This window comes from Protomyctophum bolini (assembly GCF_963924005.1).
Source record: "Protomyctophum bolini genome assembly, chromosome: 24".
Lineage (NCBI taxonomy): Eukaryota > Metazoa > Chordata > Actinopteri > Myctophiformes > Myctophidae > Protomyctophum > Protomyctophum bolini.
Genome location: NC_137885.1, coordinates 1,942,620 through 2,014,708, shown reverse-complemented (window position 1 = coordinate 2,014,708; position 72,089 = coordinate 1,942,620). Strand labels below are relative to the sequence as shown.

At 46.8% G+C, this 72,089-nt stretch overlaps 1 protein-coding gene and 1 long non-coding RNA gene across 2 annotated transcripts; both read right to left on the bottom strand.

Annotated features, from left to right (window-relative positions):
• Nucleotides 1–57,099: 57,099 nt before the first annotated feature.
• LOC308311982 lies at nt 57,100–58,409 on the bottom strand. Its single transcript, XR_013963712.1, has 3 exons — nt 58,171–58,409; nt 57,559–57,914; nt 57,100–57,367 (listed from the first exon to the last, which is right to left on the bottom strand). It is a non-coding gene; the product is annotated as an uncharacterized lncRNA (long non-coding RNA).
• Nucleotides 58,410–58,547: 138 nt separating this feature from the next.
• On the bottom strand, nt 58,548–63,333 carry LOC308311587 (uncharacterized protein). The gene is made up of 2 exons (XM_080758337.1): nt 59,080–63,333; nt 58,548–58,898 (listed from the first exon to the last, which is right to left on the bottom strand). The coding sequence occupies exon 1, from the start codon at nt 63,132–63,134 to the stop codon at nt 59,511–59,513; it is 3,624 nt and encodes a 1,207-aa protein (XP_080614463.1). The 5' UTR covers nt 63,135–63,333; the 3' UTR covers nt 58,548–58,898; nt 59,080–59,510.
• Between the last annotated feature and the right edge of the window lie 8,756 nt (nt 63,334–72,089).

Here is a 72,089-nt window from a genome sequence, read left to right as displayed (position 1 = left end):
ACGAGATCGGGCGTGTTCAGGGTGGTATGGCCGTAAGCAAAGGCAGCTGTGGCCGGTACGGCCCATGTACAGCAGATGGCAGCAGCCAATGCGCTAATGAAAAGCTTACAGCACCTGGTATTACATTGTGAAGGTTCCGGGGGAGGGGTGCTTAAGAGTGGGTGCCCGGGTTCGGATGGAGAGCCGGGTCGTGGGTTTAGCTGGCTTCGGGCCTGGCACCCCGGTGGGGGCCCAGGGCTTCCTGGGTCCGAGTGGAGAGCCGGGCAAAAGGTACCCGGGTTCGGATGGAGAGCCGGGTCGTGGGTTTAGCTGGCTGTCGGGCCTGGCACCCCGGTGGGGGCCCGAGGCTTCCTGGGTCCGAGTGGAGAGCCGGGCAATTGGGGCTGTGGTTTGATCATGTGGGCGTGGCCTATGCGCTTGCCCTGCTTATATTCCAAGATCGGTCGTTTCCAGGGTGGTATGGTCGTAAGCAGCATCCCGTAGGGCTCCTCTCCAGCACTATACGCATGTTTTCAACACTTAATCAGGGGAGAGCGCGAACGCAGTCCCCCACTACCAGAAATTGTGCAGTCGAGATTCCCACATTTGGGGAATTCGCCCGGGTCAGCAAAGCACGGCGTGCAATGGCTGAGCCTCGCCGAGGGTGAACCGACCTTCGTGATCATGGTGTCTCCCCTGCCAGGTAAGTATGAATTGTACATGCTGGCCATAGAGGAAAGCACTCATCCACATACCAGTCTCCTGCCGGTCAGACAACGACTAGTCCCCTCCACGTGGGCGTAACAATGGCCTCTTTGCGGTACCCAACAGCCATGTCTTAAGCACACATAACAAGACACAGTGGCAGTATGTGAGCTAGTAGATCTTAACACTTTGACACATTTTGAAAACCTTCGATATATACTATTAGTTAAAGCGCTCACACCTATTTGCACTCAGACAACCAAGCGCACCACTGTGCTCCCTGTCATTTTCTTCAACAGCTGAGCTGACCTTGTCCGATGGGCAAGGCCTTCCAAAAATAGCCATAACTCATCAACGTCCCTCTCCACGGAAGTCTTTAGTAAAAGGCGAAAGGCTTATTCGTCATGAAGAGAGACCCGAGTAATTCTACCCGCTCACCACGGCGGCCAGCGAAGCCTCTAGCCGCGCCGGTCAAGCGCTTGGCGGCGCGCGTGCACGCACACACTTGGCGTGGGCAGCCCCGCGACACAGCACGTGCGTTATTTCACAGTCCGAGGTGGCTCTGTGCTCCCACGGCTGGGTTTAGGGCGTCTTGGGTGGGTGGCTAAGAGCGGGTGTCCGGGTCGAAAGCGGGGCCTGTCGGATTGGGGGTGTGGTGTAATGATGAAGGCGTGGCCTATGCGCTTTGGGGTGCAAAAAGTTAGTGGTGCACAATGATCCAGTGTTTTGCATCGCCCATTCATGAATGACCGTTGCTCATTCAGTATGCCGACATGAAAAAGCTTACAGCACCTGGTATTCCCAGGCGGTCTCCCATCCAAGTACTAACCAGGCCCGACCCTGCTTAGCTTCCGAGATCGGACGAGATCGGGCGTGTTCAGGGTGGTATGGCCGTAAGCAAAGGCAGCTGTGGCCGGTACGGCCCATGTACAGCAGATGGCAGCAGCCAATGCGCTAATGAAAAGCTTACAGCACCTGGTATTACATTGTGAAGGTTCCGGGGGAGGGGTGCTTAAGAGTGGGTGCCCGGGTTCGGATGGAGAGCCGGGTCGTGGGTTTAGCTGGCTTCGGGCCTGGCACCCCGGTGGGGGCCCAGGGCTTCCTGGGTCCGAGTGGAGAGCCGGGCAAAAGGTACCCGGGTTCGGATGGAGAGCCGGGTCGTGGGTTTAGCTGGCTGTCGGGCCTGGCACCCCGGTGGGGGCCCGAGGCTTCCTGGGTCCGAGTGGAGAGCCGGGCAATTGGGGCTGTGGTTTGATCATGTGGGCGTGGCCTATGCGCTTGCCCTGCTTATATTCCAAGATCGGTCGTTTCCAGGGTGGTATGGTCGTAAGCAGCAGCCCGTAGGGCTCCTCTCCAGCACTATACGCATGTTTTCAACACTTAATCAGGGGAGAGCGCGAACGCAGTCCCCCACTACCAGAAATTGTGCAGTCGAGATTCCCACATTTGGGGAATTCGCCCGGGTCAGCAAAGCACGGCGTGCAATGGCTGAGCCTCGCCGAGGGTGAACCGACCTTCGTGATCATGGTGTCTCCCCTGCCAGGTAAGTATGAATTGTACATGCTGGCCATAGAGGAAAGCACTCATCCACATACCAGTCCGCTGCCGGTCAGACAACGACTAGTCCCCTCCACGTGGGCGTAACAATGGCCTCTTTGCGGTACCCAACAGCCATGTCTTAAGCACACATAACAAGACACAGTGGCAGTATGTGAGCTAGTAGATCTTAACACTTTGACACATTTTGAAAACCTTCGATATATACTATTAGTTAAAGCGCTCACACCTATTTGCACTCAGACAACCAAGCGCACCACTGTGCTCCCTGTCATTTTCTTCAACAGCTGAGCTGGCCTTGTCCGATGGGCAAGGCCTTCCAAAAATAGCCATAACTCATCAACGTCCCTCTCCACGGAAGTCTTTAGTAAAAGGCGAAAGGCTTATTCGTCATGAAGAGAGACCCGAGTAATTCTACCCGCTCACCACGGCGGCCAGCGAAGCCTCTAGCCGCGCCGGTCAAGCGCTTGGCGGCGCGCGTGCACGCACACACTTGGCGTGGGCAGCCCCGCGACACAGCACGTGCGTTATTTCACAGTCCGAGGTGGCTCTGTGCTCCCACGGCTGGGTTTAGGGCGTCTTGGGTGGGTGGCTAAGAGCGGGTGTCCGGGTCGAAAGCGGGGCCTGTCGGATTGGGGGTGTGGTGTAATGATGAAGGCGTGGCCTATGCGCTTTGGGGTGCAAAAAGTTAGTGGTGCACAATGATCCAGTGTTTTGCATCGCCCATTCATGAATGACCGTTGCTCATTCAGTATGCCGACATGAAAAAGCTTACAGCACCTGGTATTCCCAGGCGGTCTCCCATCCAAGTACTAACCAGGCCCGACCCTGCTTAGCTTCCGAGATCGGACGAGATCGGGCGTGTTCAGGGTGGTATGGCCGTAAGCAAAGGCAGCTGTGGCCGGTACGGCCCATGTACAGCAGATGGCAGCAGCCAATGCGCTAATGAAAAGCTTACAGCACCTGGTATTACATTGTGAAGGTTCCGGGGGAGGGGTGCTTAAGAGTGGGTGCCCGGGTTCGGATGGAGAGCCGGGTCGTGGGTTTAGCTGGCTTCGGGCCTGGCACCCCGGTGGGGGCCCAGGGCTTCCTGGGTCCGAGTGGAGAGCCGGGCAAAAGGTACCCGGGTTCGGATGGAGAGCCGGGTCGTGGGTTTAGCTGGCTGTCGGGCCTGGCACCCCGGTGGGGGCCCGAGGCTTCCTGGGTCCGAGTGGAGAGCCGGGCAATTGGGGCTGTGGTTTGATCATGTGGGCGTGGCCTATGCGCTTGCCCTGCTTATATTCCAAGATCGGTCGTTTCCAGGGTGGTATGGTCGTAAGCAGCAGCCCGTAGGGCTCCTCTCCAGCACTATACGCATGTTTTCAACACTTAATCAGGGGAGAGCGCGAACGCAGTCCCCCACTACCAGAAATTGTGCAGTCGAGATTCCCACATTTGGGGAATTCGCCCGGGTCAGCAAAGCACGGCGTGCAATGGCTGAGCCTCGCCGAGGGTGAACCGACCTTCGTGATCATGGTGTCTCCCCTGCCAGGTAAGTATGAATTGTACATGCTGGCCATAGAGGAAAGCACTCATACACATACCAGTCTCCTGCCGGTCAGACAACGACTAGTCCCCTCCACGTGGGCGTAACAATGGCCTCTTTGCGGTACCCAACAGCCATGTCTTAAGCACACATAACAAGACACAGTGGCAGTATGTGAGCTAGTAGATCTTAACACTTTGACACATTTTGAAAACCTTCGATATATACTATTAGTTAAAGCGCTCACACCTATTTGCACTCAGACAACCAAGCGCACCACTGTGCTCCCTGTCATTTTCTTCAACAGCTGAGCTGGCCTTGTCCGATGGGCAAGGCCTTCCAAAAATAGCCATAACTCATCAACGTCCCTCTCCACGGAAGTCTTTAGTAAAAGGCGAAAGGCTTATTTGTCATGAAGAGAGACCCGAGTAATTCTACCCGCTCACCACGGCGGCCAGCGAAGCCTCTAGCCGCGCCGGTCAAGCGCTTGGCGGCGCGCGTGCACGCACACACTTGGCGTGGGCAGCCCCGCGACACAGCACGTGCGTTATTTCACAGTCCGAGGTGGCTCTGTGCTCCCACGGCTGGGTTTAGGGCGTCTTGGGTGGGTGGCTAAGAGCGGGTGTCCGGGTCGAAAGCGGGGCCTGTCGGATTGGGGGTGTGGTGTAATGATGAAGGCGTGGCCTATGCGCTTTGGGGTGCAAAAAGTTAGTGGTGCACAATGATCCAGTGTTTTGCATCGCCCATTCATGAATGACCGTTGCTCATTCAGTATGCCGACATGAAAAAGCTTACAGCACCTGGTATTCCCAGGCGGTCTCCCATCCAAGTACTAACCAGGCCCGACCCTGCTTAGCTTCCGAGATCGGACGAGATCGGGCGTGTTCAGGGTGGTATGGCCGTAAGCAAAGGCAGCTGTGGCCGGTACGGCCCATGTACAGCAGATGGCAGCAGCCAATGCGCTAATGAAAAGCTTACAGCACCTGGTATTACATTGTGAAGGTTCCGGGGGAGGGGTGCTTAAGAGTGGGTGCCCGGGTTCGGATGGAGAGCCGGGTCGTGGGTTTAGCTGGCTTCGGGCCTGGCACCCCGGTGGGGGCCCAGGGCTTCCTGGGTCCGAGTGGAGAGCCGGGCAAAAGGTACCCGGGTTCGGATGGAGAGCCGGGTCGTGGGTTTAGCTGGCTGTCGGGCCTGGCACCCCGGTGGGGGCCCGAGGCTTCCTGGGTCCGAGTGGAGAGCCGGGCAATTGGGGCTGTGGTTTGATCATGTGGGCGTGGCCTATGCGCTTGCCCTGCTTATATTCCAAGATCGGTCATTTCCAGGGTGGTATGGTCGTAAGCAGCAGCCCGTAGGGCTCCTCTCCAGCACTATACGCATGTTTTCAACGCTTAATCAGGGGAGAGCGCGAACGCAGTCCCCCACTACCAGAAATTGTGCAGTCGAGATTCCCACATTTGGGGAATTCGCCCAGGTCAGCAAAGCACGGCGTGCAATGGCTGAGCCTCGCCGAGGGTGAACCGACCTTCGTGATCATGGTGTCTCCCCTGCCAGGTAAGTATGAATTGTACATGCTGGCCATAGAGGAAAGCACTCATCCACATACCAGTCCCCTGCCGGTCAGACAACGACTAGTCCCCTCCACGTGGGCGTAACAATGGCCTCTTTGCGGTACCCAACAGCCATGTCTTAAGCACACATAACAAGACACAGTGGCAGTATGTGAGCTAGTAGATCTTAACACTTTGACACATTTTGAAAAGCTTCGATATATACTATTAGTTAAAGCGCTCACACCTATTTGCACTCAGACAACCAAGCGCACCACTGTGCTCCCTGTCATTTTCTTCAACAGCTGAGCTGGCCTTGTCCGATGGGCAAGGCCTTCCAAAAATAGCCATAACTCATCAACGTCCCTCTCCACGGAAGTCTTTAGTAAAAGGCGAAAGGCTTATTCGTCATGAAGAGAGACCCGAGTAATTCTACCCGCTCGCCACGGCGGCCAGCGAAGCCTCTAGCCGCGGCGGTCAAGCGCTTGACGGCGCGCGTGCACGCACACACTTGGCGTGGGCAGCCCCGCGACACAGCACGTGCGTTATTTCACAGTCCGAGGTGGCTCTGTGCTCCCGTGGCTGGGTTTAGGGCGTCTTGGGTGGGTGGCTAAGAGTTAGCTTCCGAGATCGGACGAGATCGGGCGTGTTCAGGGTGGTATGGCCGTAAGCAAAGGCAGCTGTGGCCGGTACGGCCCATGTACATCAGATGGCAGCAGCCAATGCGCTAATGAAAAGCTTACAGCACCTGGTATTACATTGTGAAGGTTCCGGGGGAGGGGTGCTTAAGAGTGGTTGCCCGGGTTCGGATGGAGAGCCGGGTCGTGGGTTTAGCTGGCTTCGGGCCTGGCACCCCGGTGGGGGCCCAGGGCTTCCTGGGTCCGAGTGGAGAGCCGGGCAAAAGGTACCCGGGTTCGGATGGAGAGCCGGGTCGTGGGTTTAGCTGGCTGTCGGGCCTGGCACCCCGGTGGGGGCCCGAGGCTTCCTGGGTCCGAGTGGAGAGCCGGGCAATTGGGGCTGTGGTTTGATCATGTGGGCGTGGCCTATGCGCTTGCCCTGCTTATATTCCAAGATCGGTCATTTCCAGGGTGGTATGGTCGTAAGCAGCAGCCCGTAGGGCTCCTCTCCAGCACTATACGCATGTTTTCAACGCTTAATCAGGGGAGAGCGCGAACGCAGTCCCCCACTACCAGAAATTGTGCAGTCGAGATTCCCACATTTGGGGAATTCGCCCGGGTCAGCAAAGCACGGCGTGCAATGGCTGAGCCTCGCCTAGGGTGAACCGACCTTCGTGATCATGGTGTCTCCCCTGCCAGGTAAGTATGAATTGTACATGCTGGCCATAGAGGAAAGCACTCATCCACATACCAGTCCCCTGCCGGTCAGACAACGACTAGTCCCCTCCACGTGGGCGTAACAATGGCCTCTTTGCGGTACCCAACAGCCATGTCTTAAGCACACATAACAAGACACAGTGGCAGTATGTGAGCTAGTAGATCTTAACACTTTGACACATTTTGAAAACCTTCGATATATACTATTAGTTAAAGCGCTCACACCTATTTGCACTCAGACAACCAAGCGCACCACTGTGCTCCCTGTCATTTTCTTCAACAGCTGAGCTGGCCTTGTACGATGGGCAAGGCCTTCCAAAAATAGCCATAACTCATCAACGTCCCTCTCCACGGAAGTCTTTAGTAAAAGGCGAAAGGCTTATTCGTCATGAAGAGAGACCCGAGTAATTCTACCCGCTCGCCACGGCGGCCAGCGAAGCCTCTAGCCGCGGCGGTCAAGCGCTTGACGGCGCGCGTGCACGCACACACTTGGCGTGGGCAGCCCCGCGACACAGCACGTGCGTTATTTCACAGTCCGAGGTGGCTCTGTGCTCCCGTGGCTGGGTTTAGGGCGTCTTGGGTGGGTGGCTAAGAGTTAGCTTCCGAGATCGGACGAGATCGGGCGTGTTCAGGGTGGTATGGCCGTAAGCAAAGGCAGCTGTGGCCGGTACGGCCCATGTACATCAGATGGCAGCAGCCAATGCGCTAATGAAAAGCTTACAGCACCTGGTATTACATTGTGAAGGTTCCGGGGGAGGGGTGCTTAAGAGTGGTTGCCCGGGTTCGGATGGAGAGCCGGGTCGTGGGTTTAGCTGGCTTCGGGCCTGGCACCCCGGTGGGGGCCCAGGGCTTCCTGGGTCCGAGTGGAGAGCCGGGCAAAAGGTACCCGGGTTCGGATGGAGAGCCGGGTCGTGGGTTTAGCTGGCTGTCGGGCCTGGCACCCCGGTGGGGGCCCGAGGCTTCCTGGGTCCGAGTGGAGAGCCGGGCAATTGGGGCTGTGGTTTGATCATGTGGGCGTGGCCTATGCGCTTGCCCTGCTTATATTCCAAGATCGGTCGTTTCCAGGGTGGTATGGTCGTAAGCAGCAGCCCGTAGGGCTCCTCTCCAGCACTATACGCATGTTTTCAACACTTAATCAGGGGAGAGCTCGAACGCAGTCCCCCACTACCAGAAATTGTGCAGTCGAGATTCCCACATTTGGGGAATTCGCCCGGGTCAGCAAAGCACGGCGTGCAATGGCTGAGCCTCGCCGAGGGTGAACCGACCTTCGTGATCATGGTGTCTCCCCTGCCAGGTAAGTACATGCTGGCCATAGAGGAAAGCACTCATCCACATACCAGTCACCTGCCGGTCAGACAACGACTAGTCCCCTCCACGTGGGCGTAACAATGGCCTCTTTGCGGTACCCAACAGCCATGTCTTAAGCACACATAACAAGACACAGTGGCAGTATGTGAGCTAGTAGATCTTAACACTTTGACATATTTTGAAAACCTTCGATATATACTAATAGTTAAAGCGCTCACACCTATTTGCACTCAGACAACCAAGCGCACCACTGTGCTCCCTGTCATTTTCTTCAACAGCTGAGCTGGCCTTGTCCGATGGGCAAGGCCTTCCAAAAATAGCCATAACTCATCAACGTCCCTCTCCACGGAAGTCTTTAGTAAAAGGCGAAAGGCTTATTCGTCATGAAGAGAGACCCGAGTAATTCTACCCGCTCGCCACGGCGGCCAGCGAAGCCTCTAGCCGCGCCGGTCAAGCGCTTGACGGCGCGCGTGCACGCACACACTTGGCGTGGGCAGCCCCGCGACACAGCACGTGCGTTATTTCACAGTCCGAGGTGGCTCTGTGCTCCCGCGGCTGGGTTTAGGGCGTCTTGGGTGGGTGGCTAAGAGCGGGTGTCCGGGTCGAAAGCGGGGCCTGTCGGATTGGGGGTGTGGTGTAATGATGAAGGCGTGGCCTATGCGCTTTGGGGTGCAAAAAGTTAGTGGTGCACAATGATCCAGTGTTTTGCATCGCCCATTCATGAATGACCGTTGCTCATTCAGTATGCCGACATGAAAAAGCTTACAGCACCTGGTATTCCCAGGCGGTCTCCCATCCAAGTACTAACGAGGCCCGACCCTGCTTAGCTTCCGAGATCGGACGAGATCGGGCGTGTTCAGGGTGGTATGGCCGTAAGCAAAGGCAGCTGTGGCCGGTACGGCCCATGTACAGCAGATGGCAGCAGCCAATGCGCTAATGAAAAGCTTACAGCACCTGGTATTACATTGTGAAGGTTCCGGGGGAGGGGTGCTTAAGAGTGGGTGCCCGGGTTCGGATGGAGAGCCGGGTCGTGGGTTTAGCTGGCTTCGGGCCTGGCACCCCGGTGGGGGCCCAGGGCTTCCTGGGTCCGAGTGGAGAGCCGGGCAAAAGGTACCCGGGTTCGGATGGAGAGCCGGGTCGTGGGTTTAGCTGGCTGTCGGGCCTGGCACCCCGGTGGAGGCCCGAGGCTTCCTGGGTCCGAGTGGAGAGCCGGGCAATTGGGGCTGTGGTTTGATCATGTGGGCGTGGCCTATGCGCTTGCCCTGCTTATATTCCAAGATCGGTCGTTTCCAGGGTGGTATGGTCGTAAGCAGCAGCCCGTAGGGCTCCTCTCCAGCACTATACGCATGTTTTCAACACTTAATCAGGGGAGAGCTCGAACGCAGTCCCCCACTACCAGAAATTGTGCAGTCGAGATTCCCACATTTGGGGAATTCGCCCGGGTCAGCAAAGCACGGCGTGCAATGGCTGAGCCTCGCCGAGGGTGAACCGACCTTCGTGATCATGGTGTCTCCCCTGCCAGGTAAGTACATGCTGGCCATAGAGGAAAGCACTCATCCACATACCAGTCCCCTGCCGGTCAGACAACGACTAGTCCACTCCACGTGGGCGTAACAATGGCCTCTTTGCGGTACCCAACAGCCATGTCTTAAGCACACATAACAAGACACAGTGGCAGTATGTGAGCTAGTAGATTTTAACACTTTGACACATTTTGAAAACCTTCGATATATACTAATAGTTAAAGCGCTCACACCTATTTGCACTCAGACAACCAAGCGCACCACTGTGCTCCCTGTCATTTTCTTCAACAGCTGAGCTGGCCTTGTCCGATGGGCAAGGCCTTCCAAAAATAGCCATAACTCATCAACGTCCCTCTCCACGGAAGTCTTTAGTAAAAGGCGAAAGGCTTATTCGTCATGAAGAGAGACCCGAGTAATTCTACCCGCTCGCCACGGCGGCCAGCGAAGCCTCTAGCCGCGCCGGTCAAGCGCTTGACGGCGCGCGTGCACGCACACACTTGGCGTGGGCAGCCCCGCGACACAGCACGTGCGTTATTTCACAGTCCGAGGTGGCTCTGTGCTCCCGCGGCTGGGTTTAGGGCGTCTTGGGTAGGTGGCTAAGAGCGGGTGTCCGGGTCGAAAGCGGGGCCTGTCGGATTGGGGGTGTGGTGTAATGATGAAGGCGTGGCCTATGCGCTTTGGGGTGCAAAAAGTTAGTGGTGCACAATGATCCAGTGTTTTGCATCGCCCATTCATGAATGACCGTTGCTCATTCAGTATGCCGACATGAAAAAGCTTACAGCACCTGGTATTCCCAGGCGGTCTCCCATCCAAGTACTAACCAGGCCCGACCCTGCTTAGCTTCCGAGATCGGACGAGATCGGGCGTGTTCAGGGTGGTATGGCCGTAAGCAAAGGCAGCTGTGGCCGGTACGGCCCATGTACAGCAGATGGCAGCAGCCAATGCGCTAATGAAAAGCTTACAGCACCTGGTATTACATTGTGAAGGTTCCGGGGGAGGGGTGCTTAAGAGTGGGTGCCCGGGTTCGGATGGAGAGCCGGGTCGTGGGTTTAGCTGGCTTCGGGCCTGGCACCCCGGTGGGGGCCCAGGGCTTCCTGGGTCCGAGTGGAGAGCCGGGCAAAAGGTACCCGGGTTCGGATGGAGAGCCGGGTCGTGGTTTTAGCTGGCTGTCGGGCCTGGCACCCCGGTGGGGGCCCGAGGCTTCCTGGGTCCGAGTGGAGAGCCGGGCAATTGGGGCTGTGGTTTGATCATGTGGGCGTGGCCTATGCGCTTGCCCTGCTTATATTCCAAGATCGGTCGTTTCCAGGGTGGTATGGTCGTAAGCAGCAGCCCGTAGGGCTCCTCTCCAGCACTATACGCATGTTTTCAACACTTAATCAGGGGAGAGCTCGAACGCAGTCCCCCACTACCAGAAATTGTGCAGTCGAGATTCCCACATTTGGGGAATTCGCCCGGGTCAGCAAAGCACGGCGTGCAATGGCTGAGCCTCGCCGAGGGTGAACCGACCTTCGTGATCATGGTGTCTCCCCTGCCAGGTAAGTATGAATTGTACATGCTGGCCATAGAGGAAAGCACTCATCCACATACCAGTCCCCTGCCGGTCAGACAACGACTAGTCCCCTCCACGTGGGCGTAACAATGGCCTCTTTGCGGTACCCAACAGCCATGTCTTAAGCACACATAACAAGACACAGTGGCAGTATGTGAGCTAGTAGATCTTAACACTTTGACACATTTTGAAAACCTTCGATATATACTATTAGTTAAAGCGCTCACACCTATTTGCACTCAGACAACCAAGCGCACCACTGTGCTCCCTGTCATTTTCTTCAACAGCTGAGCTGGCCTTGTCCGATGGGCAAGGCCTTCCAAAAATAGCCATAACTCATCAACGTCCCTTTCCACGGAAGTCTTTAGTAAAAGGCGAAAGGCTTATTCGTCATGAAGAGAGACCCGAGTAATTCTACCCGCTCGCCACGGCAGCCAGCGAAGCCTCTAGCCGCGCCGGTCAAGCGCTTGACGGCGCGCGTGCACGCACACACTTGGCGTGGGCAGCCCCGCGACACAGCACGTGCGTTATTTCACAGTCCGAGGTGGCTCTGTGCTCCCGCGGCTGGGTTTAGGGCGTCTTGGGTGGGTGGCTAAGAGCGGGTGTCCGGGTCGAAAGCGGGGCCTGTCGGATTGGGGGTGTGGTTTAATGATGAAGGCGTGGCCTATGCGCTTTGGGGTGCAAAAAGTTAGTGGTGCACAATGATCCAGTGTTTTGCATCGCCCATTCATGAATGACCGTTGCTCATTCAGTATGCCGACATGAAAAAGCTTACAGCACCTGGTATTCCCAGGCGGTCTCCCATCCAAGTACTAACCAGGCCCGACCCTGCTTAGCTTCCGAGATCGGACGAGATCGGGCGTGTTCAGGGTGGTATGGCCATAAGCAAAGGCAGCTGTGGCCCATGTACAGCAGATGGCAGCAGCCAATGCGCTAATGAAAAGCTTACAGCACCTGGTATTACATTGTGAAGGTTCCGGGGGAGGGGTGCTTAAGAGTGGGTGCCCGGGTTCGGATGGAGAGCCGGGTCGTGGGTTTAGCTGGCTTCGGGCCTGGCACCCCGGTGGGGGCCCAGGGCTTCCTGGGTCCGAGTGGAGAGCCGGGCAAAAGGTACCCGGGTTCGGATGGAGAGCCGGGTCGTGGGTTTAGCTGGCTGTCGGGCCTGGCACCCCGGTGGGGGCCCGAGGCTTCCTGGGTCCGAGTGGAGAGCCGGGCAATTGGGGCTGTGGTTTGATCATGTGGGCGTGGCCTATGCGCTTGCCCTGCTTATATTCCAAGATCGGTCGTTTCCAGGGTGGTATGGTCGTAAGCAGCAGCCCGTAGGGCTCCTCTCCAGCACTATACGCATGTTTTCAACACTTAATCAGGGGAGAGCGCGAACGCAGTCCCCCACTACCAGAAATTGTGCAGTCGAGATTCCCACATTTGGGGAATTCGCCCGGGTCAGCAAAGCACGGCGTGCAATGGCTGAGCCTCGCCGAGGGTGAACCGACCTTCGTGATCATGGTGTCTCCCCTGCCAGGTAAGTATGAATTGTACATGCTGGCCATAGAGGAAAGCACTCATCCACATACCAGTCCCCTGCCGGTCAGACAACGACTAGTCCCCTCCACGTGGGCGTAACAATGGCCTCTTTGCGGTACCCAACAGCCATGTCTTAAGCACACATAACAAGACACAGTGGCAGTATGTGAGCTAGTAGATCTTAACACTTTGACACATTTTGAAAACCTTCGATATATACTATTAGTTAAAGCGCTCACACCTATTTGCACTCAGACAACCAAAGCGCACCACTGTGCTCCCTGTCATTTTCTTCAACAGCTGAGCTGGCCTTGTCCGATGGGCAAGGCCTTCCAAAAATAGCCATAACTCATCAACGTCCCTCTCCACGGAAGTCTTTAGTAAAAGGCGAAAGGCTTATTCGTCATGAAGAGAGACCCGAGTAATTCTACCCGCTCGCCACGGCGGCCAGCGAAGCCTCTAGCCGCGCCGGTCAAGCGCTTGACGGCGCGCGTGCACGCACACACTTGGCGTGGGCAGCCCCGCGACACAGCACGTGCGTTATTTCACAGTCCGAGGTGGCTCTGTGCTCCCGCGGCTGGGTTTAGGGCGTCTTGGGTGGGTGGCTAAGAGCGGGTGTCCGGGTCGAAAGCGGGGCCTGTCGGATTGGGGGTGTGGTTTAATGATGAAGGCGTGGCCTATGCGCTTTGGGGTGCAAAAAGTTAGTGGTGCACAATGATCCAGTGTTTTGCATCGCCCATTCATGAATGACCGTTGCTCATTCAGTATGCCGACATGAAAAAGCTTACAGCACCTGGTATTCCCAGGCGGTCTCCCATCCAAGTACTAACCAGGCCCGACCCTGCTTAGCTTCCGAGATCGGACGAGATCGGGCTTGTTCAGGGTGGTATGGCCGTAAGCAAAGGCAGCTGTGGCCGGTACGGCCCATGTACAGCAGATGGCAGCAGCCAATGCGCTAATGAAAAGCTTACAGCAACTGGTATTACATTGTGAAGGTTCCGGGGGAGGGGTGCTTAAGAGTGGGTGCCCGGGTTCGGATGGAGAGCCGGGTCGTGGGTTTAGCTGGCTTCGGGCCTGGCACCCCGGTGGGGGCCCAGGGCTTCCTGGGTCCGAGTGGAGAGCCGGGCAAAAGGTACCCGGGTTCGGATGGAGAGCCGGGTCGTGGGTTTAGCTGGCTGTCGGGCCTGGCACCCCGGTGGGGGCCCGAGGCTTCCTGGGTCCGTGTGGAGAGCCGGGCAATTGGGGCTGTGGTTTGATCATGTGGGCGTGGCCTATGCGCTTGCCCTGCTTATATTCCAAGATCGGTCGTTTCCAGGGTGGTATGGTCGTAAGCAGCAGCCCGTAGGGCTCCTCTCCAGCACTATACGCATGTTTTCAACACTTAATCAGGGGAGAGCGCGAACGCAGTCCCCCACTACCAGAAATTGTGCAGTCGAGATTCCCACATTTGGGGAATTCGCCCGGGTCAGCAAAGCACGGCGTGCAATGGCTGAGCCTCGCCGAGGGTGAACCGACCTTCGTGATCATGGTGTCTCCCCTGCCAGGTAAGTATGAATTGTACATGCTGGCCATAGAGGAAAGCACTCATCCACATACCAGTCCCCTGCCGGTCAGACAACGACTAGTCCCCTCCACGTGGGCGTAACAATGGCCTCTTTGCGGTACCCAACAGCCATGTCTTAAGCACACATAACAAGACACAGTGGCAGTATGTGAGCTAGTAGATCTTAACACTTTGACACATTTTGAAAACCTTCGATATATACTATTAGTTAAAGCGCTCACACCTATTTGCACTCAGACAACCAAGCGCACCACTGTGCTCCCTGTCATTTTCTTCAACAGCTGAGCTGGCCTTGTCCGATGGGCAAGGCCTTCCAAAAATAGCCATAACTCATCAACGTCCCTCTCCACGGAAGTCTTTAGTAAAAGGCGAAAGGCTTATTCGTCATGAAGAGAGACCCGAGTAATTCTACCCGCTCGCCACGGCGGCCAGCGAAGCCTCTAGCCGCGCCGGTCAAGCGCTTGACGGCGCGCGTGCACGCACACACTTGCCGTGGGCAGCCCCGCGACACAGCACGTGCGTTATTTCACAGTCCGAGGTGGCTCTGTGCTCCCGCGGCTGGGTTTAGGGCGTCTTGGGTGGGTGGCTAAGAGCGGGTGTCCGGGTCGAAAGCGGGGCCTGTCGGATTGGGGGTGTGGTTTAATGATGAAGGCGTGGCCTATGCGCTTTGGGGTGCAAAAAGTTAGTGGTGCACAATGATCCAGTGTTTTGCATCGCCCATTCATGAATGACCGTTGCTCATTCAGTATGCCGACATGAAAAAGCTTACAGCACCTGGTATTCCCAGGCGGTCTCCCATCCAAGTACTAACCAGGCCCGACCCTGCTTAGCTTCCGAGATCGGACGAGATCGGGCTTGTTCAGGGTGGTATGGCCGTAAGCAAAGGCAGCTGTGGCCGGTACGGCCCATGTACAGCAGATGGCAGCAGCCAATGCGCTAATGAAAAGCTTACAGCAACTGGTATTACATTGTGAAGGTTCCGGGGGAGGGGTGCTTAAGAGTGGGTGCCCGGGTTCGGATGGAGAGCCGGGTCGTGGGTTTAGCTGGCTTCGGGCCTGGCACCCCGGTGGGGGCCCAGGGCTTCCTGGGTCCGAGTGGAGAGCCGGGCAAAAGGTACCCGGGTTCGGATGGAGAGCCGGGTCGTGGGTTTAGCTGGCTGTCGGGCCTGGCACCCCGGTGGGGGCCCGAGGCTTCCTGGGTCCGTGTGGAGAGCCGGGCAATTGGGGCTGTGGTTTGATCATGTGGGCGTGGCCTATGCGCTTGCCCTGCTTATATTCCAAGATCGGTCGTTTCCAGGGTGGTATGGTCGTAAGCAGCAGCCCGTAGGGCTCCTCTCCAGCACTATACGCATGTTTTCAACACTTAATCAGGGGAGAGCGCGAACGCAGTCCCCCACTACCAGAAATTGTGCAGTCGAGATTCCCACATTTGGGGAATTCGCCCGGGTCAGCAAAGCACGGCGTGCAATGGCTGAGCCTCGCCGAGGGTGAACCGACCTTCGTGATCATGGTGTCTCCCCTGCCAGGTAAGTATGAATTGTACATGCTGGCCATAGAGGAAAGCACTCATCCACATACCAGTCCCCTGCCGGTCAGACAACGACTAGTCCCCTCCACGTGGGCGTAACAATGGCCTCTTTGCGGTACCCAACAGCCATGTCTTAAGCACACATAACAAGACACAGTGGCAGTATGTGAGCTAGTAGATCTTAACACTTTGACACATTTTGAAAACCTTCGATATATACTATTAGTTAAAGCGCTCACACCTATTTGCACTCAGACAACCAAGCGCACCACTGTGCTCCCTGTCATTTTCTTCAACAGCTGAGCTGGCCTTGTCCGATGGGCAAGGCCTTCCAAAAATAGCCATAACTCATCAACGTCCCTCTCCACGGAAGTCTTTAGTAAAAGGCGAAAGGCTTATTCGTCATGAAGAGAGACCCGAGTAATTCTACCCGCTCGCCACGGCGGCCAGCGAAGCCTCTAGCCGCGCCGGTCAAGCGCTTGACGGCGCGCGTGCACGCACACACTTGCCGTGGGCAGCCCCGCGACACAGCACGTGCGTTATTTCACAGTCCGAGGTGGCTCTGTGCTCCCGCGGCTGGGTTTAGGGCGTCTTGGGTGGGTGGCTAAGAGCGGGTGTCCGGGTCGAAAGCGGGGCCTGTCGGATTGGGGGTCTGGTTTAATGATGAAGGCGTGGCCTATGCGCTTTGGGGTGCAAAATGTTAGTGGTGCACAATGATCCAGTGTTTTGCATCGCCCATTCATGAATGACCGTTGCTCATTCAGTATGCCGACATGAAAAGGCTTACAGCACCTGGTATTCCCAGGCGGTCTCCCATTCAAGTACTAACCAGGCCCGACCCTGCTTAGCTTCCGAGATCGGACGAGATCGGGCGTGTTCAGGGTGGTATGGCCGTAAGCAAAGGCAGCTGTGGCCGGTACGGCCCATGTACAGCAGATGGCAGCAGCCAATGCGCTAATGAAAAGCTTACAGCACCTGGTATTACATTGTGAAGGTTCCGGGGGAGGGGTGCTTAAGAGTGGGTGCCCGGGTTCGGATGGAGAGCCGGGTCGTGGGTTTAGCTGGCTTCGGGCCTGTTACCCCGGTGGGGGCCCAGGGCTTCCTGGGTCCGAGTGGAGAGCCGGGCAAAAGGTACCCGGGTTCGGATGGAGAGCCGGGTCGTGGGTTTAGCTGGCTGTCGGGCCTGGCACCCCGGTGGGGGCCCGAGGCTTCCTGGGTCCGAGTGGAGAGCCGGGCAATTGGGGCTGTGGTTTGATCATGTGGGCGTGGCCTATGCGCTTGCCCTGCTTATATTCCAAGATCGGTCGTTTCCAGGGTGGTATGGTCGTAAGCAGCAGCCCGTAGGGCTCCTCTCCAGCACTATACGCATGTTTTCAACACTTAATCAGGGGAGAGCTCGAACGCAGTCCCCCACTACCAGAAATTGTGCAGTCGAGATTCCCACATTTGGGGAATTCGCCCGGGTCAGCAAAGCACGGCGTGCAATGGCTGAGCCTCGCCGAGGGTGAACCGACCTTCGTGATCATGGTGTCTCCCCTGCCAGGTAAGTACATGCTGGCCATAGAGGAAAGCACTCATCCACATACCAGTCCCCTGCCGGTCAGACAACGACTAGTCCCCTCCACGTGGGCGTAACAATGGCCTCTTTGCGGTACCCAACAGCCATGTCTTAAGCACACATAACAAGACACAGTGGCAGTATGTGAGCTAGTAGATCTTAACACTTTGACACATTTTGAAAACCTTCGATATATACTAATAGTTAAAGCGCTCACACCTATTTGCACTCAGACAACCAAGCGCACCACTGTGCTCCCTGTCATTTTCTTCAACAGCTGAGCTGGCCTTGTCCGATGGGCAAGGCCTTCCAAAAATAGCCATAACTCATCAACGTCCCTCTCCACGGAAGTCTTTAGTAAAAGGCGAAAGGCTTATTCGTCATGAAGAGAGACCCGAGTAATTCTACCCGCTCGCCACGGCGGCCAGCGAAGCCTCTAGCCGCGCCGGTCAAGCGCTTGACGGCGCGCGTGCACGCACACACTTGGCGTGGGCAGCCCCGCGACACAGCACGTGCGTTATTTCACAGTCCGAGGTGGCTCTGTGCTCCCGCGGCTGGGTTTAGGGCGTCTTGGGTGGGTGGCTAAGAGCGGGTGTCCGGGTCGAAAGCGGGGCCTGTCGGATTGGGGGTGTGGTGTAATGATGAAGGCGTGGCCTATGCGCTTTGGGGTGCAAAAAGTTAGTGGTGCACAATGATCCAGTGTTTTGCATCGCCCATTCATGAATGACCGTTGCTCATTCAGTATGCCGACATGAAAAAGCTTACAGCACCTGGTATTCCCAGGCGGTCTCCCATCCAAGTACTAACCAGGCCCGACCCTGCTTAGCTTCCGAGATCGGACGAGATCGGGCGTGTTCAGGGTGGTATGGCCGTAAGCAAAGGCAGCTGTGGCCGGTACGGCCCATGTACAGCAGATGGCAGCAGCCAATGCGCTAATGAAAAGCTTACAGCACCTGGTATTACATTGTGAAGGTTCCGGGGGAGGGGTGCTTAAGAGTGGGTGCCCGGGTTCGGATGGAGAGCCGGGTCGTGGGTTTAGCTGGCTTCGGGCCTGGCACCCCGGTGGGGGCCCAGGGCTTCCTGGGTCCGAGTGGAGAGCCGGGCAAAAGGTACCCGGGTTCGGATGGAGAGCCGGGTCGTGGGTTTAGCTGGCTGTCGGGCCTGGCACCCCGGTGGAGGCCCGAGGCTTCCTGGGTCCGAGTGGAGAGCCGGGCAATTGGGGCTGTGGTTTGATCATGTGGGCGTGGCCTATGCGCTTGCCCTGCTTATATTCCAAGATCGGTTGTTTCCAGGGTGGTATGGTCGTAAGCAGCAGCCCGTAGGGCTCCTCTCCAGCACTATACGCATGTTTTCAACACTTAATCAGGGGAGAGCGCGAACGCAGTCCCCCACTACCAGAAATTGTGCAGTCGAGATACCCACATTTGGGTAATTCGCCCGGGTCAGCAAAGCACGGCGTGCAATGGCTGAGCCTCGCCGAGGGTGAACCGACCTTCGTGATCATGGTGTCTCCCCTGCCAGGTAAGTATGAATTGTACATGCTGGCCATAGAGGAAAGCACTCATCCACATACCAGTCCCCTGCCGGTCAGACAACGACTAGTCCCCTCCACGTGGGCGTAACAATGGCCTCTTTGCGGTACCCAACAGCCATGTCTTAAGCACACATAACAAGACACAGTGGCAGTATGTGAGCTAGTAGATCTTAACACTTTGACACATTTTGAAAACCTTCGATATATACTATTAGTTAAAGCGCTCACACCTATTTGCACTCAGACAACCAAGCGCACCACTGTGCTCCCTGTCATTTTCTTCAACAGCTGAGCTGGCCTTGTCCGATGGGCAAGGCCTTCCAAAAATAGCCATAACTCATCAACGTCCCTCTCCACGGAAGTCTTTAGTAAAAGGCGAAAGGCTTATTCGTCATGAAGAGAGACCCGAGTAATTCTACCCGCTCACCACGGCGGCCAGCGAAGCCTCTAGCCGCGCCGGTCAAGCGCTTGGCGGCGCGCGTGCACGCACACACTTGGCGTGGGCAGCCCCGCGACACAGCACGTGCGTTATTTCACAGTCCGAGGTGGCTCTGTGCTCCCGTGGCTGGGTTTAGGGCGTCTTGGGTGGGTGGCTAAGAGTTAGCTTCCGAGATCGGACGAGATCGGGCGCGTTCAGGGTGGTATGGCCGTAAGCAAAGGCAGCTGTGGCCGGTACGGCCCATGTACATCAGATGGCAGCAGCCAATGCGCTAATGAAAAGCTTACAGCACCTGGTATTACATTGTGAAGGTTCCGGGGGAGGGGTGCTTAAGAGTGGGTGCCCGGGTTCGGATGGAGAGCCGGGTCGTGGGTTTAGCTGGCTTCGGGCCTGGCACCCCGGTGGGGGCCCAGGGCTTCCTGGGTCCGAGTGGAGAGCCGGGCAAAAGGTACCCGGGTTCGGATGGAGAGCCGGGTCGTGGGTTTAGCTGGCTGTCGGGCCTGGCACCCCGGTGGGGGCCCGAGGCTTCCTGGGTCCGAGTGGAGAGCCGGGCAATTGGGGCTGTGGTTTGATCATGTGGGCGTGGCCTATGCGCTTGCCCTGCTTATATTCCAAGATCGGTCGTTTCCAGGGTGGTATGGTCGTAAGCAGCAGCCCGTAGGGCTCCTCTCCAGCACTATACGCATGTTTTCAACACTTAATCAGGGGAGAGCGCGAACGCAGTCCCCCACTACCAGAAATTGTGCAGTCGAGATTCCCACACTTGGGGAATTCGCCCGGGTCAGCAAAGCACGGCGTGCAATGGCTGAGCCTCGCCGAGGGTGAACCGACCTTCGTGATCATGGTGTCTCTCCTGCCAGGTAAGTATGAATTGTACATGCTGGCCATAGAGGAAAGCACTCATCCACATACCAGTCCCCTGCCGGTCAGACAACGACTAGTCCCCTCCACGTGGGCGTAACAATGGCCTCTTTGCGGTACCCAACACCCATGTCTGAAGCACACATAACAAGACACAGTGGCAGTATGTGAGCTAGTAGATCTTAACACTTTGACACATTTTGAAAACCTTCGATATATACTATTAGTTAAAGCGCTCACACCTATTTGCACTCAGACAACCAAGCGCACCACTGTGCTCCCTGTCATTTTCTTCAACAGCTGAGCTGGCCTTGTCCGATGGGCAAGGCCTTCCAAAAATAGCCATAACTCATCAACGTCCCTCTCCACGGAAGTCTTTAGTAAAAGGCGAAAGGCTTATTCGTCATGAAGAGAGACCCGAGTAATTCTACCTGCTCGCCACGGCGGCCAGCGAAGCCTCTAGCCGCGCCGGTCAAGCGCTTGACGGCGCGCGTGCACGCACACACTTGGCGTGGGCAGCCCCGCGACACAGCACGTGCGTTATTTCACAGTCCGAGGTGGCTCTGTGCTCCCGCGGCTGGGTTTAGGGCGTCTTGGGTGGGTGGCTAAGAGCGGGTGTCCGGGTCGAAAGCGGGGCCTGTCGGATTGGGGGTGTGGTGTAATGATGAAGGCGTGGCCTATGCGCTTTGGGGTGCAAAAAGTTAGTGGTGCACAATGATCCAGTGTTTTGCATCGCCCATTCATGAATGACCGTTGCTCATTCAGTATGCCGACATGAAAAAGCTTACAGCACCTGGTATTCCCAGGCGGTCTCCCATCCAAGTACTAACCAGGCCCGACCCTGCTTAGCTTCCGAGATCGGACGAGATCGGGCGTGTTCAGGGTGGTATGGCCGTAAGCAAAGGCAGCTGTGGCCGGTACGGCCCATGTACAGCAGATGGCAGCAGCCAATGCGCTAATGAAAAGCTTACAGCACCTGGTATTACATTGTGAAGGTTCCGGGGGAGGGGTGCTTAAGAGTGGGTGCCCGGGTTCGGATGGAGAGCCGGGTCGTGGGTTTAGCTGGCTTCGGGCCTGGCACCCCGGTGGGGGCCCAGGGCTTCCTGGGTCCGAGTGGAGAGCCGGGCAAAAGGTACCCGGGTTCGGATGGAGAGCCGGGTCGTGGGTTTAGCTGGCTGTCGGGCCTGGCACCCCGGTGGGGGCCCGAGGCTTCCTGGGTCCGAGTGGAGAGCCGGGCAATTGGGGCTGTGGTTTGATCATGTGGGCGTGGCCTATGCGCTTGCCCTGCAATATTCCAAGATCGGTCGTTTCCAGGGTGGTATGGTCGTAAGCAGCAGCCCGTAGGGCTCCTCTCCAGCACTATACGCATGTTTTCAACACTTAATCAGGGGAGAGCGCGAACGCAGTCCCCCACTACCAGAAATTGTGCAGTCGAGATTCCCACATTTGGGGAATTCGCCCGGGTCAGCAAAGCACGGCGATCATGGTGTCTCCCCTGCCAGCATGCTGGCCATAGAGGAAAGCACTCATCCACATACCAGTCCCCTGCCGGTCAGACAACGACTAGTCCCCTCCACGTGGGCGTAACAATGGCCTCTTTGCGGTACCCAACACCCATGTCTTAAGCACACATAACAAGACACAGTGGCAGTATGTGAGCTAGTAGATCTTAACACTTTGACACATTTTGAAAACCTTCGATATATACTATTAGTTAAAGCGCTCACACCTTTTTGCACTCAGACAACCAAGCGCACCACTGTGCTCCCTGTCATTTTCTTCAACAGCTGAGCTGGCCTTGTCCGATGGGCAAGGCCTTCCAAAAATAGCCATAACTCATCAACGTCCCTCTCCACGAAAGTCTTTAGTAAAAGGCGAAAGGCTTATTCGTCATGAAGAGAGACCCGAGTAATTCTACGCTCTCGCCACGGCGGCCAGCGAAGCCTCTAGCCGCGCCGGTCAAGCGCTTGGCGGCGCGCGTGCACGCACACACTTGGCGTGGGCAGCCCCGCGACACAGCACGTGCGTTATTTCACAGTCCGAGGTGGCTCTGTGCTCCCGCGGCTGGGTTTAGGGCGTCTTGGGTGGGTGGCTAAGGCCTGGGCTATACGTACTCAATCTTTAATAAAACGGATATTTTCGTACTCCGTTGTCTTATGGACAGGGGCCCATACGACAAAGATATCTGTGTCCACACATACAACCCAAAACGATCATTTTTGACTCCAACAAGCATGCCATGCCAGTAGGTGGCGATAAGAAATATGTAACGCAATAGAAAAATGTTCTGAGCATGCGCGGTGAGCTGGTTTTCTTGGAGAAATCCCCCACGTAACCCGGTAGTACGTGCAGACAGGGCTCCGTCTAGTGAGCAACTTTATAACTCACGTTCTAATATAAATATATACCCAGTTTTCCCAGCTGCCTTGCTAGGCTAGTGGACTACTACGCACACTTGTGATATATGCTTTGCTTTGCTGGTTCGCGCCCCACTGCCGCCACTGTTTTTACAACCGCAGACTTTTTAATAGTTTTTGGATTAAGGTTGCATTAAAAAGACTGGATTAAGGTTGGTGAAGGATGTGTTGCTCCCCTGCTTGCATACATAACCGCAAGCAGGGGAGCAACGCATCCTTCACCAACCTTAATCCAAAAACTATTAAAAAGTCTGCGGTTGTAAAAACAACGGCGGCAGCGGGGCGCGAACCAGCGAAGCGAAGAAAGCATACATTTCAAGTCTGCGTAGTAGTCCACTAGGCTAGCGAGGCAGCTGGCAGAATCGGGTTTGTATTAGATGGTGACGACGGCAGGTGGCGCTAGCTGCCATCGTGTGTTGTCGTTTCTATTGTAACCTCGCGTTCACCCCGGAAGTTGTTCGTTTTTCAACCCATGAACTGATGCGCATGCTCAGTGTTAAAAGCAACAAAACAAACATGCGCGACTAGGGAGGTGACGTCATCCTTCCTCAAAAACTCCGTTTTGCATGACTACACAGCTCCACCATCCGGATCTTTTCGAAAATCTCCACTTATTTATCCGTTGCCAAAAACCTCCGTTTGAGTGGCCGAAAACGCCGTTTGCGTCTGGCTGAAAGGCCCAAACGCACATAGAAATGTGCGTTTCAAAAAACACCCAGAGTCGTGTAGCTGTACTCTAAGAGCGGGTGTCCGGGTCGAAAGCGGGGCCTGTCGGATTGGGGGTGTGGTGTAATGATGAAGGCGTGGCCTATGCGCTTTGGGGTGCAAAAAGTTAGTGGTGCACAATGATCCAGTGTTTTGCATCGCCCATTCATGAATGACCGTTGCTCATTCAGTATGCCGACATGAAAAAGATTACAGCACCTGGTATTCCCAGGCGGTCTCCCATCCAAGTAATAACCAGGCCCGACCCTGCTTAGCTTCCGAGATCGGACGAGATCGGGCGTGTTCAGGGTGGTATGGCCGTAAGCAAAGGCAGCTGTGGCCGGTACGGCCCATGTACAGCAGATGGCAGCAGCCAATGCGCTAATGAAAAGCTTACAGCACCTGGTATTACATTGTGAAGGTTCCGGGGGAGGGGTGCTTAAGAGTGGGTGCCCGGGTTCGGATGGAGAGCCGGGTCGTGGGTTTAGCTGGCTTCGGGCCTGGCACCCCGGTGGGGGCCCAGGGCTTCCTGGGTCCGAGTGGAGAGCCGGGCAAAAGGTACCCGGGTTCGGATGGAGAGCCGGGTCGTGGGTTTAGCTGGCTGTCGGGCCTGGCACCCCGGTGGGGGCCCGAGGCTTCCTGGGTCCGAGTGGAGAGCCGGGCAATTGGGGCTGTGGTTTGATCATGTGGGCGTGGCCTATGCGCTTGCCCTGCTTATATTCCAAGATCGGTCGTTTCCAGGGTGGTATGGTCGTAAGCAGCAGCCCGTAGGGCTCCTCTCCAGCACTATACGCATGTTTTCAACACTTAATCAGGGGAGAGCGCGAACGCAGTCCCCCACTACCAGAAATTGTGCAGTCGAGATTCCCACATTTGGGTAATTCGCCCGGGTCAGCAAAGCACGGCGTGCAATGGCTGAGCCTCGCCGAGGGTGAACCGACCTTCGTGATCATGGTGTCTCCCCTGCCAGGTAAGTATGAATTGTACATGCTGGCCATAGAGGAAAGCACTCATCCACATACCAGTCCCCTGCCGGTCAGACAACGACTAGTCCCCTCCACGTGGGCGTAACAATGGCCTCTTTGCGGTACCCAACACCCATGTCTTAAGCACACATAACAAGACACAGTGGCAGTATGTGAGCTAGTAGATCTTAACACTTTGACACATTTTGAAAACCTTCGATATATACTATTAGTTAAAGGGCTCACACCTATTTGCACTCAGACAACCAAGCAGATTAGCATATGGGAGTGTCCAAGGTCACCAGAGTTGCATACCTGTGTTCAAATTTACATCTCATTAAATCTGACATCCACGAGAGGTCCAGGGTTCGAGCCTGGGATTGTGCAAAGCATAAATCTGACATCCACGAGAGGTCCAGGGTTCGCGCCTGGGATTGTGCAAATCTGTGAAAGAACTCTGAACCAAGTGTTATATGTTGCAATTACAAATAGTTTGTGCATTCGGGTACTATTATGACTTATGATAACATTTCATGTAATAAACACACAAGCAGGACATGCTGTAAAACATTAAGCCTTCTATCACCGCAGGGACTTGAACCCCATTTCAGACACCTGAAAGTACCTTCTACCGGTGATTGTTTTGGCCATGCTAACATGTCCTTACTTGCATGATAAAATAAAACATCTGCTGATGCACAAACCTGTACTGTCAATGTTGTAATCTTGAATCATTGGATGTTTCTGCGTCTCGCAACAGGACACCGTCCTCCAGGCGACTCGACCTTGGCTGATGAGACGCCGGCTTGAGTCCAAGTGGATGCTCCAGGCGCTGTGCGTGAAAAGGTATAAAATATGATAAGACTAGCCTGCCTTGATCAAGCACCAACACAGCTTTCCTTCATTGTTTACCGATTGACCTGTAATGACCATGTACAATAGCAAATTGGGTTAAGGTTATAGGGTTAATTATTAGGATATATTGTAGATCGGCTATCTTATATTTCTGAATTCACATGCAAGTAAAGACATGGTGTTGCAAAGCAAAAGAAAGCGCTGGTATTGTACTATCCAAGCTTCTGCCTGGATATAGGGTTCGAAGCCCTACAGCGCTGTAACCTGCTGACCTGCCTCACCTTAGTCCTGCTGGTATGTTTACATTAAATATGAAATTCACTATTTCACCAGTGTTAAGATGCTTTTAATGTTTTCTATCATCTCATTAAAAACTGTCCCTGCTGTTTCTCTGAACATAGTTGGTTGGATGTAACTTTTTCTGAATGGCCTGTGTATTCATTGCAGCTTTAATTCAATACTTAACTGAGGGTAATGTTATATTAATGTAAATTTGTGTTGCTATACAAATGCTCATTTAACCTATTCTGGACCCCTTTTGGTGTTTTAAGCATCAATTATACTTTAGCTATTGAAAAATAGCAGATCCACAAGCTCATAGTGCTGCACTATTGAAAAATAGCAGATCCACAAGGTCATATAGTGCCGCACTATTGAAAAATAGCAGATCTACAAGCTCATAGTGCCGCGCTACAAGCGGGCGGAGCAGTAGCAGGTTGCCTGTTGGTGGTGTGGGCGGGGCTGATAATCTGCACACCTGAGGGATATATAGGCCTAACTAGGCAGCATACAAACATTTGTCTCACTGAGAGGTGCTTGAGCACCACAACTCCTATGTGCCTGTATACTGAATGATGCATTAATGTAAGTCTGCTTTCCTATATATCCTACTCGTTGTATTGCCTATGTTTCCTACTGTGTATTACGCCTGACTTATCCCCATTATTGATTGTTATATATTTCCTTCTCTTGCCTGTCAAATCATCACTCATCCGTCATTATCCACTGCCATACCTGTATCTGCAAAGACTGAATAAACTCTCAATGTCAATACTGTCTGGTCTGATTCATGCTCTAACAGGCATGCTGGTGTAGAGGTGCAAAGGTACATAGCCAGCACCCCCCCTCACTAGAATATTTCAACTTAACTGAGGGTAATGTTTTATTAATATCAATTTGTGTTGCTATACAAATGCTCATTTAACACAATCTGGACCCCTTTTGGTGTTTTAAGCATCATATTATATTTTAGCTATTGAAGAATAGCAGATCTACAAGCTCATAGTGCCGCGCTAGGAGCTTGTAGATCTGCTGTTTTTGAAAACTGGGGGGTGCCTGGAACAACATATTTTCAGATGGGGGTTCAAGGCCAAATAGAGGCAACCATATATGAATACAACACAAAATATAAAACACCTGAATGTGGCCATAGCACTCTGCGCTCGGATCTGTGAAATAAAAATAAGAGCACTGTTTACCTGACGTGCTGTTGCTACACTTAACATGATAAAATATCAAGTGTTAACCCATAGTCATTCATAGCTACTGTGTGTAGGTTTATTTTATTTTATCGTACAGCCTAGTGCAACATTTTCAGGCTGGAACCCCCAAAATAATCACGTTTAAACTGGTCCACCCTGAGAAGCACTTGGAATTGTAGGAGTTAAGTTGAGGTATTTTATTTTATATATATATATATATATATATATATATATATATATATATATATATATATATATATACACACACACACACACATCTGCTGTGAAAACAGCAGATCTACAAGCTCACATTGGTGTTGTGAGCTTGTAGATCAGCTGATTTCACTACTTCAGAGTTGAGGGTCCTCACAAATAAAACATCTGAGAACCACTAGTACTAGTTGGACTCCAGTCCTAATGAGCTTATTTCTTAGCTTTTTCTTTTATGTATTCATAAAAGTTACTGCAAAAAAATCACTGCATTTTGGTTTAATTATTTTTTTGGAAAATGTTTTTAAATAATAAAAGCTAATTTAGGAAACAACAATAACAGACGCAGTGTTTGGGAACCAGTGCTTTAGGGGATATGAGATAATGAGACTGATATGTCATACAGTGCAGATCATCTCTTTTGGGATGAAGACAGATAGTCACTGACACTGATGAAAACAGATACAGCTCTAAAGCCAAATGTGAGAACCCAGAGCACTAGTAAATACATGTTCATCTCAGATACAGACAAGAGCTGCAACAGTCAATCTCTCCATTTCAGCATAAATAATATAATTCATGTTACACTGAGCACTTTACACAACTCAGACACCCAGATGGATGACAAACATGTATTGACAGCATCCACTGTTTTTCCACAGCTTCCTTGGTCAGAAAAGGCCAATCTACAAGCTTGCAGATCGGCTATTTTCAACAAATCAAACAACTGTAGTTATGATGATAATAAAGTTCACAAAAACGGAGCACAAAACAGCTCATCCCCTCAATCTGCTACATAATGAACCAAGCTAAATATATTAAAAATATCGAGTCATTTGGGGGTTCTAATGAGTAAGTGATTAACTGATTATGATCTATGGAACATATTTGGATTGAACAGACTGTTGCTTGTATGGTGTACTGTCTGTGTTGTTGTGACCATGCTAAAGCGCTAATTCAAGATAAGCAAATAAAATAATCTGGCAATTTAAACACGCAATGTTACATGTTTTTAGAGGCGTTGTGTTTCTTTTCTGTAGTCAATAAGTACCTGCATGCTGATGATGCATCCGACCGGCCACACTGGTGTTGATACAAGGCAGGCAGTGAGGCAAATGTAGAAATAATGTCGTCAAAACTTATATAATATAAACTTCGGGACGTTGTTGGGACCCCACCAGCACATTGATACTGTAATTATTTCATCACAGTACCTGTAAATTAATTCCGTGGCACAGTTGTCTTCTTCTCAGCACAGCTCCTCCGTCTACAGAACAAGGCTGCACTTCTAAGCATGGAGGGAAGCGTCACCGTGCATATTAATGAGAAGAAGGGACGGTGTGGGCGAACGGAGACTCAGAATGCATTGGAGTCAATGAGGGTAGCTGAACCATAGACTGTAAAATATATGGACAAAGCGTTCCCCGGGTCTAACATGCATGTAAAATGAAGCCTAAAATTCTTTGCCATGGAGGCCGCCATCTTTCTAGATCCGTTTTGGCCCAGCTGGCCATTGGCTGGCCCAGACAACGAGGCGGGACTTATATTTCTGAATTCACATGCAAGTAAAGACATGGTGTTGCAAAGCAAAAGAAAGCGCTGGTATTGTACTATCCAAGCTTCTGCCTGGATATAGGGTTCGAAGCCCTACAGCGCTGTAACCTGCTGACCTGCCTCACCTTAGTCCTGCTGGTATGTTTACATTAAATATGAAATTCACTATTTCACCAGTGTTAAGATGCTTTTAATGTTTTCTATCATCTCATTAAAAACTGTCCCTGCTGTTTCTCTGAACATAGTTGGTTGGATGTAACTTTTTCTGAATGGCCTGTGTATTCATTGCAGCTTTAATTCAATACTTAACTGAGGGTAATGTTATATTAATGTAAATTTGTGTTGCTATACAAATGCTCATTTAACCTATTCTGGACCCCTTTTGGTGTTTTAAGCATCAATTATACTTTAGCTATTGAAAAATAGCAGATCCACAAGCTCATAGTGCTGCACTATTGAAAAATAGCAGATCTACAAGCTCATAGTGCCGCGCTACAAGCGGGCGGAGCAGTAGCAGGTTGCCTGTTGGTGGTGTGGGCGGGGCTGATAATCTGCACACCTGAGGGATATATAGGCCTAACTAGGCAGCATACAAACATTTGTCTCACTGAGAGGTGCTTGAGCACCACAACTCCTATGTGCCTGTATACTGAATGATGCATTAATGTAAGTCTGCTTTCCTATATATCCTACTCGTTGTATTGCCTATGTTTCCTACTGTGTATTACGCCTGACTTATCCCCATTATTGATTGTTATATATTTCCTTCTCTTGCCTGTCAAATCATCACTCATCCGTCATTATCCACTGCCATACCTGTATCTGCAAAGACTGAATAAACTCTCAATGTCAATACTGTCTGGTCTGATTCATGCTCTAACAGGCATGCTGGTGTAGAGGTGCAAAGGTACATAGCCAGCACCCCCCCTCACTAGAATATTTCAACTTAACTGAGGGTAATGTTTTATTAATATCAATTTGTGTTGCTATACAAATGCTCATTTAACACAATCTGGACCCCTTTTGGTGTTTTAAGCATCATATTATATTTTAGCTATTGAAGAATAGCAGATCTACAAGCTCATAGTGCCGCGCTAGGAGCTTGTAGATCTGCTGTTTTTGAAAACTGGGGGGTGCCTGGAACAACATATTTTCAGATGGGGGTTCAAGGCCAAATAGAGGCAACCATATATGAATACAACACAAAATATAAAACACCTGAATGTGGCCATAGCACTCTGCGCTCGGATCTGTGAAATAAAAATAAGAGCACTGTTTACCTGACGTGCTGTTGCTACACTTAACATGATAAAATATCAAGTGTTAACCCATAGTCATTCATAGCTACTGTGTGTAGGTTTATTTTATTTTATCGTACAGCCTAGTGCAACATTTTCAGGCTGGAACCCCCAAAATAATCACGTTTAAACTGGTCCACCCTGAGAAGCACTTGGAATTGTAGGAGTTAAGTTGAGGTATTTTATTTTATATATATATATATATATATATATATATATATATATATATATATATATATATATATATATATACACACACACACACACATCTGCTGTGAAAACAGCAGATCTACAAGCTCACATTGGTGTTGTGAGCTTGTAGATCAGCTGATTTCACTACTTCAGAGTTGAGGGTCCTCACAAATAAAACATCTGAGAACCACTAGTACTAGTTGGACTCCAGTCCTAATGAGCTTATTTCTTAGCTTTTTCTTTTATGTATTCATAAAAGTTACTGCAAAAAAATCACTGCATTTTGGTTTAATTATTTTTTTGGAAAATGTTTTTAAATAATAAAAGCTAATTTAGGAAACAACAATAACAGACGCAGTGTTTGGGAACCAGTGCTTTAGGGGATATGAGATAATGAGACTGATATGTCATACAGTGCAGATCATCTCTTTTGGGATGAAGACAGATAGTCACTGACACTGATGAAAACAGATACAGCTCTAAAGCCAAATGTGAGAACCCAGAGCACTAGTAAATACATGTTCATCTCAGATACAGACAAGAGCTGCAACAGTCAATCTCTCCATTTCAGCATAAATAATATAATTCATGTTACACTGAGCACTTTACACAACTCAGACACCCAGATGGATGACAAACATGTATTGACAGCATCCACTGTTTTTCCACAGCTTCCTTGGTCAGAAAAGGCCAATCTACAAGCTTGCAGATCGGCTATTTTCAACAAATCAAACAACTGTAGTTATGATGATAATAAAGTTCACAAAAACGGAGCACAAAACAGCTCATCCCCTCAATCTGCTACATAATGAACCAAGCTAAATATATTAAAAATATCGAGTCATTTGGGGGTTCTAATGAGTAAGTGATTAACTGATTATGATCTATGGAACATATTTGGATTGAACAGACTGTTGCTTGTATGGTGTACTGTCTGTGTTGTTGTGACCATGCTAAAGCGCTAATTCAAGATAAGCAAATAAAATAATCTGGCAATTTAAACACGCAATGTTACATGTTTTTAGAGGCGTTGTGTTTCTTTTCTGTAGTCAATAAGTACCTGCATGCTGATGATGCATCCGACCGGCCACACTGGTGTTGATACAAGGCAGGCAGTGAGGCAAATGTAGAAATAATGTCGTCAAAACTTATATAATATAAACTTCGGGACGTTGTTGGGACCCCACCAGCACATTGATACTGTAATTATTTCATCACAGTACCTGTAAATTAATTCCGTGGCACAGTTGTCTTCTTCTCAGCACAGCTCCTCCGTCTACAGAACAAGGCTGCACTTCTAAGCATGGAGGGAAGCGTCACCGTGCATATTAATGAGAAGAAGGGACGGTGTGGGCGAACGGAGACTCAGAATGCATTGGAGTCAATGAGGGTAGCTGAACCATAGACTGTAAAATATATGGACAAAGCGTTCCCCGGGTCTAACATGCATGTAAAATGAAGCCTAAAATTCTTTGCCATGGAGGCCGCCATCTTTCTAGATCCGTTTTGGCCCAGCTGGCCATTGGCTGGCCCAGACAACGAGGCGGGACTTCCCCCCTTCTTCTTCGTTGGTTTTTATTTTGACTCGAGCGGGGGGTGGATCGGGGGGTGGAACCACGGGGGCAGTCACTCAGTACCAAAATCACGCCCCCAAGCCCACAAGCTAGTCTGCACTCTGCAGCGTAAACAAACAAACACACTACAAAGAAATAACTTCAGCTACGTCTGAATAACTTCAGCTCCGTCAAGACGATATTTTTGCTGTCTCTTCATACAAGGTAAATTGTATATTTAGACTTGGCCTACGTGTTAATCCTAGTAGTGTGTAAAAATGAATACCAGCACTCACGTTGGATTGTTTTATTTTGTTCCCCCCAGCAGTGCTTGCTTTTGCTTTCTTCTTCAAATCCTAGTAGTGTAACGTTAACTTTAACTTTGAATCTCTTCACTGTTTTCACGTAATGCATTTTATTTGCCTCTTAGCTGCTTCTCTTTTATCGTCACGCCAGATAGTCTCAACCTAGCCCTAGAACGGCTCTTGTTGATACTGTAACTGTTACATACTGTACTGTATGTAACAATTAACTAGAGCCGTTCTAGGGCTACTCTCAACCATGATTAAAAAGACTAGCCGTAATAATGAAAGCAGCGTGATATACTCTGATTGTATTAGACATGCAGCTATAGTCATCATCACTAATTTTGCACAGCTTTCTCTCTGTCAAGACTTCCACCGGGTTTTGAGTAACTTTCTGTAAATAATCTCTGTGCAGTCTATATTAGGTTACATTCAAGCTATAATTTAGTACATGAATCATGAAGGTCTGCTAACAGTAGGCCTACCTACATGATCTTCTAGTAAAAGCATGCTACTACAATTATTTTACTGCTAAGGTTTAAACTATGTTTCTAGAATGTAGTTTTGCATTGGTTTTGATTCATTCATTATTTTTGTTATTAATGTTATTGTTGTCCAGTCTGGGTTTCATGTTATTTTAAGTACAAATAGATAAATACATTTCCTTGACTTTCATTTTAAAATGTGTAGTAACCAACTATTGTTTATGGTTCTCAATCTCAACAGCCATGCTGTCCATCTGGATCATTGGGGACAGCTATGTCCGGCGTGGGGAGGATCGAGCTCTGGAGACCATGGGGAACAATCTTGGTGTGGATGCCACCAGCTACATCCATTGGTTTGGCTGGGGTGGTCTACGGTGGAAAAGCCTCCTCCCCTTCTTTTACCAGGCCCTACAAGGAAGAGCAGTACCGGATGTTCTCCTGATTCACTGCGGCGGTAATGACCTTGGTGGTGACATCTCAAGTGCCAAACTTGTCGCAGTGATGAAGGAGGACCTGCACCAGCTCCATCTGCATCTTCCACAGATGAAGATAATGTTCTCTGCCATCACTCAGAGATGCAGGTGGAAGACTGGTGCCAATCCGGGGAAGATCGACAAGGGTCGTCGATTTGTGAACAGTGTTATGGCTACATATGTTCATTGTTTAAGTGGCAGCTTTGTTGATCACCCTCACATAAAGTTTGACACTCCTGGGCTATTTCTGCATGATCGAGTTCATTTGACCAATAGGGGAAATGACATCTTTTTAAACAGTTTTGCAGAGTCCATTAAAGCCCAAATTCATCAACAGTAAATTGTCTGATAATTTTCTGCTGATGAAGGTGAGTTTTAATGGTGTATTATTTGAAGCACTGAACATAGTTCACAGTGTCAGGCCGTATGTGATGTGTTGTTTTTGTTAATACATATCTATTTTTTTGTCAGCACTTGTGTCCATAACACTGTTCACTCTTCCAAGCTGCTCTTCCTTGTCCCTCACTCCCAGGATTCTGCCCTCCCTCATTCCCAGTATGCCACCCCAGTCTCACCACCCCATGGTCTCTGGCAGAGATACTGAGAGACTGAATTGTACGAGGTGGTGGGGGGCGTGTGATCAATGCCTGCTTCCTGTGAATATATATATATTTTTTTGTATTTCATTGTAGGTAGGCCTACAGTGTATTTTTCCTGTAAATAAATATTCTGATTTTACCAAAAGCATCACTTCTTCAGTGGTTTTAACCATAACAAATGTACATTTGTACCTGCACTTAGTTAGACACAAGTAAAACAAACTCTTAACATGAATACATTACCCCAAAGTGTCACACACACACAAGGACTCATGAATAATAACCTGGCGTTTTTTAAAACAACACTAGCAATAAGATACTCAAGTCTATGCTTAGTTTGAAACCGAAATGCATTTATTTAAGTGTTTGAAAGTAACTTGTTAAGTGATTATTTTAGAAAACATACATTAACCACTTCAGCCCTATATACATTTCAGCCATAAAATAGTAAAAGCTCGCATTGTGAGCTTGTAGATCAGCCATTTTCAAAACATTTGACAACTTGAAGTGGGACATTCTGCACTACTTTTGTAGTCTCAAGTAAAGTAAACAGACAGAGTACAGTAGTTCTACATTGCAGACAAATACGTTGTTCCAGGGACACTCCAGATGCAAAGATTTGAGTTAAAATATCTGAAAGAATATATATTCAAAGATTTTTCAAAAATAGCAGATCTAAAAGCTCATAGCGAGGCACTGAGTGCCGCGCTATGAGCTTTTAGATCTGCTATTTTTCAATAGCTAAACACCAAAAGGGTGAAACATCTGAGCACATGATGAGCACATCTGAGCTCAGAAACATCTGAGCACTTTTCCCACCAGATTTCAATATTGGAAATAATTTTGAAGCAAACATTTATAACTCAAATATTGGCTTCTTCTGGTCCAATGAACATTCTGAGATGGGGGGGATATTAATGGTTTAATAAAACACAATGATGTTAAAGAGCCTAATCCTTGCTTTCTGGCAGAAACCTTGTATTGGAAATGAATGCCCTACTTAGTCATGCAAATGTATAGTAAAAACAAACAGACCTACAAGCTCACAACACTTTGTGAGTTTGTAGGTCTGTGCATTTACTGTCAAAACTAATTAAAAAGAATGGCTGGTGTTAATTTAATATTACACTTTGAAAACTATTAATAGCTTGTGAGTGACTGAATAACTACAATGGATCCATTGAACATACAAGGTTTCTACCCGAGAGCAACGATGTACATTGTGCAAGTGATATGATTTGAACTATAAATGGAGTCCAAATGGGAAGCACACACTGGGTCAAAACGTTGCAAACCTTGATAATGTAATAGTACTAATGGGAGCTACAAGGTCAGTGTATGATCTGACCTTATGTCTATGTGTAGATTCTGAAAATATATAGGCCTAAAGTAACTTACAAAATAATGTTACTTACAGCCACCTTCATGTATTTGTTTTAGCCTAAAGTCAGTGTGTTCCAATTACAATTAACTCAAATAGTGGTGTGCATTAAACTAACTGTGCACTATATGTAGCTGGAAATGTGGGTGTTGAGTTCTGCGTGACAGTATTGTACATATTATATAGCAATAACTGACTGATTTCAGACACAGCGTTTCTCGTTATTATATGAAGTGGATTGTCCTCCAGTTTTCCTTCAAGAGATGATTGAGGTCCAGTGTCCGGTCTAGTCTCCGCATGTGTCTCCAAGTATGGCACCGACAGATTGTGGTCCAGTCTCCAGTCCGGCCACCTCTTGAGTCTCCCTTAATAAAGACAGAGAAAGAGAGAGAGAGAGAAAGAGAGAAAAGAATAGAAGAAATGGATAGAAATAGAAGACAAGAGGTTCAGTAAACATACTCCTAGATGACAAATACACATTGTGTATTATTCATAATTTAAAAATATATATTTTAAATTAACATTTATAGCATAGGATATTATTATTATATGTGTGCATGACTTATCTTAAGCCTCTTCTGCGCTGATGGAAGGATCTCAACGTTGATTCTCAACTGCAACAAGCACAAACACCCAATTAGAAATAATACAGAGAACAGCACTATGCATCATTTAACAATATCATCTTGGGAAGATTCCACACAGGAATGGAATGAGCAAATAGAAGTTGACTAACCCTGCAACAGCGATGGTGGAATGTCGCCTCAGTCTCTGGTTGATGTCATCGTAACTCCTTACTACTGTCCTGTGAATTACCAGAGAGAAATGTAGAGGAAGAAAAGAGAGAGAAACTAGAGAGAAAATGTTTTTAGTGGCAGGTATATTGGCATATTGATTGTCTGGGAGACACAGGGCTCTATCTTGCACCACGCCTTATCCCTAAACTTATTTGAAATTTGCAACATAAGATGGTTATGAAACTAGCCAATCTACATCTACACGTGAGCTTGTAGATCAGCTATTTGAACTATTTAAAAAATATTTAAAGTAGTAAGCAATGGAAAATACATTTAGGGATTTAGGGTTGGCATAGGATATAGCAGACAGTTTAAATTAACCTGCTTGAATCTACCCCTAATCACACACAAACACGCATATCAAGTAGGTGCAAATGTGCAAAAGACACAACAGGACATGCAACATTTATATACACAATACAACATAACATGCGACATATATATATATATATATATATATACATACACACACAAATAAAATTGAACATACTTGACGAAAAGGTTGAACTTGACAAATGCACAACACACAGACCACAGAACATGCGACATGTATATACAAGTATAAATGAACTTGACAAAAATAATACACTACATACAGAACAGACTAACTAAATGACAAGACCCTGTGTGGTTGAATGTCTCAGGAAAGTTATAACACAAGTAGGGGTTGATTCAAGCTTCACTGGGGGGGAAAAACACCACATACAATAAATAAACAAATAAATATATAGTGCATCATGGAAGTTAAAAAAATACACCAAACCACTAGTACACAAATGCAGCAATATTTAAGTTTGAGAGAAAAGAAAATAACTTTTATTGCATTTCGGTAACTATATACAGACATTAATTTGGTACATTTAGAAACACATGGGAACTATAGAACATTCGTAACCTTTGACATATGGAGGTGGCACTAATTCAAATGATACATATTGTTCCAATATCTACTTGTGCCTCTTTGTTGCAGACTCCAAAAGATATTGAACAATTTTGTTGAGAGAAAGTAAATAAAATACTGAGGTCAGCATTTTCGCCAGATTGGACTCAAAACAATTCAACAGCTGATTATAAAATGAATGGAAACTTCAGATGGGCAGGCAGTGTTTCGCTTTCATGTTGAAATAATGACTACTCAGGCCACTTTTTTGCTGGCTCTAAGATATTTCAACATAGGAAACCAGGGTTTGATTTGTGTCCAATAAACAAATTCAACAGCAGTGTTAAATTAATGTCAACTTCAGATGGGTGGCCAGTGTTTGGCTTTCATGTTGAAATTATGACTGCTCAGGCCACTTTTTTGCTGGCTCTAAGAAATATTCAACATGGGAAACCAGAGTTCGATGCGTGTGTTGAATATTCTGATTTATGGCAAATGTTAAATGAGGGTGCAAAGACATCAAACAGGACATGCTACATTTATAAATGCGCAACAACAATATGGCACTTGACATGGTCACAAATGCACAGAAATAACAACCACAGAACATGCGACATATAAATGAACGTGACAAAACAGAACAGAACATGTACATACATATAACATGACAAAACAGAACATGCGACATTTAAATTTACAAAACAGAAGACGCTACAAAACAGAACATGAAGCACATAGCACTCTCATTAATCACCATAAAAATGAACTAATTTGGTGAATTTCCTGCGTACAAGTTTGCCTTGCTTAATTTGTTCAGTCTTCCTTCTTGCCAAATGATTCAGTCTGATTTTGCAGAACAAGGAAGATGCCATCTTAACCAGAACATGTACATGGTTTGATTCAACACACGTATCGAACATGTGGTCATGTAATTTGGGGAAAAGGTTTTTTCCTAAACAATCTTTCATTACTTCATTTGCGATTAATGACGTTGTTCCTCGTCCTTTTGGAACCTCATCTTTGGAACGCTTCAGCATCCTCTGAAACAGAAGCTCGGTGGTCCGGCAAACTGCAAGAATGCCATCTGATGGATTCTGTAGGCCACCTCTGCTCTTTAATTTCACAAAATAATCTTCTGTGGGTTCCAAATCCTGTGTCAGTGCCTCTACAAGCCATACAGGTGAGCTTCTCCTTGAGCTTTTTTGAGATGAAGCCTGCAATGTACTTGATGGCTTCTTCCTTGAATTCTGAGAGGCTGTCCACATCGGGGAGGTCAGGAATGTCATCATCTTCAGGTAAAACCATTTCCACAGGCTCCACATCCATCCGGCGTGAAATGTTGACATTTGCTGGTGTTGAATCCAGGATGTCTGGGTCGTCACGGGCAATCAGGATGTCTGTGTTGTCAAGAAGAAGACAGTTGCCTGTGCCCGTCTTCACCTGGTGCCTTACAAGGAGTCGTTTGTAGGCCGCACGGAACTGTCTTGCATTGGGGTTGTTGTTAAACCCCCCCACGTGCTCTGACAGCAGAGAAGAACAACTCCAGATGATCCTGGCTCAACTTGTATGTCAGAAGGTATCTGCATGGTGCACTTGGTTTCTCCACAAGGTCTTCATAAATGTTGAGCACACTTTGACCACATGCAATGAAGCCCAAAATGGGAGTCTTTTTCTGAGTGGCATGCATGTAGACCCAGTTGTTCTTTTTATCTTTGATCTTGAGCCCACGGAGACATGTCTCTGCTTTCTGTAGAATAGCCCTGGCACGAACAACTGTTGTTGGCTTGATAGGTGCCTTAGATCCTTTACCAAATGGATTACGGCTATTAAGGACATCAAAAGCGGCATCAATGGTTTTTATAAACTCTACTGTAGCCGCGCATCCACTGAACTGGGTATTTTTTAGGCTTTTGTCACAGTACTCTAGAGCATTTGCAACACTGTCGCTGAACACCTGGGCTGCAAGATTGACCTTCATCTTTTGTTGTCGCCACTCAATGTGTTGCATTTTCAGATTGTTTCCAAGCCGCAGACCTTCATTTTCTTGAAGTGTGTTTAATTGCTTAATGTACTCCCATTTGATCTCCTGCCCATCTTCAGTTTGCATCACTTCAACTGTAGAAAATGCATTTCGCAGTAATTTTAACATGTGACATGGATCCAACAGCACGTGTACCTTTTGGGGGGAAGCAGGGGGACCTTCATCTACCTGTTGGAGAGCTCCTTCATCAGGAAAATCAAAATGTGGTGTCATGTTTGCGATGTTAATTTTGGCACCAAGATGTTGGAGCATAGAAAAGTTGCAAGATGGTCCATCACATGTCAGTGACACAACCTGGACACCAATTTTGTGAAGGCGAATTATAGGCTCTCACGGACAATGTTGGCCCTGTCTGCTCCAGTCAAGCTGCTAATGAGGAAGTATGCAATGGGGATTTTCCATGAATCGTTGACCGATACAACCATGAGAACCAGTGCTTGCGTGGCTACTGTGTTTTCCATTTCACCGGTACCAAGGTCAACATAGCCATGAATTTCATCTCCACCAAACTCAATTTGCTTGTGAATGTACATTTCATCAAGCATCAGTGAGCAGATGGTGTCCTTCCCCTCTTCCCTTTTCTTAGCTACATGACTTTTCAGAGCTGTGAAGGATGCCTGGGTAAATCCTGGATCTGCCTCAACACTGCTGTACCAATCACGAATTGTTTGAGGGTGTGGCAAAGCTTTTAGGAACTCCTTTCTAACATAATCATATGCCCTTGCAGAGTAAAAGTGCAATGTAGTTGCAAACTGTTTGAGTTCCTCACAATAAGCTGACTTCTTCTTCTGTTGCAATCTATTTATAATAAGTTTAGGAACATCACTAACAGAATCCAGCAGAGCTGCACATTCACTTGAGATCATCAATTTTTGCTGAAGAATCTTTGTAATTGATTTCAATGAATTTACTTTTGATTTCAATCTCCTTGTCTGCTGATTCTTCAACCTAAGATTTTGCCGAACTATACCAAGCTTAACCTGTAATTTAGCATTATTACGTTTCAGTTTTCTAGGAGACTCAGCAATAATGTAGCAATGTTCAGGAACCACAGGGATGGGTGGTGGTGGTAACTCCTGGATATACCCATGATCACACGCAATTATTTTTGGATTGGCTCTACACTCTTCAACAAAAGGATCGTCGTCAATCATACCAATGTCCTCATGATACACACAGTCAAGATCCATGGTCTCACTCTCGGTGTGTTGCATCACAACGGCATTGTTATGATCAACAGACTGTATAATACCACTATCTCCATTGTCTTTGTTGATAACAGCTTCACTATCGAAGCACAGAGGTGCAACAGCTATTGATGCCTCATGACACTGAGGCAGGGCACTGGCAGACGGAATGTCACTTACCTCCACAGCCATACTTACCGCCCGGGTCCGTGTGGGCCTGATCACCTTCTCCTTCTCCTGTGTCATCAAATGTGCCGGCAACTGGAAAATGGTAGGTACAGCATCAGCCTTCAGCTTCCTCTGGCCCTGAATAGAAAACAAGACAAAAAGAGTAGGTGCATATCATGTGATTTAATTTACCTACCCTCACCATATATGGTGTTGGTACTATTGATTTAAATAGACTTGTTAAGGGTGTGTATCTTTTTTTCTTCTTCCTGGAACATAAACGTAGCAACAGTGCTCTTATTTTACATTCCACAGACCAGAAGACAGCGATCGGATGTGTTCAGGTGTTTAATAGCCGGGGAGCCACAAGCCCAAAACCTCAAACCTCGAATTTAGGCCAAGGAGTGTTCTTCATGCAAAACTAATGCTTGGACTGGATTCAGAATCATGAAAACTCCCTAGTTTGACATGTCACAATTATTGTCACATGCTACTTAAAGCATGATGAAATGTGGGAATTCCTGTACTCTCTACATCCGACAATGATGTTATATATTTTGGCATTATATAATGTCATGTTATTTGCCATGCTGTGAACATATCCTCAATAACCATCTTAAAACAGCCTGGTATACATTAATGCTCTGCGGTAATATCATCCAAACCACATGCTGTTATTATCAAGAAAATAGCATCTGAAACATCACTTGACTTTACCACATTAATGGCCAGATCAATATTAAACAATTGCATTATTCTTAACACAGTTGAATAGGGAATAGGGTGTCTGAGCCTCCTCAATGTCAGATGGTACTGGACCTAATGGTGTTTTACCATTCATCAATTCAGGGAGATTGTACCTTACTGTCTGTGAAGAACTGATCATCCTCGAAATGCTCACTGCAAAGACGGGCATCGTTTGTAGGCTCCCAATTCGCTCTCCTCATCTTTAACACCCATAACTTCTGCCTGTCTTTGTCGGTTCCAAAACTGAGAGAGAGAGAGAGAGAGAGAGAGAGAGAGAGAGAGAGAGAGAGAGACAGAGAGAGAGAGAGAGAGACACACACAATCAGAGACTGGGGCTAACCTTTGCTGTAATGTCATATCCGAACGAGATACTGGTTTGACCTACAGTCTATGGTTTGACCACATTATGTTATGAAAAAAAGCTATCTATACAAGCTCTGAATCATAGACTGTAAAAAAGCTGTCAATGCACGACGACTGTCCACGACCGTATGATCATTGCATTGCAACAGATATATATTGATTGATTGATTGAAATATTTATTAACAGTTTGCAGAATTACAGTACATTTCAAGCACAAACTCAATACAAAGACTGTTAACTGTGAGTGGACGACCCAATTAAGCCTTACACTTGTTTACAACAGGGTCCACAATGTTCAATTCATCAAAACATTTAGAGACATAAAAATAGACACTTCTATATAGTTAAAGAACAGAACAGGAATTCATCATATATACACAAACTACCGCGTGAATGTGAACGCACCATAACAAAGCATCGTGCAATTGAAATTGTGTATTTATGAAAGGCCACAATTATAGGCAAACTAACCACGGGTGCAATGTGTGTCTGCTATTTTGTGTAGATTAATTTAGTAAACGAGGACCCGAAATGAAAAAAGCCAACATGCTTTATTGACAATCAGTTTAGCAGCATTGCATTGTAATGTAGGCCTATACTTCCCTGTGCCTGTCCATGCAAACTGTAAATAAAGTATTCAATCAAACAAATACAATAAGAGCAGAATATTCACCGTGCAAAGCATAATAGAATCGAATATATGTTGTATCCTATCCACAACGGTGTGAGTGCGACAAACTCAATGCCACGCTATGAACACGTTGTGGAAACGGAGAGCGAGTAAATTACGTATTGCATATTGTGAGCGATATTACATGGAATGTTATAAAAAATATCATAAATCTATAAATCTTACCGGAATAGTTGGATGCCCCTGCCAGAACGGTTTGTGCAGTCAACAGCAGAACACGTGGGCATGATGATGTTGGCTTGCTCCTCGTCGAATTGAATTAAGAAATGGTGCAAAAGCGCTGGTTTCGGCGGGGTAAAGTTCGATCAAAAAATAAGTCAATGTCTGATATCAAATTCTAAAACCAAACTTTAGATTCGGAGACAAATATCTACTGTCCATACACCTGCCCTGACATCTGGTTACGAATGACTGTCTCTCCTCTCCGAGTCGAGACACGCCTACCTCCTGTGAAGCACACACGTCACTCAAAAATCATCCCAAGGTATAGCCACGCCCCTCAGAACATACTCGACTTTATGGTAATTTCTTTAATAAATGGGACCATAATTTTCCAAAATTAATATTATGACATAAGAAATGAGACTTTAAACTAGTGACTGGAAGAAGAAAGTATTCATGACCATGTTTATTAAGGTAATACAGTCTAGGTGAAGTTGGGCCAAAATACATGGGTCTCTGTGGAGCTATGGTGTTTTTTGGGCCCAGTCCAGCGCCCCAACAGGCCATTATATGAACTTTCAGGAAGTCCCGATTTCATAACTGGCTTCACGAAATATCTGGCTGCCCCCCTGGGCTGTAGTCAGTCGGACGATAGTGCTCCTATCACTTACGCGTCAGTGGTAATCCGTCTTGCAATTAATAGAGCTAGTTATTCTTTTCTCGTATGAAATTTAGTTTGCAAATAATAGTCAACTAAAAGGCAGTTAGTTGCCATGACGTGCGAGATTTTGTTGTTAATATCGAGAAAACTTTGGCCTTTAAACGTAAGAAAAGTAGTAGCATAGATGGTCATTAAAGGAGAACACCACACCAAAACACACTGGCCATGCATCTACCTTCATCCCTGTGCCATCATCCATAGTGCCCTTGATTTTTCTCATAGATGCCCCCTCCTCTACATCTCCCTCTGACTCCCCCCTCCCCTCCCACAGCTTGCATTTGCGCATGTTGTCCTCCTTCTAATGTGGGTATTTAGATAGCTCCAAACTTTTTTTTTTTTTCACGCATCGTATTATAATAGTATACTGAGACTCACGCATGCGCAGTTTTCACTCTAGGCCAGCCGTTACATGTAATCCCAGAGGTAGTCGATTCCAGACGAGATTCTCGCGAGACGCGCGAGACTTCAAGCTGGAGCGCTCCTTCCTATGAGCGCTCCTGTCAACTCAACTCTGTGCTCTGCTCTTCCACGCCGCCGCCTACCACCTGTGTTTACATGGTTTAATTACATTCGCACGCGTGTCAAGCATTCCTACTAGTTGTCTAGTTTCATTTATTTGAGCAACAACATGCCTCGTTGTATATATCCAGGCTGTTCAACCGCAAAGACTAGGTCAACTCTAAAGAGAAAAAGTTTTCATGCGATACCTACTCTGAAGAACCTCGATTTGAGGAGACGTTGGCTTCTAGCACTACAGATGGATCTCAATAGCTCAGATGAGCAGACTCAAGGACGCATTATTTGCAGCGATCACTTCAAGGCAGATGATTTTCGTCCAAAACAACAAGAAGAAGAAACTACTGCCTCGCTACATAAAAAGAAGGGTCGCGGTCTGAGACGATTAAAAATAAAAACAAAGCGAAAAATAGAACGGACTAGACTGCAGGCAAACGCAGTTCCACAGACTGCTAAACCAAAGGTACATTTTTATTACGACGTTTGCCTATTTACTTTATTTTCTTTCTATGCAGTCTGCAGGCATCGCCAGATTCGGTGGCAATGTCTGACACATGCAAGTATTTAGTAGTACCCATTTATTGATTGATTGTAATTTATATTTACACATTTACAGTAGCCTACAATGGATACATTTCAAACGAAAGTATAGATCAATACAAAATCTGGAGGACCATGAAAAAGCATGACTTGTTTAGTTTACATCAGGGTCCTCCGTTTTCAATTCATCATCACTCTTACTCACTGCATTGTGATTGTGTGTACTATATGTATATATATAAAAATGTAATGACTCTAATTTGTATTGTGTTATTATTGCAAGGAGTTGAGTGGCGAAGCGTTTGGAGAATTGTCTACACCTATGCTTGGAGAATTGTCCCTGGTGAGTGGTCCTCAATGTTCCTTTGTGTGTCAACCAGAAATGATCAACTATGAGGGACAAATAAGGAATTTAATGGATACTAATGTGGAAAGACTGTAAATAATAACACATATTGAAAAAAATGTGGACCTTCAATTGAAACAAAATATTGATTTACAATTTTAGGGAGCAGAGGTTGGAGACAGTTCAAACAATGTTGCATACTTTGGAGGCCCCAAATTCTCCACTCCAACACAAGTCTGTACCATTGGAAAGGGGAGAAAGATCACAGACTGCCATTCCGTTTTCATCCTTTGATCTCATGACTGAATGGGATATTGGAAACACACAAGAGGTGAGACCATGCTTTACTTGTTGCAATGGAACAAGATATTACAGTAAGACATTTAGTTTATTCATCCTTTTTCAATTTAGGGAGCCCAAGGACAGGATGCAGCTGGCACATCATATGATACTCCTAGGCAGTGTCTTCCCAGACCAAAGGACAATACATCACCGTCTTGTCGTCAGAAGCAGCATGCTTCTTTCTATCTCACAAGTCCACCTCAGCAGAAACAAAGCACTAGGGCATCGCTGTCAGGGGAATACATGGCGAGGCCAGCTACATGCTTACAAAAGGTACATGAACCATTGAATGCACAATTCCAGAAACAAACAAACACACACACACACACACACACACACACACACACACACACACACCATTCAGTGCTCATCATTGAATATACCTAAACCTTTCTACCTTGGTTTTCTTTTCTCTTTTTCTGCATTGCTAGTTAAAGCACTTTGAGCTGCATTTCATGTCATGAAAGGTGCTATACAAATAAAGTTGTATTAATATTATTAAAACCTTGACCAGAGCTATTATGACACTAACAGCCTTTTTGTTTTCTTGGTAGGAATGGGCTTTGAGTACATCAACCTCCACAAATACACTTGACAGTACAGCTTTTGGAAGATTAGAACAAGTATGTTTATATTATCATAACTTCTAACACATATTAATTGTAACCATATGTATATCAGGATGCTAGTACACGAATTATACTACAATTATACTACTCTTTTCTTTATAAAAGACAGATATGGATGCAGAAATTTGTGCCGGTGTGTGTGACCTCAGCAGCTCTTTTGGGGAGATGGATATATTGGATACACTTGACCCAGCTGCCAATGAGAGTGTCGCCAGTGTAGATGTCTGGAAGAGGGAGGATAAACGTGACCCTGATTACCTACCCAGCAATTCCCCTAGTCCCGATGACTCCACTAGCTCTGAAGACGATAATGACAACGAAGACTGGGATCATGAAAGGCGTTGGATTGTAAATGAGTCACATCTCCATAAATTGTTTAAATTCTGTATCTATTGTGGTAATCCCATCGAGAAGTCATGTACATTTCCGAAAAGCAGCCAGCTGAAGGTCAAATGGCAGTGTCTTGGTGATTGCATAAAGCCTTCTTGGACCTCGAGGCCCTCAATACCACAATCGCACTGCAGAAAATGACATTATATCAGTGCTGGTATTTTTTATACTGGTGCCACATACATGGATATATTTGAATGGGCACAAATGATCAGCCTACAGATTCCGCAACAAACACACTATTACAACATCCAATCTGACTACCTCATCCCTGTCATCCATGCTGCATACAAAGATCATAACAGCAAAATCATTGAACGCCTCATAAAGAGATCCGCTGATGGTCAAAGGATAGAACTCTGTGGTGATGGCAGATCGGATAGTCCAGGTAAAGTTTATGCCATTGATTTAATAGGAAAAAATCTAACTAATCTGTACTCTTTGAATTGAAATGACTCATGAAAATGAAGTAAATTTGATTTTTGTTATAAAGGTTTCAGTGCGAAATACACCACATACTCCTTCCAAGACGATGTGACTAAAGAGGTTGTGCACTTTGAGTTGGTGCAGGTAATATTTTCAGCTATTCAATATGTATCACATGTGAATAACTAGTTTGATACAAAATGCCTATGGTAAAAGGTTTCATTTATATAGCACCTTTATCCAAGGCCCTTTACATAGATGATGATGCATTACATTCACCCATTCACACACCGAAGGTGGAGGGAAACATGCAATGCAACAACCTAAGTATTTATTTGTATGTCTCTAAATGTTCTGATGAATTTAAATTGGTGGACCCTGTTGTAAACAAGTGTAATGTCGTCCACAGTAATAGTTTTAGTATTGAGTTGTGCTTTCATGTGAAATCTAACCATTCTGCAATCGGTTGATAAATACTTCAATCAATCAGATTGATATACTGCCCGCCATTGATATAGTTTGATACAGTTCATGCCTAATTTTTGTGTTTTTTTTGGGGGGGGGGGGGCTTTAGGTAAATGAGGCTTCCAGCTCTGTAGCGATGGAGGTCATGGGTTTTGAGAGAGGCCTTGAGCAATTGCTTCATTTGGGTGTAGATGTAAGTCTCATTACCACTGACAGATCTCCATCAATTCGAAAGCTCATGGATACTAAATACAAAGGTGTGATTGAGCATCAGTTCGATGCCTGGCATGTTGGCAAAAGTAAGTATCAGAAACAATAAAATTAAACATTTGTATCCATCTTCTATATATCATTATCTAAATATAGTTATGTTCCCTTTATTTTTTGTTCCAGGTGTGAAGAAGAAGTTGATGGCTGCAGCAATCAAGGCTCCTAACAGAATGCTCCAGCGCTGGATCAAGGCTATAAACAACCATTTGTATTGGTCTTGTGAGTCAAGTGGAGGAGATCCCGAGGTAATGAAGGACTCCTTTTAGAGGTCATAGTAATTCATTTAAATTATGCTAGTATTTGTCTTTCTCAAGAGGTGGAAAGACATCGTCCTATGATTTTTAGTCTTGCAAAATGTTTAAAAAAATAGTAATAGTCATAAATTGTTCCTAAAGAGAAATTGTCATTGTATTCAATATTTAAAAACAATAGGCTACAACGGTTTCTAATAGTTTTTTTTAAATATATTTCTCTATGTTGACTTTAGTAAAATATGTTGTTTGTCCTCTTTGTTTACACAATTTGCCAGGCGGCTGTGAGTCAATGGAAGTCCTTGCTACACCACATTTGTGGGACACATAGATGGGAGGAGGACGGCCATGAGCAGAGATGCAAGCACAGAGAGTACACTGCTGAGGAGCAAGCTAAAAAGATCTGGCTCAAACCCGACACACCCCCCTTCAATGCACTGAAGAGCATAGTGATGGACCCAAATATCCTTCGTGACCTACGACAAATGGCACACTTCAAGCACACAGGTAAGTTTGTGGTTCAGGGGTAAATATTATTGTATGATATCCAATATAGAAATGAAAAATTAAAGGGATGCCTGAAAAAGGCCAATAGACCGAAAGCTTGCAATAAATACCTGAGTGTGCAGAGCCTCCATTTATTTTAACATTTCTATACCATTGTGACTCCAGCACCTCACCTAACTATCGGCAGTTGAGCAGTGTCTTTAAAATAAATATAATTATTAGGGATGCACCGAAAATTCGGCCACCGAAAATATTCGGCCGAAAATGGCTAAAAATGTATTTTCGGCCTATTCGGTTTCGGCTCAAATAAGCCGAAAAATATCACCGAATAGTAGTAGTGGTCCTAAAGTTGTGAATCGAACTAAACTGCGAGGAAAACACAGATGTACAAGCCCAACGCGCTGTGCATTGCGACGGGTAGATAGCTTGTAGATCTGCTACTTTCAGCGCAGGAAGGGCGCATGCTTATGACGCTCTTTAACTATGCATCATTCAGCAGCCTGCAGCCAGCGACAGTCGCAAGCAACACAACACACGAGCAGCAGTCACGGAACGCACAGGCAGATCCACACATCTGTGCTTTCATCCACGATTCCATAGCCTTCTAAATCTTATGTCCCATCCACGGGCACAAGCAACGTGATATTAGCAGCTTCCACCCGATCTGTGGTGGTGTACTGTTGACGAGGGAAGCTAGTAGCTAGCATGGGAGCTAACGTTAGTTTTAACACTAGTACTTTCCATCCGTTCCCCAACCCCTCACACTCGCTGCTCAGTGCCGTATCCAGGGAATAATCAGCAGGGGGGCATTCATATTTCTAAGGGGGGCAGTTGATTTTTCAAGTTCACATCCATATATAGCAATTAAGCTCTCACATAGGCCTATACAATAAAACAACACAAAAGGCTTGGAGAAGGGCTACAAGTATAGGTTCCAATTATACACCAAAACAAATGATATAGCCTAATTATTGTAGCCAACAGAACAAACAAACAAACATAGCCTATATACTGTCATGTGGAAACACGATCGCATCGCACCAACAACACAATGAACACAATGAGCATCTCCACGGCGGGAGGAAAGTAGAAAAAAAAGACTATAGCCTATGCACCAACCATTAATCACCAACAAATAGTTGAGCATTTAGGCCTATAGTGTCTTTTATATGTCGCCATCTCCACGGTAGGGGAATATGAGTAAAAGTTTATGCACCAACCAAAAACAACAAGTCTATTTAGTGTATTTATGTCGGGAGGCAAAGGGGGGGGGGGGGGGGGGGGATCTGCGCGTCTGTCTCCCTCCCTCCAAATGTCGGCACACGTCAAATGCTCTTTAGAGAGCGCATGCTTATTTAAGCCTTTGTTTGATTCTGTTGCGTGCTTTCAATTACGAAATTCTTTCAACGTGAATGTAGTCTCAACATTGCCATTACATGCTGCACGGAATTTCCTGCATGGGAAACAAAATGCAACATCTGTCTCCAGCCAGTCCCTGCCCTGAAACCATGCACTCATAAACGAGCGTTTTTTGCCATTATGAAGGCTACTTGGGTATTTGTCCCGTTTTACCTGATTCGGTGTGCCAGAACCAAGAACCTCTGGTGGAGAAGCATGCGGTGGTGGAGGTCCGAAAGTTGAGCTGCTGCTGTGGAAGTTGCTACAGCAGCCCTCTGCCCCACTGAAATAATGCTATCCGACACTCGCGAACCCCCAGTAATGTGATCCGACGACCGCATTTCGTTGTGCATTTAGTTGTGCTCGGTGCTCGAACGACTCCCCGCAATATTAACAACAACAGGCGACATGGCGGTGGTTTCAGTATCGTCATCAGTCTACCTTTCTGAAGGCGCTGGTGGGTTTATAGAGTTTGGTGTTTAGCCTTTGAGCCAGTTCCTAATATCCATGATTCAATTTTACCGGTTTGGGTTTGTTTTCACTGTGACTGAAGTCTGAAAATATTTGAATTGACCCGCCCTGCGTGGCAAAACTGGTAATGACGTAGCTTTTGGTGCGCTGAATCAAAACGAATCCGACTAGGTGCACCGACTAGGTGCCAGTGTAGGCTACTTTTTATTATTGCATTTTTATTACTATGAATTCATTAGAAAATGTAAATTTATTATAAACACAAAGAACATGAAAATAACACATTATATATATTTTAAACCTGTAAAACATTAAAAATAATGGTGGGGTAGGGTTCTGGACTGGGGGGGCACAAAGTCTATCTGGGGGGGCAGCGCCCCCTAGTGCCCCCCGTAGAAACGGCACTCGACGCTGCTGCGTTTACACGGGCAGACACAAAGACGAATGGGAATATCATTTGGAGCTTTAACAATGAATGATAGACTGTATCGTTGCTTCTGCCCGTGTTTAAGGGTTTCACTGTCCACAGCAAGCAGACCTGTCAAAACGATGCACTTCCCAAAACTCAGAGACATGCCACCACGTATTAATTCAAACCCACCTCTGGAATATTGCTATCTCATTCCACTTTAATTTATTTTATTCCATAGTCTTAGTTTTTCTCTAATAAAGTTGTTTTTATTTGTTTTCTCATGTTCTCCTTGAAAAGTGTCTTTAAGTACTCAGAGAAGCTTTATATAAATAATATTATTATCACTATTATTATTACTACTTGTTTTTATTGCATATGCCTGAAAAAATATGCCATATGAAAAAAAAGCTCACTGCTCAGGTCAAATAGGCCTATTGATATGCGATTAAAATGTGATTAATTGAGATTAATTAATCACAAAGCCTCCAATTATTTAGATGTTTTTTAATGGACCCATAAGTGTTTATTATTTAAGTTAGGTTTTGCCATAATCATGTCTTTTGCCATAATCAGGTAGCTTTACAACAAAGATATATTCGGCTATTCGGTATTCGGTTTTCGGCCAACTGTTTCCTATATTCGGTATTCGGTTTCGGCCAAGAATTTCCCTTTCGGTGCATCCCTAATAATTATTTAAATACAATGGGCGCAAATAATACGATATGAAGTTGCAACCAAGTTTAATCATTTTTTACATTTTCTTTGTAATTCAGGATCTTTAGAAGTGTTCCACTCTTCCATGCTCAAGTACACCCCTAAAAGGATTCATTTCTTTTATGAATCCATGTTGGCGAGAACGAAGCTTGCGGTCCTGGACAACAACTTGAATGTTGGTAGACAGCAAGCGACAACTAAGACGGGTAAAACTCAGACAGAATCTTTATTATTTACATATTTCACATGTTCCTAAGTACGACATGGTGTACGTACAAAGACGTTTCCGTAGCCCAAATTGTCGGCCTCAAACTCAATGGAATTCCAGTGAATATTGACCTCTGAATATATATGTTCTTCTATGTGCTTATTTTCTTTCACATAATAGGACAGCAAATGTACAAGTATGTTGAACCGAAGGTTACAAAACGGTGGGCTGCGAAGACTGCGTTTCAGAAAACACAACAGCTGCCCTTCCGCCGTAAACTTATGGATCGTTTGTTGATAAAGGTACATCAGGAGCCTCTGTCGATAACCATAAAGAAGAAGAAAGCGATGGGTAAAAGATTGCCAAGACCAAATAGCCAAGACCCCAATGCCAGATAAATCAGAACTACAGGCAAACTCTTCAGAGCGATTTAAACATCACAGCAGATTACCAGATCAGGATTGGAGTGATTAGAAGAACACACATGTTACCTACCCTAGGGGACACGGGGAGAACATGTGAGGGTACCTACCCTAGGGGACACTGGGAGAACATGTGAGGGTACCTACCCTACAGGCCCTTTCACAAACCCCACCTGGGGTATGGCACTGATGACCTAGAGTGGAGAGAATGCCGGCAGAACCCACAGCTGGAATCAAACCCAGGACCTTGTAGCTGTGAGGCAACAGCACTACTGAATATGCCACCGTGCCGATAAATACTATTGACTTCACACTGCACATTGAACACTTTGAATAAAAAATGTAAATGCCAAACTAGTGGGAATTACTACTGCTAAAATGGTGCTGCGTCAATTTATAACAACCTACTCCAGACTTATGTTACTTATCTACATACATATTATATATATATTTTTTTTTTCATTCATTTTCCTGTATTGAATCTGTGTAACACTATATTGTTGTTACTTCCAATAAGAATTGAGCATATTGGCTGAAGCGTGTCATTCTGTGACTCATTTAAAAAATGCACCCCAAAATAGTATGTATGATTGACATTATTTTAAAGGTTTGTCAATAGTACAATGTTAAAATATATATAGTATCAATATAAATACAATATAATTAATTCTATTTGAAATAACACTGGCATTTAGATTAGATAAATAATGAGCCAACAGCATGAATTTCTATGGCAACTGTTATAGTCACATGGAAGGAAATTATAAATAATACAAATAGGTTTTTATAACAGTGACATTTATTAATTATAATGACAACATTATAAAAGCCAGTCGTTATATTGTCATTTACTTTCAAATGTTTGAAAATGGATTGAAATGAACAAGGGAGAGAAACATTGTAGAAATTAGGCTATTCATCTCTAGGAAAAACCAACACTGATATCTCCTGCTTCCTCTAAATGGTGAGGGGTAGATGCTTCTTATTTTGGAAACCAAACATGATGGCAAAACAATTCTGTTGCCTTTCCCAAGCGTTTCTCCACGGAGGACGAACTCCAACACAATCCTATAGGAGGCTAGTCTGCATTGCCTGTGTTCGAAGAGAAAAGTTTTAGAAAAGGATTACAATAGGATTACAATTTACAACAATGTGTATGCTTGGTAGATATAGGCCTCTATCTGAGGTATAATATTCAGGGGGAGGGGGTGAATAGCCTCCCTGCTTGCATGCATTTATTTATTTTCCAGAATGTCAACGTTCATAAATACAAGTCATGTAATGGTGAATGATTAGATTTAGATCCGTTATTCACTTATGTATAATCATTGTAGCTATTAGTAATTATAATAGTAGGCTACGTTGTTGTAGACTATACTTACTCAACGGATAGGTGCCCGTCTTCTCCTTCTGGTTTTGGTCGTTTGTCCCAGTTTATTTTCTTGGTCAGAAAAAAGAATTCCAATACTCCTCTGTCGAGTAGATGGGGTAGAGGTAGATCTGCATTGTCTGTGATGCATGAGCGACGACGAGAAACACCTACTGTCTCTGTGTTTTCATCATCACTATCAGGCTTCGACCTCCACTCTTCCCATTCTCTGCAGCATTTACATTCCACTTCCAATGGCTTTAAATCGCATTTTCCACATGAACACCAAAACAAATCCTCGGTTCTCTGCCGTACGCCTGGAAGGGGAACAGTAGAACCACCTGCTGCCTCGTTCATCCGTGCCTCCTCCATTAGACGCATTTCTTCGTCGGTATACTCTGGCTCGTATAAGTAGGGCTCCTCGCCATATTCAAAATCTTCAGACATATACTCAACATCTTCTTCAACTTCGGCCATTATCAGTCATCAGATTGCATGTAAACAAACAAGAGGGAGACTGGGAGAGTCCTTATAACGGCAGGGGGTTCAAGCAGTCACGCCCCCCCCCCCCCCCCCTCCCCAGCGGTGTTTTCCGACATTTGTACTCTCTACCTGGCAAGCAGAACAAAAGCCACCTTATTAGCATTTGAATGCGGCATGGGCGGCGGCGCAACACCTATCTTGTAGTTGTAACCCCTCGTAAAGGTATGTGACTTCACTACGTGCATGACAACATGACCACTGGGGAGGGGAAATTTCAGTGGACAGTCAGTGGGTGCATAATTTACTGCAGTGCATATAGATATATATATATATATTGCCAAAATGCCAGTGGGTTCAGTCGCGCCTTTGCCAAAATGCCAGGGGGTTCAATCGCGCCTCTGAACCCACGGAGTTTCCGCCACTGCTGGGAGAGATAGCGGATCACAGTTGAAAGGAGCGCTCCAGCTTGAAGTCTTGCGCGTCTCGCGATAATCTCGTCTGGAATCGACTACCTCTGGGATTACATGTAACGGCTGGCCTAGAGTGAAAACTGCGCATGCGTGAGTCTCAGTATACTATTATAATACGATGCGTGAAAAAAAAAAAAAGTTTGGAGCTATCTAAATACCCACATTAGAAGGAGGACAACAAGCGCAAATGCAAGCTGTGGGAGGGGAGGGGGGAGTCAGAGGGAGATGTAGAGGAGGGGGCATCTATGAGAAAAATCAAGGGCACTATGGATGATGGCACAGGGATGAAGGTAGATGCATGGCCAGTGTGTTTTGGTGTGGTGTTCTCCTTTAAGTCTCGCCTAGCCAGGGCTTTGATTGTAATGAGATCGCCGCGTGCTGAAACCTTATGAGCGGTGGGTATAGAACAAAACTAATCTCAATTTCAATACAGCAATGCATTGATATATAGGAAAAAGGTAGGCTATACCATTTTACTTTTCACCTGACTGGATTGTGAATTTGAGGTAATTCAGGTTGATAGTGTTTATGTGAGCCCAGTGGAGGTGGAGGGAGGCTGGCCTGGTGGTGGTACAGTGTGAGTGTGGCTGCTTCCGCTGACAGCACGGCACAGAGAGACACACCTGATTGGACAGATGATAAAAAAGCATATACACGCATAGGCCCTGTCCAGAGCCTGGGCAGAGCTAGCCTTTAGTGGCGGTTCTGGAAAACTGTGGGTCAGACCGACTCAAGGCCGGGCACTGCACTCCCCGTGGTGGAGTGGAGGAACGTGTGTGTCTAATTTGAAGCATTTATGGATAGATGGTCGAGATTTGACACATTGTTTGTTGCTCCCTATTAAACTACGTTTCGGTCGTCAGACCTTCATCAGGACGGAGTAAAGAGCAACATTTTTGCCAAGTTTCCGACAGTGTGCTTTTCTGCTTTTCAAAGATTCCCAAAATGCACCTTTGTCCTACGCAGTACACACCTGCAGTCAACAACCTTATTAGGTGTGCATTGGCCTTTATCTGTAGGATCTTATTTTTATTTTTAGGCCAACACAGAAGATAACATCTTCACTTACAGGAAAACACAGCAGATCTATGAGAAATGACGTCTCTAACCACATCCTGCAGTTGACAAGTTTCAATTTTTCCAAAACTACTTTTTAGTTATTTACTAATACTAACATTACTGTCAATCTCCAATGAACATAGCCTCGGGTTTGTCATTATAGGCAAGACATTTGTTATTCTATCTTTAGTACAGACTCGGGGTCCATATATCACAAACACAATGGCGATACAGTCTAGTAGTCTACATCTCTCTTCTGTATAAGCCCTCAACTCAGTGACTATCCCCCTCTCCTCTTCCCTCAGTGTCAGACAGACAGACTGGCCCCTCCCACTAATTTTACGAGTCAATTAAATGGTCACATCACCCCTGAGATCGTGTAAGTATTTTGGTGGGGATTGTATTGAGCCCCCCAACATATTGTTTTTTCAACAAACAGTGAGATTTTTGGCATTTGTGGCGCCCCCATGGGTGAAAATGGAATTGCTTTTTGGCGCTACATTGATTGAACCACTCTCGATATGTGATTGAAATTCTGTGTGAATTGAACGTTCCGTTCATTATTTGTGGCATTCTTTGTAAAATAGGCCCCTCCTACTAACTTCGGAAGCCGATTGCGGCCGAACGGTATGGACTATCAAAATTCTGCCAGTGTTCAAGTAATCGGATAGCGCCAGAGATGTTGTGTACCAATTTGTGTGAGATTTGGACAAAATCTGTTGGAGGTGGAGCAAAAAGTGTGTTTTGAAGAAAATGCAAATTTGGTGCAATTTCATTCTAGACAGAAATGGGCGTGGTCTATGTGGGGAGATCGGGTCATGATCCAAGGAATCCATGGAAAAGGAAATTTCGATTTTATGACTTAAGGTTCTAGAGTTATAGGGAAAAACGTGAAGTGGGCTGTTATAGCGCCACCATGAGGCTGAGTGATGTAATTTCTTTTCAATTAATTTTCATAATTAGAAAACTGAGGTTATCACCTACAACATCCGACCGGAACATCCACCTCTCACAACAACAGGAGGCACTGTGCTGAAGGAAGTCAAGGACTTCAAGTACCTGGGCTCATGGGTCAACTCAACCGAGCAAGATCTGAAAGTGAGGAAGGCACTTGCATGGAGGGCCCTGAATGGCATGACCAGTGTATGGAACTCCAATCTCCCCCGACAAATCAAACTCAGCTTGTGGACTCAGTGGAGTCGGTTCTCCTATACGGCATTGAATGCTGGACCCTGAAGCCAACGCTGCAGAAGTCCCTTGACGGGTGCTACACCAGAATGCTGCGTGCAGTACTTAACATCAGCAAGACTGTACATGTCACTAACAAGACTCTGTGTGAGGGATTACCAAGGGTGAGCCAGAAAATAGCAGCCAGGAGAATGAGACTAGCAGGACACTGCCAAAGGCATCAAGAACTGCCAGCCAGCAAACTGGTGCTCTGGGAACCAACACACGGGCATCGATCACGAGGACGCCCCACGCTAACATACGTGGATGTACTCAAGAGTGATGCAGGAGTACAAGGTACCATCGAACTGGCCAGATGTATGGAGAATCGGGATGACTGGAAACGACGATGGAGGGCTCGTCTGAGGACGACCTAGAGAGAGATTATTATGAACCTCCCTCCTAAGTCTTGTAAATATGGCGCTTACCGTCTCCAAGGGAAAGAATACTTAAATTGGAGCCTTAATTACTCTTCGATCTTCCCATTATACGTCTATGGAGAACTAATTAATTAATATCAATTAAACTATACAACGGATCTCTTAGCGATGCAATGCAAGCACACCATTCCCAATGAAGCCGTCGATTTGATATAGGGCCTATGGCTCGAGTGCGTGAGGCAAAAACTGTGGGAGGAGTAGCGAATCAAAGTTTTCCAAAGTAGGGGAACAATAGTATGGTCGCCATAGGCAACCACACTAACTACAAAAAGTACCAAGCAGTGTACAGTATGTGGCGTGTGTATCACACTGAGACAGCGAGAGTGAGCGTGCATGCAGTGCAGGGCTCTATACTGCTCTCTTCTCTCCGTTCTCACATGCACTCTGAAAAGTCTGACCACTGGCAAAGTTCTCTTGAACCCTGTTGGGACCTGTTGGGTAAGTATAGTGTTATGGTGCTCAGCTGTGCCACGCATCAAATGCCAATTTGGCCTCAGCACAAACATATCATGCGCAGTAGGGCAACCACATGGTCAGCAGCGTCCCTGAATGAGTGCATTTGGACTGGGGCTTGAGGGCTTCTGACACTTTGAATGTGCCAGGGCCTTTAGTGTTGCTTTTCATGGGGATTTGTTGTATGTCTATGTGCAACATTGTGGTTGTGTAGCATATCTCTGCTATCGGGGAAGAAACCACCTAACTCCAAAATGGTCATTTTTCAGGAAATTAAGAAAACCTTATATTTTGAAAACAAAGCAATACTGCCTCATCGATGTTGGTTGTGTGGCTTTATATATTATAAATGACTAGAATTTCGCGGACCTTCGGCCCGCTCATCCTAGCGGCGCGCAGCGCAAATTGGAGGAAGGAAATTGTGAGAGGTAGACAAAGTCACAACATTTAAAATGTTGGTCTCAGTGTATTTTTTATGGAGTCTGAGTGTATTTGTAGGAAAGAATTGTCATGGCTGGTTCTTGCCTTGACAAACATTCGGAGCAGGAGACGTGCGAAAGATGAACAATATATGATTTATTAAATAATAGGCCTATATAAGGAACTAAAAAGAACTGCAGTACTTAACATAACAAATTATATGGAATGTGTAGTCAGTGAGTCAGTGGTGTAGGTGTAGTGTATGGATGTGTGATACATGGTGTGGTGCATGTGTGGATGGAAAGAACAATCAAACATAAAGGAACGGAGGCATGGAGGCTAATGAAGGGAGTGGAGGCAGCAGGTGTGGCTCCTCTGGATCTCTCTTCTCAACTGGGATGAGTGTGGTATTTATGGCCTCTGGGAGACACCGGGCCCAGGTGCTCTCCCATCAGCCATCGGGCCAATGCCCTACCCAGGCTCACCTACAGGATGAAAGTTAGGCAATAGGCAGGCACATCCACTACTCAGTATGTGTGTGGGGTATCACACTCCCCCCCCCCCTTAAAGTCGTGGTCCCAATAGGAACCATGACTGTCCATTTATCCTACATACATTTACTATACATCAAATGAATTAACATGTTACATTTTACAATTAAGTGCACTATATTCATCAAATGTATACCTACGGTTAATTAACGAAAATGTCCCACTAATCAAAAGATTTTACATTTTACAATGAAGTGCACTATATCATTTTTAACATGTTGTTAAAGGAACAATTATATTGGGCAGCTGATCCAGAGGAGGGCGTGGAGGAGTGGGGTGATGTGGAAGGGGTGTTTCTGGTTCCAGAGATTGTCATGGTTGAGCTTGTAGAAAAGGAGACAGAAAAGTTTGTCAGTAGAGGCTGCATAATGGGAGAAACATGTCCACCAGGGCAGACGTGAAACAAAGGATAGTGATTTGTTTGATCATAATCATGTTCAGGTTAGCATCAGTTTTATATTATTCAGAAATGACATGTGTAGAAATGACATATGTAGCAATGCAACAGCCTTACGTGAATGGGGATTGTAGGGCCAGGAAGCACAGCGCGAAGCAAGGCTTGAAAAACCACATTGGTAGTATGATGTTCCGGCTGTCTTTCTTTCTGCTTTATGGCATAGGTGAGAGCTTCTGTGGGAGCAAAGGTTGACAAAGTCAAAACATGTAAAATGTTGGTCTCAGTGTATTTTTAATGGAGTCTGAGTGTATTTGTAGGAAAGAATGTTAATGTTAACAGTGAACGCAGTTGTTGTGGAAAGGCCAACTTAGTAAAGGAACACTTATATTGGCCAGCTGATCCAGAGGAGGGCGTGGAGGAGTGGGGTGATGTGGAAGGGGTGTTTCTGGTTCCAGAGATTGTCATGGTTGAGCCTGTAGAAAAGGAGACACAGATAAGGGATGACTCAAGCACAAAATGTGAGTGTTAATGTTAACAGTGAATAGTAGAAGAAGCTGCAGTTTTGGTCAGTAGAGCCTGCATAATGGGAGAAACATGTCCACCAGGGCAGACGTGAAACAAAGGATAGTGATTTGTTTGATCCTAATGATCTTCAGGTTAGCAGCAGTTTTATATTATTCAGAAATGACATGTGTAGAAATGACATATGTAGCAATGCAACAGCCTTACCTCAATGGGGATTGTAGGGCCAGGAAGCACAGCGCGAAGCAAGGCTTGAAAAACCACATTGGTAGTATGATGTTCTGGCTGTCCTTCTTTCTGCTTTATGGCATACGTGAGAGTTTCTGGGTTACCCGTCCTTGAGCTGGCAACATAAAGCTGTCCGTGAGTGAAGACAGGGGACGAAAGCCAGACCCCCACTCTTGTAAGTGTGTGTCCTTGGGATTTGTTGATGGTGGTGGCAAAAGCGGTGCGGACTGGAAACTGCGGTCTGGCCCACACAAAGTAGGAACGTTAATGTTGAGGATCAGCAATGAACTTGATTCTAGGGATCAGGACTTCCTTTTGTGTGGCTGCAATTTTGCATAGCAGCAGTTTGTAATTAACATGTTAAATTGTACAATTAAGTGCACTATATTCATCAAATGTATACCTGAGGTTAATTAACGAAAATGTTCTACTAACCAAAATATTTTACATTTTACAATCAAGTGCACTATGTCATTTTTAACATGTTAGATACACTACTACAATACTTCAAAGTGTAAAACACCCTTAGAGCCCTGGCCTTGCAACACGTGGACCCTCCTCCCCCCCCAACAGTGAACACAGTTGTTGTGGAAAGGCCAACTTAGTAAAGGAACAATTATATTGGGCAGCTGATCCAGAGGAGGGCGTGGAGGAGTGGGGTGATGTGGAAGGGGTGTTTCTGGTTCCAGAGATTGTCATGGTTGAGCCTGTAGAAAAGGAGACACAGAAAAGTTTTGGTCAGTAGAGCCTGCATAATGGGAGAAACATGTCCACCAGGGCAGACGTGAAACAAAGGATAGTGATTTGTTTGATCATAATGATCTTCAGGTTAGCAGCAGTTTTATATTATGTGTAGAAATGACATATGTAGCAATGCAACAGCCTTACCTCAATGGGGATTGTAGGGCCAGGAAGCACAGCGCGAAGCAAGGCTTGAAAAACCACATTGGTAGTATGATGTTCTGGCTGTCCTTCTTTTTGCTTTATGGCATAGGTGAGAGCTTCTGGGTTACCCGTCCTTGAGCTGGCAACATAAAGCTGTCCGTGAGTGAAGACAGGGGACGAAAGCCAGACCCCCACTCTTGTAAGTGTCTGTCCTTGGGATTTGTTGATGGTGGTGGCAAAAACGGTGCGGACTGGAAACTGCCGTCTGGCCCACTCAAAGTAGGAATGTTGAGTATCAGAAATGAACTTGATTCTAGGGATCAGGACTTCCTTTTGTGTGGCTGCAATTTTGCACAGCAGCAGTTTGTTGTTGAGGGTTCTCAGGAAAAACAGTTTGGTGCCATTGCAGAGTCTGAAGTGTGATTTATAGACAATTAAAGGAGTTCAGTGTAAACAATGTTGTCAGTTTTGCCCTCATCATTATTGTCTATTAAAACTTTGACAGCACTGGCTTTCTTTCCCCTAGAGAAGGCTGTGTACAGTTGGCCATGTGCGAACACAGGCTGAGGCAAGTAGATGCCAACTCTGTCATTTTCCTGGCCCTGACCTTTATTTATGGTAACGGCGAAAGCTAACCTGACAGGGAATTGTCGTCTGATGAAGGTAAAGGGAAACTCCTCACCTCTGTCATAGTGCGGGATCCTTGGAAGGAAGATTCTTTCACCTCTGTTTGTCCCTAGTGCAATTTCACACTCAAGTACTTTGTCCATCATCTGCACCAGCACCATTCTGGTGCCGTTCTTGAGAGTGCGGTCGCGACCTGATTGCAAGTTTCTTAGCAGCATGACAGGAGCTCCTAGTTTGAGCTTCAGGTTATGGTCAGGGATTCCAGAGGGTGTTAGTGAGTTGAGGAATTCTATAGGCAGAGAATCCTTGTAGTTGTCCTCTTTAACTGAGTCAGCTGAAAAGTAGATTTTCTCTTGTCCAGGGAACTCAGCTAAGCACCTGTTGTTGATTTCGCGTATGTCCTTGTTTAATGGAGTGTATACAGTGCCTTTAAGAAGGTTGTCTTTGTGGACACAGCCATTGTGCAGGTCAGGAAAGGTGTTTGAAATGAGAGTATCCATATCCTTTACCAAGTGCTGTGGTGGAATGTGGACTTGAATGGCAGTATCTCCATGTGTGATTTTGTCTTCCCCCAAGTCCAGGAGGTAGTTGGCAAACTCCCTCTCAGCTATGTCAGTCCTCATGTTGAAGTGTAGTTTGTGTTCTTTCATGAGAGGATAGAGTGGAGACATTTGGATGCAAGCTCTAACAATTTGGGCTCTGCTTGCTCTCTTGATAACGGGGAGTGTCTGCCTAGGGTCTCCACCTAACAGGACAGTTTTGCCACCCCAAGGTTGGTCAGAATGCATCAGGTCCCTCAGTGTTCTTTCCACGCACTCTACATTGAAGCGGTTAACACTGAAGATCTCGTCCCAAATGATTATGCTGCTTTCTTTGATTAGCTTAGCCAGGGAGGACTCAGCTTTTATGGCACAGACGGAGTCTTCAAAGATAGGGATTGGTATTTTAAATCTTGAATGAGCTGTCCTGCCACCCTCAAGGTTCTGAGCAGCTAAGCCTGTGCTGCCAACACACAGCACAATGCCATTCTGTGCTCTAATGTTGGCTGCAATGACCTTAAATGTAAAGGTTTTGCCATAGCCTGCTGGGGAGTTGAGAATGAATTGTCTTGTGATGGTGTCCTCTTTTGGTGCATTCACTGCCTGATAAACCGCCTGGCAGAGTGCCATCTGTTCCACATTCAGTAGAGGACTAAGCAGCTGTACAATTTCTTCTTGTTCTGTGTTGTTGAATCTTTCTGATGTGAAAATTTGTGTCAGCTTTTCCTGCTCAGTTAGTGGTGTTGGCTGTGGCATGTCCGTGTAGTTGGATAGACGATTTCCCATTTGTGAGAGCTCATCATCCAGTGCAAGTAGTACCTGGTTGTGGATAAATGCCTTGTCTACTGCATCTGTAGGGCACATCTGTGCAGTGGCTTCTGCATGGAGGAAGTCATCACTGAGCTTTTCGAAGAATTCTTCAAAGAGGTGTTTGGGCTGTGATGGGTGACAGTATTGGAGGATGATAGCAAAGGTTTCTCTGAGTTTTCTTGAGGATGCATAACTTGAGACTTCATGCATGGCAGTGATCCATTCTCCATCGTCCTCCAGCAAGCCCATGGCTCGTGCTGTGTCTTTGAAAGTTGTGTAGTGGTTGCCCTCATACACTTTAAGGTCGTCATAGCTTGTTGGTCCCCTGATATGAGCCAGGAGCATTTTTAAGTAGAATCTTTCTCCCTGGAGTACTGATACATTGGACATCCTTCCTATTGTCGTTGGAGTGTGCGTGTGCGTGGATGTTGGAGATCTTTCCTTCCACATGTGGCTGTTTGAATTCCAAGTGTAGTGTTCTGGGATGTCCATGTACAGATGTTGCCTTGCGTGATGGTCACTGACATTTAGCTGGAAGAAGGCCAGTAATGTAGTGGGTTTGGCTGCTGTCAGGGCCTCCTGTGCATGGCCTTCTGTGAAGATGACATTTTGTTGGCCTTCTGTGTGGATAGCGAGACTGAAGACAGCAGGGACTCTGTGCTGGATTTTGTACTCCATTGTTCTCCAGTGTGCGTCATGAGCATCAATTGTCCTGGCATTGATGAATCTGGAAATCTCATCCTTATCTTCAATGGTGACAGTGCCAACATCAACTCCCTTATGGATGTACTTGTAGAGGTACTTGATGGTGTGAAAGGAGCCGACAAATTCAACATTAATGTGGCACTTGTACTTCAGAAGGACCCAGGGGTTGTAAGGCACGACCCATCTGCTGTCGAAGGTAAAGCCGTGCTTGCTAGCAGTGTGACCGTTGATGGGTCTTCTGTACTCTGGGTAGCCATGGCCATTGTGAGGTAGGCGAGTTTCATCACAGTATGCTTTAGGGAATTTCTTGGTACAGATGCCATTGACCATGCAGGGGCTGTTGGGGTTGACTGTTCCACAGGGTCCATGCAGCATTGTTTGAGACACCAGCTCATACAGCTGTGGCTCTGTCTGTGGGTTGGGTATGTCTGCCCTAATGATGTGATCGATGTCATCAACACTCAAGGTCTCATGTAGGAGTAGGAGGATGTGAGCGTGTTTCAGTCCTCTCAACTGTCCCTCAATGGTGTGTACTCTAGCCTTCATGTTCCCAAAGACACCCAACTTAATGTCTTTGAGGAGGTTATCCAAGAACCATTTGAAAACTTTGTTAACAATGTCTGGTCTGTCATTGGGCTGCTGTCCTGGAAAGAGGTTTTGCAGAACACCGTCACTCCGTGGGTTTGCAGTCATGGTGATGAATAAGTCAAAGTTCTTGTATCTGGCTGCTATTGCAAGGGCATCAAGATAGTGCTTGTACAGGTATCTGGGGCTCCCAGTGTGGCTAGCTGGAAGAATGATGCGTTGACCAATGTGGGCAGCCTCAGTCTGTCCTGGCTGGGTTTGTTGAGTAGCCAGGATGTCAGACAGACCTGAATACTGATGTACCCTGTATTTGTCTTGCAGTTCCTTCCTCCTGTAGAAGATCATCCGGCAGCTTTCTATCTTGCTGTACTGATCGCAAAAGTACTCTTGGCCAAGTCTCCCCGACCTCAGTAGAGTGTTGAAGGAGGTAGTTCTGGGATGCATGTGGAATCGGAAGAATTCTTGAAGGCTGACTTTTTGTGTGGTTGAAGTTGCATGAACTTTCATAATGTGATTATCAATGCTGTAGCCGGCATCTCCATGTGGCAAGATTATGGGATAGGCGGTTGGATCATACATAGGATGGAGTGCATTGATTCGTGTTGTTTGTCTCTGATTAGGTGCATTAGCTGCAGTTCTGTAGAGTACAACATCCCTCGGCTGTGTTTGTTCCCCGGGTGCCAGAATAACCACATTAGTCACATCTGGATTAAGATGACGTTTGTGTGCTCCCTGTGAGCTTTTGGCCTTGAACACAATGGTGAAGTCCTCACTTGGGTTGAGGTTGAACATTTCCGCTCCGCTCTTAAAGGACCTGACTAAAGGATTAACTGTTTTCAGGGCATCCTGAATCAAGGTCAAAGTGTCTTCCCTAACTCCATCTCCCCTTGCGTGATGAAGGCGGTTCTTAATTTCATTGTCTTGGTCATAGACAAAGATTTGTGAGTATTTGGGTTTGTGTGTGTTGTCAGGAAAGACTGCTGAGGGAGTGAGGTGGTACATCTGGCCACTCATCTTGAATGGTTGTGGGCCACGTCCTCTGAAGTTAATTTTCGTGCCAGACACAGACTTAGAAGCCATAGAAACCAAGCCATTGTACTGTCTGATGTTGTCAAAGAACTCCCTTGACTGTGGTGACGTTCTGGCAAACAGAGATGTTAGTGCAGGAGGTGGGTCCATGAATGGTTTGAGTTGAATTTGGCCATAACGGCAACAGGCACTGAAGGTTTTTTTTCCAACAGGACCTTTTGACGTCTCCCAGGGGAACATGAGAGCATGGCATGAAATGCAGACCGAGTCCATCCTAGGTGTCTGTAATGGATTGCTGTGTGTAAGTAGTTGAGGTGGTGTCCAGGCTTTTCGGAAGTGTGTTGTCTTTTGTCTGGTCATGCGTGATTGTGGTTCTGTGAAGGTAGATAGGAGAGTATTAATGAGTTATTAGAAGTGATGAGAGTTGTGAAATGTATGCATGTTAGGTCATGGAGTGAATGGTTATCAGCAAAAGTGCAGTACAGGGGTAATGGGAGAAGATGAGTAGTTAGTTACCTGTGGCCAGAGGCGTTTCCAATGAGCGGGTGTGTGTCGTTGTGTGGTGGCTGGCCTCATGATGCTGAGCTGTAAAGGTAGTGGTGAAATGTAAATTGTATGTAGTTATGAGAGCTAATGTTATCATCTGTGGTGCAATAGTTATGTAATAATGCTGCTGTGCATTAATGCAGTCAATTTAAATATTTGTGAAGTTGGTAAAGCACACACATGCAACATGTTATGAACGTGTGATTACCTGTTTCTGGTGCTGTTGCGTGAGTGGAACGCTTCCGTTTGGCGTTGCGTGTATCTGCTGAAAGTGATGTGCGTTTTCTTTGTGGTCTGATGTGTGTTTCTGGGGGTGATGTGGTAGTTGTCCTGTCCTCATGGCTGGGAGCTGAGATGGTAGGGGAGAAACGTAAATTGTATGTTGTTATGATAGCTAATGTTATCATCTGTGGTGCAATAGTTATGTAATAATGCTGCTGTTGCATTAATGCAGTCAATGTAAATATTTGTGAAGTTGGTACTACCATGTGGGTAATGATATTAGTGTGTAGTTACCTGTGGCCAGAGGCGTTTCCAATGAACAGGTATGTGTCCGTGTTTGGTGGCTGTCGTCATGCTGCTGTGCTGAGATGGTAGATGAAAAATGTAGATATTGGGTTATGAGAAGTAATGATAAACTGTATGTCAGTAAAATGTGTTATTGCAGAATGTCAGTAGTGCATACATAATGTAACATAGATGTGTACACACACACACACACACACACGCGCACACTGAGCAGGGGGGAGGTGTCACTCTCTGTGTGTCACACGCACACACAGAGCAATGCAATGGGCTGTATAGGAATGAGAAAGCAATAAGCATACATTGACATTGGCAAAGCTGAAGGTGAAATAATGGCATCCCCATGCATCAAATGTCTGTTGTGTAGAAATTCTGAATGTCCATGTAATCTGTGTTTCTGTGGTAAGGCTGCTCCAATTAATTGATGAGTCGTTATGGAGTTGCTGAGTGATTGGCAACTAATGTAGTGATAGATTAATTGAATGGGCCTGAATATATCTGTGTAGGCTGCAACAATGATTTCATAAAGCGTAGTTTAAAATAGTTTTGAACAGGCAACTAATGTAGTGATAGATTAATTGAATGGGCCTGAATAGATAGATAGATAGATTTCTTGATTTTTGTGTCATGCACCAAAGGCGTCCAGCCCACATGGGCTTACAGGACACACCATGTCATTGCATTCAATATTGCATTGTGTACAATAAACAGATATGTTTTGTTGATATTCCCTTTTTTTTTTGTTACACAAACAAAACATTCTGCCTTATTTCCCACGCCCTGCATAAAAAGTCTGGCAAAGCAAAAGTACCTTTCCTAAAACAAAATTCCAGTTTTTCATAGTCCTCCAACCAGAAAAAGTCTGCAAATGTGTTAATGCTTCATATAATGGGCAGTAAAACAAAAGATGATAGATTGAACAGGCAACTAATGTAGTGTTAGATTAATTGAATGGGCCTGAATAGATCTGTGTAGGCTGCAACAATTGGCGTGCTTTGTGTGAATGGCTGTGGTGAGGTTCACTGTAACTTTTTAGACATTCCACAGCGCCAGCGCCATGGGGGAGGGAGGAGGGGCACACACACACACACACACACTGGGGCCAGCGTGTAGGCATAGTGTACTGTAGTAAATATAGGCGACTAATAATGTGCATGGAATGGATAGTGCATGAGTGTGCAGGTGCAGGTTCAGCGCACAGGCGCAATTGCGATGTATGGATAAATGAAATTATTAAGCACGCAACATTGAGAAGCATGCAACATGCTGTGTGATTACCTGTTTCGGTTCGCGACACACACACACACACACACACACACACACACACACACACACACACACACACACAGGGCGATGTATGGATAAATCAAACGAACGATTAAGCAAGAAACATTGAGAAGCATGCAACATGCTGTGTGATTACCTGTTTCGGTTCGCGACACACACACACACACACACACACACACACACACACACACACACACACACACACACACACACACAGGGCGATGTATGGATAAATCAAACGAACGATTAAGCAAGAAACATTGAGAAGGATGCAACATGCTGTGTGATTTACCTGTTTGGGTTTGTTTTGCGCGACTGGCTCGCAAAAGTTTGGAGGCACGCGTGTATTTAGAAAGTGCGCTGCGTTTTCTTCGTGGCATATTGTGTTTGTGGGGGGGTGATGGCAGAGTATATTCCAGTCCAGTTGGCGGTGGCAAGCATGAGTCGTTGTTGTTTGTGTCTTTGTTGTTGGTGGAGTGAGTTGCCTACAGTGCAGTCAGAGAGTAGTTCACAGGTCACACACAGGAGCAGTGAAAGGGGGAGGGGACTTGGGATGGCAGTGTAGAGTAGGCACGACATTGAGGGGTAGAAACCATCCCGGTCGCGTGGTTCATCTAACGCGTGTGTCACTGTGAAGGACTGGCCCCATTAAGTGAACGTAGTTGGCGTAGTAGACGCCAACATGACGATTCTGACGTAGGCTGTTGAGGTTGAGCAAGAATAGCGTGTTTCAGAAAAGTAATATTTAAGCAGTAAATAAGGCATTTTTGGCGAATGCAATGTAGTCTATGTCTTTTGTGGGAGTGTGCAGGTTTTATTTTGCATAGAGAGATGTGTGGTGGAAGTGTGGCTTGGTCGGAGATAGAGCACGAATGAGCGGCCAGGTGCTCATGTACCCCTGTCTATTAGGGTAGCAGGATGTGCATGAGAGGGGGAGAGGTGGTGGAGTTAGCTGTTTTCGCTTTACTGAGCCGAGACATGGAGTGAGACCAAATGAACTGTGCTGAACATACACGCGCGCACGCACACACACACACACACACAAGCTCACTGCATGTGGAACACAACACACCACACCGATACTAATACTAAAAGTATACGGTCAGAAATGTGCTCTGTTGCTGTCTCATCACAAACCTGTTTAGAAAAAAATGTTTACTTTAAACCTGAAGAAAAAACCCCTAAAATAAACCGCACAGGGAGTGCTGATCGACGCAGTTACTGCCTCTGTGGTGTGTGTGTGTGTGTGAGTGTGTGAGTGTGTGTGTGTGTGTGTGTGCGTGTGTGCGTGCGTGTGTGCGTGTGTGTGTGTGTGTGTGTGTGTGTGTGTGCTCTACGAGTCTATATGGAAGGCGTGAAGCACTTATCTTGTCTTCTGATCTTCACAGCTCGAGCAGCGTGTGGTCTCTTCATGCTCATCTGGATTTGGCTGGTTTGGCTGCACGGTTAGTGCAGGTAGTGACACTTTACTACAGTATATGGAGACTGTGCTACTGGCCTACCGGCGCCATTTTGACTGATGGCCTACATATTTGATCTGCATCAAGTGTATAAAGTTGGTGTTTGAGTGTTTAGTGTACAGTGCTAGTGCTAGTTCAGTTCGCCAAAATGGGATTTATTAAGCCTACTTGAGTAGGCTACTTGTTGTGTGAAATACAATTAGTACGGAGTAAAGAGCAACATTCTTGTCACCAACTGTCACCAACCGTATGAGGTGTGCATTGGCCTTTATCTATAGGATCTTAATTTTATTTTTAAGCCAATACACTCATTGTAGATCAGAAGATAACATCTTCACTTTCAGGAAAACCCAAATGCTACACAGCAGATCTATGAGAAATGACGTCTCTAACCACATCCTGCGGTTGACAAGTTTCCATTTAAATGCTTTCTCCAAAACTACTTTTTAGTTATTTACTAATACTAACATTACTGTCAATCTCCAATGAATATAGCCTCGGGTTTGTCAAGACATTTGTTATTCAATATTTATTTCAGACTCGGGGTCCATATATCACAAACACAATGGCAATGATACAGTCCAGTCTCCCTCTCTCTTCTGTAAAACACCTCTATCAGTGTCTATCCCTCTGTCCTCTTCCCTCAGTGTCAGACAGCCTGGCTGGCGTGTGTGCGTGTTGTGGCGTCTCGGTCGAGGACCGCGCACCACGGGTTGGTAACCCCGGAGAGAGAGAGAGAGAGAGAGAGAGAGAGAGGGACGGCAGTCACGGCATGAGACGCTCCTTGCTGGGATTGGTGCAGGACGCGCGGCATCTCTTCAGTTATCATTATCAGACTAGCTGACACCTGCGTGCCGACACCCAGACAGCAGTCTCAGTCTAGTCGAGTCTCACCCGGGGGACAAGCTGACCTGCGGAGCCCAGGTGTACCCCCATCTAGGTCTCTCTGATCATGTTTCACTCCTCCTGCACCCTTGGTACACCAAAAATCAGATCTAGTAGGCCCAAAGTCAGGTCTGTCAGGACGTGGCACCACAGACTGGGATATTTGTAGTGGCCCGGCAGCGCTGAGGCGTGAGTCTCTGAAATAATTTCACAGACTCAGTGCTGGATTATATACACTAGCCCTTACCCGATATTTGCCCCCCCCCACGCGGGGGGTACTGCGCCCGGGTGCGTTTTCGCATTTTTAATTCACTAATAAATTCATTATTAATCATTAATGTGTCAAATTGAAAAAGGGCTTCGTTAAGACCTCCATATTTATTATGGTCAATGCCTGTGTGAAAAGTTTGCCTGTATAGTCACAGGCCTGTGACATTGGGTTTCTTGGGAACAGGGACTTGTCGCCGCCTTGACGTGCGGGGACCCAGCATGAGCCCAGAGACAGTGCTAGTTCAGCTGCACAGTCCTTGAGCATGCACCCATCCCTGGATTCTGTCTGGACCCGTGTGACGGCCCTGCCCCCTCTGCCCCTGCACAGCAGGATATCTGGCAGCCTGGGTGATTAGGGCAGAGTGGAGCAGGCCGTCAGGCCAACTGTGTACACCTGAGTGGGGTGTGGTCTGGGAGAGTATAAGGGCCTCTCCTTCCATGCTCTCAAGCCAGCTATCTTACCTTCCTTTCAAGCAGTTGCACACCTTTTACAACACTCACACACAGCACACTCCATACATCCATACACTGCATACATGACTGATCACTGACATTGTCACATCTCATACCAGTTTATTTGAGTATTGCTTAACTTATTTTAATTTAGAATAATAAATATATAATATAAAAGGTTTGCCTTGTGTGTGGACTCCCTTTTTGTCATGTATTGCCCTATAGTGCATGACAAATGGGGGCTCGTCCTTAAGGCCAGTTTGATTGTAAACACAATTTGTTTTTTGATTGAAATTGGTTTGTACTTTGTTTTGTTGGGAGTTGCACACACAAGTTTGGTTTTGAATTCCTTTTAGGAGCTGGAATTAAGGGCGCTTTCACACCGGACATGTTTGGTTCGTTTAAAACGAACCATGGTCCGCTTACCCCTTTGGTTCGGTTGGTGTGAACATGCAGCCGAACTCTGGTGCGGATCAAAGAAACGAACCATGGTCCGCTAAAAAAGGCCGGACTCGGTTCGCTTCCAAACGAACCACGGTGCGGTTCGTTACTGGTGTGAATGCATTCGGACTTTATAGAGGACCAAATACAGTACGATAGCCAAAATAGCTGTCGGGCTTCGGCAGTTGTGAGGCTGCATTAATAATTAGTTATAAAAGCATGTATTTTTTACGGGGATCACTATTGATATGACAGCTGACAGTCTGATTTTATTTTAATAGTAGACGCATGTCGAGGCGCAGCGCAAATATAATGGCAGCGTACGAGGTTCACATGCGCAAAAATAACATGTATAATTATCGACACGGAATGGTGTACGGTATATGGGGGGGGCGCGCACATATTTATATGGGAGAGACGCAGAGACAGAGAATTTGAAATATTTAAAATCATCCATGTCGCGCACGGCCGCACGTATAGAGAAAAAGCCAATGTTAAATAAGCTATACACAGGTGGTCCCAAATGATTAATTGATTACATCACTATAGCAAAAGACGTAAAACTAGGTCAACTCAATTAGCTGCAGCGGAGCTTTTCTGATTTGAAGCTCAATAACCTACTAACTGACCACCTTCAAGTTTAAACCATAAGATGACATGGAAATGCCTGCCGATTTGATGCGCAGAAATAACATATATCTAATCAGGTCAAGGTGCACACATGGAAGAAAAGTCATTTTTATCGGGGATACCTTGTTGTTGTAGGCTATACGTCTCCGTGAATTGTATGCATCAGCAGCAAGCACATTATTGTTCAAACACCTGCTCCTCTGTTCATCTGTTGCTCCTATTTGGCTAATAAAAGAATTAAGAATGAATGCAATAGCAAGTTGTTGCTGTCATGTTGCTGTTCTCTTCTCTCTCTGTGTGACTGAAGGTTGCCCCAAAAATTGTAGACAGTGATTTCCCCTCATGTTCTTTTTCCCTCACTATTTGGTTCGCTTAACATGTCCACGTGTCATTTGTTTACATATTTGGTACGCTTTACAAAGTCCAGTGTGAACACCAAACGGACCAAAATCAAAATGCTAATATTTGGTCCTTGGTCCTTGATCCGGACCTTCTAAGCGAACTTTGGGTGTGAAAGCGCCCTAAAGCAGCATTTGGCCCCAGAGGTAAGTGTTGGGACTTGCGGGTTACAGTGGTAGGTTGGGGTATGTTTTTTTTGTGAACAAACCCCAAGAGACTGGGGCCGATAGGGTATCAGTTTTTTAGTTTTGTTCTTTATTTTACCCTTAGTACGGTTTTTGTGTAGCGGCGGATTCTGAGGGTCACAATGGGTGGCTGGAGGGGAGAAATCGTCATGCTCAGTGGCCGACCGTAGGATGAAGTTACGTAGGTAGTATATAGGATCATTAGGTAGATTAGGGTGGGGTTTGTTCCACTTTTTGCTAAAACTGCTTTACTGCCCCACACTTGCCTTGTACCTTATAGCCCCAACACTATCTTTTTGGTAAACTGCATAATACAAATTACTGGCATTGTACAAAGGTTTAAGTCACCGTCTATTGAATTGTTGAACGAGATTTTATTCAGTACCCAAGCATTTGTAAGAGAATGAAGATACATACAGGCTAACCTGGAGGATTCTGGGGGTGCTGGTGAATGGGGGAATAAGAGTGGTGCAAGTTTTATGACTGGGTTGTGTATTTTGAACATGGCTATGCAAGTTAAGTGTCTGACAAACGTCTTCCATAAGTTTAAAACCGGACTGGTGAGCATTTGGGGAATTCAGGGATTTATTGGGAACATATGAATAAAATGTTCAATGACAAAATGTCCCAAACAATGCTTTTCAGGTTGCATGTGTTGTGGGTGACCCAGGCGGTGCTTTTCAGGTTGCATGCGCTGTGGGTTGGTTCAATTTGTCATTTGGCTGTTGTGTGTTGCCTTGGATTGGCAAAAAGCACACTTTGTGTGCCTCCGTTGATGTCCTGTTGAGGGCAAGGAGGACACTTTGGTCCACGAACTAAGCCTGGCATATAGCTTAAGTCCAAATTCATTTGGAGGGTCCATTATTTGGGTCCTAGATCCTGAATTCCAGATACATGGTGGCTTGCCAGCCTTGCCTATTGGATTTAAATTGCTTCAGTCACAAATGTCAAACCCAGTTGGGCTGTATGTATTTCAGTCATGGAAACCACTTGCACTGACTCTTGCACTCATTTTTCATTAGTATACTGACATGTTTTGTGATCTCTTCAACACCGAATCAGATGCCGATGCAATGGTTTTTTTTTTGTAGCTACAATTTGTATGTTCAACATATTAAAGGTTACCTTAGAATAATGTGTTAACCTGTTTTGCTTACATATCTTGTTTTCCTCATTATAGACTATCCTGTCTCCGGCTCTCTTAAATCGCTCCTGTATACAAGGTTGCTGAGGCTGGGGGCAGGATGGTGTGGCAAAGTGGGGAGGCAGGTATTTATAGGCTTATAGCATACAGGTGTATATTTGTTTGGTAAGCCTTGTTGCATTGTTATAAAGTTAAAGATGACGAGGTGGCTAATTGATTTTATGTGTTTGTTATAATATTGGTTGCTAATTTGTGGTTTGTTTTCTGTAGATAATGTGGTGGAACCACATTCTTATGGAGGGGGGTGTGACGGCCCTGCCCCCTCTGCCTCTGCACAGCAGGATATCTGGCAGCCTGGGTGATTAGGGCAGAGTGGAGCAGGCCGTCAGGCCAACTGTGTACACCTGAGTGGGGTGTGGTCTGGGAGAGTATATAAGGCCCTCTCCTTCCATGCTCTCAAGCCAGCTATCTTACCTTCCTTTCAAGCAGTTGC

Excerpts from the sequence above, each read along its gene's own strand:
- LOC308311587 (XM_080758337.1), bottom strand. The coding sequence starts at position 63,134 with ATGTTCAACCTCAACCCAAGTGAGGACTTCACCATTGTGTTCAAGGCC.